At 39.8% G+C, this 72,089-nt stretch overlaps 1 protein-coding gene and 1 pseudogene across 1 annotated transcript; both read right to left on the bottom strand.

Annotated features, from left to right (window-relative positions):
• Positions 1–26,211: 26,211 nt before the first annotated feature.
• Positions 26,212–26,311, bottom strand: LOC127133048 (uncharacterized; annotated as a pseudogene).
• Positions 26,312–43,325: 17,014 nt separating this feature from the next.
• LOC127131381 (uncharacterized) lies at positions 43,326–43,772 on the bottom strand. Its single transcript, XM_051060309.1, has one exon. The coding sequence runs from the start codon at positions 43,770–43,772 to the stop codon at positions 43,326–43,328; it is 447 nt and encodes a 148-aa protein (XP_050916266.1).
• Between the last annotated feature and the right edge of the window lie 28,317 nt (positions 43,773–72,089).

Genomic DNA, 72,089 nt, shown 5'->3' with positions numbered 1-72,089 from the left:
GAATCTAAATTAAATATAATAAAGCGGATATCGGTATGTAGTTCGTCGTAATTAGGGAATCAATTCTTTGTCGGTTTCTTGGTTTTAAAATAAATCTTTTCAGTTGACTTTATTGATTAAAAGTTTTATCTCAAACTCTCGCTCTGTTGAATAAACCATGATTTTATGTTAATGTAGCTGTCACTTATAATTAAGTCAAAAAACCATTTTTTGAAAGCAATACAGTCCATAGAAACTCTTTTCAAGAAAACACTGACCGTTTAAACACCCTTATCTCAAACTCTCGCTCTGTTGACTTAGGTTATATAATTAAATTCGAATGCTTAACTCTCGTCCTCACATTCAATCTTTAAAAATACTTTTTGGAAAAGATCAGAATTTAATTAACTCTAAAACTTGCTCTCGCCCTGATCTAGAATTAATGTCTAATTTACACTGTCCAGTTAAAACCTCAAACTCTCGCTCTATTGATTTTAACTTCTTTATGTCTTTTACTTTCGTAAAAAAAAACCTTTGTTATTAACCCTGTAAATTGAGACCGTAAAAAGAGTGATTTTAATTTTAAATTTAATTAAACCGACTTAGTTTTTGATTCCTTATTCCGCTTACTTTACATACCGATATCTAAGCGAATTAGCCAGACATGCTAAACAAACTTAAATACTTATCATGCATAAACAGACTCATCCCAGGCAGATAATATAAATAAATAATAAAACAAAGCATTAAATAATAATTAAAGAACCTGAATAAGTTAAACAGTAGTCTTGAATAAGTTAAACAGTAGTCTTGAACACTCCACCACAAGCCGGTAGGATTTGTTCTTGGATTCTTCAATTAAACAACGAATTAAAACGAAGGAAATAAAAACTGGATTCTAACGTAAGGTTAGATCCGATAAAAAGGTACACAATAGTTTCCGGTGTAGAAGCTATTTTGCGAAAAGAATTAACTAAATGCTAAAAAGGAAATAGAAATTGCAAGGGAAATAGTGTAAAACTCGTAAAAGCAATGCTGTAAAAATAATGCTTAAGTTGCTGGAAGAGAAAAAGGCAAAAGCGAAAACGGCAAAAGGAAGAATATGGAAAAAGCGTGGAACCCTTTTAGGTTTGGAAAGTGGCTATTTATATTGGTGCCTTGAGTAACTGCTTCCGCTTCCAAAGGTCTTCAACGTGCAAAGTACTTAGGCGTGGATATCGGCTTCAACTCTCCCTCAACGTCTCTGAAGCGTTCCTTGCACCAAAAATGTAGGGGACTGGTGTGACGTTCGTCACGCCATGTGTGACGTTCGTCACAGGAGTGTGCAAGGCGTGACGCTCGTCACGCCTCTGTTACGTCCGTCACAGGCACAGCACCTGTGTTCTTGTACTTTGGGCTGGGCTTTGATATTTGGTTCATTTTTTCTCCTTTTTGCACCTCCTTTTCTTCCATTTTTACTTGTGCTTCAAAATAAGCCACCTGAGACAAATAGGAAGAAAATACCGCGTAATATCTAATAAAATGAAGTGAACTGAAATAAATAATGAATAAATTTAATTGAATTAAGTCCTAAAATATGATATAATTTCATGTTATCAGCAGCCTGCACCATATACGGATGTGACACCCTAAATAACCACCTGATGTACCCATCGATGTAGCTTCAGTCGCTCTTAACTATGGTACTTCGTGCCTCCTCTGTACCAGATGACTAAAATGATCATCAAACATGATATCCATCTCTCTATGTGTCAAAGCAGGAGGAGCAGTGACAAAATGGTGTATGGGAATGGTTTGAGTGTAGTCGAACTTCCGCATCACGCCCTCAGGAAGATGAGGAGCAGTGAGACGTGATTCGAAAGTCAACCATCCAGAGTATAATACTATGTCATCAAATAGGCGCGTCTCACAGTGATCGACATAGCTATTGAAGTGCATGTCCTTGACAACCAAGCGATCAAGATACACTCTGAACGACTTTATCGTGTGGTTCCCTCTAAGTAGAGAAAATGCAGAAGCATGCGACACATATTCAGTGTAAGTCGGTACACACGCCCAACCTGAGATATGCGGGAAGTGTTGGAGGATCCAAGCCTGAAAAGTGTTGGAACACATGAATCATAAGTAATGGCGTTGCAAAAATGAAATGAAAACGACAAAGAAACATTAAGAGACCAATAAATATTAGTGTGATGTTGCGTGTGACCTACTTCGTCTTCCACCTACAACCCTCTGATAACTTCGAGTACAAGTAGATCAAACAAGCGGCCCCCTAGTTGTACTCATGGATCCACTCTAAGCATCTTAGGTAGACGCCATTTGTATAAGTGGAACTCTTGTCCATAAAAATCATAGTGCCAACCAAATATAACAGGTATGCTCTCATAGCATACGTTATATGGAGCTCCACCTACTCGCCATCGCCTATAGCTTACTCTGCTCTAACGATCTTATTTATATATACCTTTTTCAGGAATTAAAACCTAGTATGAGCCCCTCTGGTTTTTTCAAACTCCCCCATGACATCCTCTGGTTCAACTCCCAGATATTCTACCATTATCTCGAGTGCCCCGTCTTTGCTAATCCTCATATGATTTAGAAGTTTACCCCTGATCAGAAGATGCAGCAAACATGACACATCATTGAGTGTGATATACATCTCACCAAGTGATAGATTAAATTACGAGGTCTCAGTGTTCCATCTCTCCACGAATGCATTAATCCTACCGTGGTTTACCGTAATATAACTGATCATGCACAAGTCCTTCATCCCAGTTAGAGACAAAGCAACCTGAAACGACTCCTTATTTGCTTGAGGCAAGCTAGTAATCTTCCTCCTATGGTTAATAAACTTTAGCGAATCTCAGTCCTACAGAAAAATAAATAAATGTCAGAGGATTGTAATATAATAATAAATGTAAATTAAAAATAATAAATCTAAGTAATGTTACCTATTCATCCCAGATATGTCTGACAGTATGGTCTGGGTATAAAGGTAGTAGTGACAACTCTATAGGGCCTCCTCCAAATGCTTGAGGTGGCTATGACTCATCATCCTCAGTAGCCTCACCATCCAGCGGTGGCATTGACTCATCAGTCAGAGGTGGGACTGACTCCTAAGCATTATCAGTCGGAGGTGGCACTAGTGCCTTAGGTACCACTAGTGACTCGAATACCTCTGGCGCTTGAATATGTGAAACCTGACGCTTGTGGGAGGATGAAAAAAGTGATGTGTCGGTAGGTGAAACCCATCTCCTATGGGAAGAAGAAGATGGAGAAGCATGAGCTCCAGAAGTAGATGCCTCTGTATGGATAGAGTGAACATGAGCCTCTAAAACCTGACTATTCTTCCACCTCACTGCATGTTGTGCAATCCTCACGTGCCTCAGTCTATCGTCTCTATCAGCCATAATGTCTGTAAGTAAACTAGACAATTAGTACAAGCAACACTACAATGGCGGTTACTGGGAAACTAAATGTTGAAAAATTCCGTAGACGCATCTCCAAAATTTTCTGCAACTCTTCATGTCTTTCAATGGCGGCAATGCAGATATACTGTTTACCGTGAAAATTGGTAAACAACGGCTGATCTTCCAAATCACTAGATTTGGTCACTCATAGGATTGATCAGATTTATCCTAGGATATGTGCTAACCATTTTTAAAGATAAATTCTAATGAACATAAACACCTCGACAATGTTCATACCAGCAATGGTTTGTTAAAAGATTTCAATGAAAATATAAAGTGAAAAAGGGCGAAAAGAATGTTGTAAATAGAAAATAAATGGCAGTAAAGATAAACTTCTGGGTAAAAGTGCAATTCTGGAAATAAAGAATTGATTAAATTACTTCAAGTAAAACAATGGTGTAACATCAAAAAAATACATTTCTCAATTTACTCTTTCTCTGCACACAAATACTTGGGTAAAATTGACAGATTTTGTATACACTTGAACACACACACTGATCCTAACACTAAGACCTCTTATTTATACTAGTCGAAGTAACCGTCTCCTAAAGGCCTGTCCACAAAATCGAGACAAATGGGATCCACAATGCTAGGAACTATGCCAAGTTCACTAATGAACTTTTTGTAGTGTTAACGCCTAAGTATGTGTTTGGATCGTTGGTGAGATCTAGGCTCCTTAGCTTGTGTGATAACACCATTAAGGAAAAATTGACTGAATATATCTGGCAAAGTTTGCAAGATCAAATCAGTCGCAAGTTCCTTTCCGAGGGGAAAACCCAACCTCTCAAGGTTCTCCATATGCCCAATCTTCTTGAGCACATGGGGATCTACAGGGGCTCCCTCAGCTAACTTGCCTTGAAAAAGGGCTTTTAAAACTTCAAACCTTTCATGCCTTGCTTGCTCTTGATAGAGCATCTTCAGGTGTTCGATCATATCGAGCGCTGCCATGTTCTCATCTTGCTTTTGCAGCTCTGAGTTCATAGTAGCTAGCATGAGGCAAGCAGTTTCATTGGCATCATCGATGTGCTTCTTATAAGCATCTATTTTTGCCTTAGGTGCAGAACTAGGAGGTTCCTCTTCAGGAACAGGTTTCTCCAAGACATACAGCTTTCTATCATGTTTGAGAATAATCCTCAGATTTCGGTGTCAATCCAGAAAATTTGTCCCAAACAATTTTTCCTTATCAAGGATTGATCGTAAAATGTTGTTAGAGGTGTTTGTTGTCATGGTAATCTACATGAAAATAATGAAAATATAAGTATCAATAACATATTTAATTAGGCCTTTAATTAAATATGCTCCCACTACTTTACTCAAAACAAATGACCCTCACCATTTGATTCGGAAAATCCCGTTGGAAGATTTTCTAGTGGGTCGAGATCCACATTTCACTTTGTTTTAAGTCCGCGTAGGCGGATTACACAAAACTAGGTTATTTAGGTAGGAACTCCTTCCAATTGTATCTAATACAACTCTCGAATATTTTAGTTGGGTGAATAACTCCTTATTCCAATCCACCACATGGATAATTCCAACTCTTGCTTCTAAACATATATAATCTTATTATAATTTGTTTAGTTAAGTTTGACCCATTTTTTTAGCAATTGGATATTACAATTATCCCACCGCACCTTACTAATATAGAATATGCACCTCGCGTAGGCGAAACCTACATTATTTGATACTAGTCTTGATGAGTGTTAAAACTTGGAAAGCATAAACTTAATATTTAATTTGAGGGAATTTGCAATTATTCTGATCTCACCGGCTTATTTATCATATAAATCGTCTCTCACATGCATCAACATATATTCATATGCATCAACATACATAATGAAACAGTTATGGCCCCTAGCGCAATTGTTCTCCCAAGCCAATGAGAGAACCTAATAACGATCTAAGCTTCTCCAAGCAAGATCTTCAAGGTTGTCCTCCTTTGATATTGTATTCTTCTCTTTCTTCATACTATTACATTACATAAAAGAAACTCGTTTTACATAGGAGGGAGTGAGATGAGAAAAGAAGTTACATTAAGAGATTAAAAGAGAGGCACGGCACGCAAGTCGTATTTTAAAATCCCAGAAAAAAATAAAGGAAAACTAAGGCCATAACCGATCACCATAAGATAATAATAATAAACACATTATTATTATTAATTTAAATTCTGTTAATTAATTAAAACCAAATTAAATTTCGGCGACCGATCACACTACGCAGAGTTAGCCGGGGGTTTCGCTGCCCGGTCAGCGGACGATGGTTCAAGGGGGCAGCGCCCTGACGTAAAATTTTAATGAACAATTCATTTGAAATCGACGTCGTTTTTCGCATCAACACTTGATACTTTAAAGCACAACTCTTGCGCAGTCACAACCCTAATCGCATAACTCTTTGACAGCACAACCCTTGTACCGTCATGAACCCTAATGCACCAATTTCAGACCGTCAAACGCACCTCGATTGTTAATTCAGTATGATTGATCGACACGTCATTGCTTTACCATACTAATGTCGGATCAAGAAGCAAATGACCATTGATCGCTCAAAGGAAAACAACCATTAAGTGTTTAAATGAACGAAACAGAAACAGTATATTATATATACCGTATTTTGCATCAGGATTACTTATATCATATATATGACTTGATCGATCTCAATTGTGTAACCTATGGACAATCGATGTATCGCTGCTTCACCATACTAACGTCGGATTCCGAAGCATAGTCAACATCAATCATCCAAATCGTACACACATGATGCCAAATTTAATTACTCATTTATTCTTTGATTCATTTTATCTTTTAATCGTATTAATACAGAAAATATAGAAAATAAACAGCTATCAGATGCATGGTTTCGTAAGTGGCTCTGATACCATTGAAGGAGAAGAGCAATCCAAAATGCAGCGGAATTTAAAAAGAATTCTCCTTTAGTGATCCTTATGAATGGGCATGATCAGTGATAGAATCGTTACCTCTTGTGGCGATTGAAACCTTTGATGCAGATCTATGGAGCAATCACGAACGTTGAATGGTGACAACGTCTCTACTCAGTCCACACGAACGGATTCCTTCAATCTCAGTGCTAGCTGCTATGAATGAAGGCTTTGAGTGTGTGTGTGTGTGTGTGTGTGTGTGTGTGTGAGAGAGAGAGAGAGAGAGAGAAATGAAGTTACAACTGCACAAATGCTTTTGCACAAGGGTTCTATTTATAGAACCACTTGTGTGAGCTGCAAGCTAAAAAGCCCACTTAAGTGTATATGGCCCATATCTTATAATATGCCAAAATCACTTAAGCACGTGGTACCTTACCATATTCCGTATTCTACTTAAGTACACCGTACCTTACAATGTTCTACAGTTCACTTAAGTGCATTGTACCTTACGGTGTTCCTTAGTTACTCTATCTCTCATCAATCCATCCTTTTGTGTGTGACCCTGTAGGTTTTCGCGGCATTGGCAATTATATTAAATCATGTATTTAACATAATAAATAGTGAGCGGTATCTAGCAACACATCATTTCTACCCAAGACACGAAAATGTCATGTGATCTGACAAATCCTTTTATGATAATACTTATGTGTACAATTACTCTTTTGCCCTTATGTCTATATTGAACACAAGGCATATACCGTGTCATCCTTGTCCAGTTCAATATTGGGTTCGTAGACATTTATCTTGTTACGCAGGATGGGCAAATTCCATCTAGGTCACTCATGTCCCTCAACATGCTTCGTGGAGTACCCATCAACTATCTTTATGGTCATCCAGTTACGGACAATATTTGATCAGTAATAAGGCACTCGACTCTACATCTAGGGTACATAGTGGTTTCAGGTCAAAGGGTGGTATACACCATTATCACCATGATAATAACTTATGACACTTAGCATAACATTCTATATAGTATTCTCATAGCGGGTCAATCCAGTATAAATATTACTCTCAATATTCATACTTATGTTTAAGACTTGATAACTCCTTATCCATGATCCATGAGATGTGATCATCAGTCTATATACATAATAGTCTTAATGCTTTAATGTTATCCCACTTCACAACAAAGCTCGACTACGGATACTTTAAGAAGAGTGTCCTTATGTTTAATGGGATCTCATGATTAAGTCACACTTGATACATTAAACGGACTAGCTATTATAAGGACTTTATTAAACAAACATAATAAAGAAAAAGCCTTTTATTATTAATAAATAATTCTATACAAGTACCAAAAATATTGCCCTCTAGGTCTTACACCAACATTGAACATACACACTGATCCTAACACTAAGACCTCTTATTTATACCAGTCGAAGTAACCGTCTCTTAACGGCCTGTCTATAAAATCGAGACAAATTGTGCTTTACATGTACGTAACCATCCATTATGCTCCACGTGTATTTTCAATAGTTTGAATTTGAATCTCTCGTCGAACCACAACTGGTGACGCCTCTGTCGAAAAAACACCTTGAACTACTTAAAAATATTTCTAAGTCCACGCAACATCCTTACCCTTGTACCACGACATCTTCGACTAAAACTTTGAACGCCCATTTTGTCGAAACTTCTTCATAGGTGTAAGACCCCAATTTTGACCCTAAGATCCCTCATGGCATCATAACATTGCGTTTGCATTGCCTCAAGGATCTTTAGCATCTTGGTTCCCTTTGCCTTTGGGTGGGACTCCTTGTGATTGGTTTGAGATCACCAAGCATGCTTGAATTATACATCATTGTTTCTCTTACTTTTGTTTACTAACCAAAAGCACAAAAATGTGTCACTAACATCTTTTGTTTGAAGCTTGAGTATCATCCAAGACACTTTGTGGGTTCTATTTAGATGATCAGTCAACACAAGGGAATGGCTTGAGATACTGCCAACAGGTTCAAATGGGGTCTATTCGTCAGTCAAAACGTTAATCTTGAAGGAGCAAAAGTTTGTTTAGGAGCTGGCATGCTCGCTAGGCGAGCAGAATGGGTCGCCTAGCGAGTCCCAAGAAAAGCCACCAGAATCACCTACGCTCAGAGGAATTTCTTGAACTGTCATGCTTGCTAGGCGAAGCCCACGTGTTTAAAAAAAAAAAAAAAAGAACGAAAAAAAAAACGAAAAAAAAAAAATAATAATAATAATAATAAAAATCAGGTTATGAATTCAAAGTTTCAATGAAACAAAAGGCAATTCTATTCCTATTACCCTGGCAGGAAAAAGATAGTGAGAGAAGAGCTAACAGAGTTCAGAGCAACCTCCAGAGACTGAAGGGAACTCATCGGCAAAGAACCAATTCTCTCTCATATAAACCCTCAGATTGCTTTGCAAACCCAACCGGGCAATTCAATTTCATTCGACCTCTCCAGTCAGGTTTGCCTTATTCCCATTACTTTATGCTTTTAATTTGAATGCTCTGAATGTATGAGGTATTATGGGTGAATTTGATACCCTTTTGATGCATGTGTTTGACAAGAGGTTTAGGCCTCCTACCCTTGGTTGCTTTTTGTGAGCTTTTTGTGAATTTTAATGGCATGATTCATGTGGTTACATTTTGATTTGGGGGCAACTCTTGATTACCCTACCTTGTTTGCTCTAACCTGTTTTGTGTTTGTTATGGCATTGTTTTCTCCTAATTCCGTCATATTACTCTAACCTGTTTGTTGAGTTTTGTTTTGTGAGGACTCATATGACTCTTGCAGAGATGGCTTGCCTGGTGTTCCACTTTATTTGTGGGATACCACCTGGAGGTTTATTCCGATTACCTGTACTGACTCGCTTTCTTTGATGGTGTTTAGCTTGGAAGAGTCTTTGGGTTTCTTGTTTATCTAATTGTTGTTACTTCGGATCTTTATCCGTACGGTAGATCTCTCGATCCCTTTACTTTTCCCGCATGTTACCGATTTCTTAGGTTTCGTATAGCCTCTCGTGGCATGTCATTTAAGGTAGCGCGGTTCCTTCTTCTAGGACTGCCTTTTTGCATGAGCATCCCTAAACACCCCAAACTCATTGATTTTTCTTCTCCTAAGAACACGTTATCTCCTTCTACTACAGGCGAGTAAGTCTCCAAAGGTCGAGCATCCGGTAGATTGTATAGTAACGTCGTTCACCCCAAAACACAACCATTACCCCATAGGTGGTCGAACTACGTTTTGCTCTGATTTTCATCCCAGATGAGATACGTAGGCATAAGACACGATGTCTTAGCGAGCACACTCCTCTTTAACCCATAGGTAGCCGAGCTACGAAGACTCTGATTCTCAGATCAGATGAGATACGTATGCAGTGGATGCGACGTCCGTGCGAGTCATTTTCTTTTGACCCTTCTTTTAGTAAGTAGTACATTAGATAAACATACACGCTTTTCTCATCCCTTCAATCATGTTTGCACAAATAAATTTTCAAAAAAAAAAAAACAACAACCTTTGCAACAAATGTGAAAAGGGCTCCCTAGGAGTACCTAGGATGCTTTGGGTGCCTAATACCTTCCCATTGCATAACCAACCCCCTTACCCAGATCTCTGACATTTTTACTAGTTTTTGATTCGATAAAACTTTTAGGTTTTTGTTCGCTTTCTAACCATTCCTTTGGATAAATAGAAGTGCGGTGGCGACTCGACTTGTATGATTTACCTTGGATTTAGTCAATATCTCTAATGGTAACGAATACCCCGCTACAGAAAAGTGGCGACTTTGCTGGGGACGTGTATTTGCCTAGTGGGTTTTGCCGACTTTTCATGCTTGTTGTATTGTATTTGTTTTGTGGCATATTTTTGTGCAATTTGGGATTACTGTATTGTATGTAATGATTGAATTGCTTGATATTAATTCCTTGTATGCTTGGTGATCTTTGTGAGATGAGTTCTATACCCGGACTCGAGTGCACTTAGGATAGGAGAATGGCGTAGTCTTGTTGACTTGTGTGGAGTTATTCCTTAGCAAGTTGACTTGCAAGTCCATTCACTTGGTGGAGGTTATGTTGGGATCAATAATGTCACACAAGTAAGTTGTGGTTAGACATTACTCTTTCCAATATAGACCTTAGAAGCCAAGGACCTTAGTTTACCAAACCCATCTTGGCCTATTCGTAGGATGTAGTGCGAAAGTCGTTCAAGTGTAAGATTTGATACGATTGTTACGCGATACTACACTCATAAGAGTCTCTCTTGAGAATATTTTTGGAATACGAGTAGTCGTTTCTCCAATAATATCCGAAAGATGGGATGATGACTATGGGAACCTCTTGTAGAACATGTTTGGCAGGTTTAAACCCTAGTACACTCCCTTTGGGTGGTTCTTAACCTAACTCCATGCTCGTGACTTACAACAAACCCTTGATTCATGGTTGATCCGTTCATGAATCCTTAATATCAATGGAACTTGGGTGTTGATAAGGTGTAAACCATAATCCACCAAAATGGATGATTGATATTAAGGATAACATGATCCATCCCATGACCTTTGTTTGGTGTGCTTTGCTTGATCCTTGAGTGTGATTGTTGCATTCATGCATTCATGCACCCATTTGCATTCATATCATCAAAATAATAAGAAAATTTTCAAGGAACTTAAGGGGTTTATTTGCAAAATTTTCAGACATGGAAAGACAAAGAAGGAATACAAAGAAGTACAGCTTCAGGCAACCAGATTTGAAAGAGTTAAGGAATCTGACATCCTATGTATTAGATCCTTTGGGTTTCAAGGCTCGTTTTGGGAAGCTTCTTCTTCTTATGACTACTCAGGTGGATGAAGGATTGATGAGTGTATTGGTGCAGTTTTACGATCCTTTGTACCGTTGCTTCACGTTTCCGGATTTCCAGCTTTTGCCTACCCTTGAGGAGTATGCTTACCTTGTGGGTATACCTATTCTAGACCAGTTGTCGTTCAGTGGCTTGGAGAGTATTCCTACTTCTCAAGAGATAGCTGACATGTTACACATAGATGAATCTCTGGTTGGTGCTCATATGACTACCAAAGATAGAATTCAAGGTCTCCCTTCTGAGTTCCTCATTGCTCAAGCTACTATATATGGGAAGGCCATGAGTGAGGATGCCTTTGAAGCCATATTTGTACTTCTCATCTATGGATTGGTATTGTTCCCCAACATCGACAAGTTTGTGGATGTGAACGCTATTAGGATTTTCTCTACTCTTAATCCCGTTCCGACTCTGTTGGGCGATACCTACTTCTCTTTGCATATGAGGAATGCAAAGGGTGGTGGCGCCATTGTGTGTTGTTTGCCTCTGTTGTATAAGTGGTTTATTTCTCACTTACCTCAGACGGTCGCTTTCAAGGAGAACAAGGAATGTCTACGGTGGTCCACGAGACTTATGTCTCTCACTAATGATGATATCTCTTGGTATAACCATGTGTATGATGGTGTGCAGATTATTGACTCTTGTGGCGAATTCTCCAATGTACCTCTTCTTGGTACATGTGGTGGGATTAACTACAATCCTGTTTTGGCACGTCGTCAGCTTGGGTTCCCCTTAAAGGATAAACCCAATAACATTCTGTTAGAGGGTGTATTCTTTCAGGATGGTAAAGATCCCCAAGGCTTGAAAGCTAGGATGGTCCGCGCTTGGCGCAAGATTCATAGGAAAGGAAGGAAAGAGTTGGGTCCTAAGAATTGCATCGCTTTGGAGCCTTACACTGTTTGGGTTAGGAAGAGGGCGTCTGAGTATCTCATGCCTTACGAGTATCCGAGACCTACACCTATGATTATGGCTGGGCCTTCAACCCTCCCTAATCAAGGAGTAGAGGAGTTGAGAGACGAAGACCGTTCACGTGCCTGGATCCGTGAACGTGAAGAGTTGCTTCAGCAGATTAAGGAGAAGGATGCGTTGATTGAGTTTCTTGAGCATCAGGTTATTGATGACCCTGATGATGTATGGACTTCTCTACTTCCTCAGTCTTCTAAGTTCTGGAAGAGGAGGTATGATCGACTCGCCAAAGAGAAGGCCGATATGGAGGCAGCCTACGAGAGGGAGGTGAAGAGGCTTCGCGCATCTTATCTTCCTGTGTCCCGAGCTTTAGATGATTGTTTCTAGGGATCCATAAGACGATTATTTTCCTTTTCTCTTGTATATGATTGACGATGTTGCACTTCTTTTCCCTGATATTATTTGATGAGATATTTCCATATGTGATAAAATGCTTAATATTTCCAGAATTTGCAAATAAAACTCTAAAGTTCCTTTGAAATAAAAAACAAATCATATGCACAAACATTGCATGCATCATATGCATAAGCAGGTTTTGTTTCCGGTCCCTTGCCCTGTGGTCTAACTCTGTGTCCTTCATTTATTTTGAAGACAAGCTGACTCACCGGTACTACACTAGAGCCAACATTTCAAGACTGATGGATCACTTAGAGCAAGAGAACCGCGAGCTGAAAGAGGAAGTGGCCAGATTGACTGCCCTAATGGAGTCACTCATGGCTGCCCAGAGCCAGTCTTCTCCGACACCTTCAACTCCTCCCCAGAGGACAGTTATCTCCGAGATTGTCTCCTCTACTGTGCCTGCTGCCAGTGCACACTTTGTTCCAACAGCCATGCCAACCGGGTTCCCGTGGGGGATGCCTCCCAATTTCATGCCTGAGGGTCCTGTTCCTACCTTTGCTTCTCTGCCGGCATCTAGCCCGGTCCTTGTCGTTCCTCCTCCTGTCGTGCATACTTTGCCCAGGGTAGACGACACCATCTATCATTCTGAGCCGTCTGAGGGTCCAGATGTTTATGAGAAGATGGATGCTATGAACGATCAATTTCTTGAGCTTCGCAAGGAATTGAAAACTCTCAGAGGGAAGGATCTTTTCGGCAAGTCTGCTGCCGAACTCTGCTTGGTTCCAAATGTGAAGATCCCTGTGAAATTCAAGGTCCCTGATTTTGAAAAGTACAAAGGAAATACTTGTCCTCTCAGCCACCTGGTCATGTATGCCAGGAAGATGTCGACTCAAACCGATAATGACCAACTACTCATCCACTACTTTCAGGACAGTCTGTCCGGTGCCGCTTTGCGTTGGTACATGGGTTTAGACAGCGCGAACATCCGATCCTTCAATGATCTCGGCGAAGCCTTCGTCAAGCAGTACAAGTACAACGTGGATATGGCTCCCGATAGAGATCAATTGAGAGCCATGTCCCAGAAGGATAAAGAAACATTTAAGGAGTACGCCCAGAGGTGGCGAGAGGTGGCAGCACAGATCGTGCCTCCGCTAGAAGAGAAAGAGATGACTAAGATCTTTTTGAAGACTTTAAGTTCTTTTTATTATGAGCGGATGATTGCTAGCGCTCCTTCTGACTTCACCGAGATGGTGAATATGGGGATGCGTCTAGAAGAAGGGGTCCGTGAAGGACGGTTAACCAGAGAAGAAGGCTCTTCTGCCAAACGTTATGGGGCGTTTGCAAAGAAGAAAGATGGAGAGGCACATGCTGTGATCTCCCATGAGAAACCAAGAAGACCCTCTGTGAGGAGGAAGACTGTGCGTCCCGCCAGTAACCAGCACCAGGTGGCTCATATAGCACCTGTTTTCAGAGACAATCAACAGTATCAGCAACATAGTAACAATCAGCAACCACATCCGCAATATCAGCAACAACAGCACCGACCGCAGCAGCAGGCCTACCAGCCTCGAAACAGTAATCAAACCAGCACGAGTTACGAGAGGAAAAGGGTCACCTTCGATCCTATTCCTATGACGTACGCAGAGTTATATCCCTCTTTGATAGAAAGGAAGTTGATTACTCCGAGAGACCCACCGGCTATACCTGCTAACCCCCAGTGGTGGTATAAGCCTGAGTTACATTGTGTTTACCATTCTGGTGCTCCCGGCCACGACGTGGAGAATTGTTACCCTTTGAAGACCAAGGTTCAAGACCTTGTGAGGTGTGGTATTTTATGTTTTGAGGACGTAGGCCCTAATGTGAAGAAGAACCCATTGCCCGAACATGGGAAATCTGTCAACATGGTCCAGGGTTGCCCTGGAAAATACAAGGTCAAATATGTCAGTCATATTCAACAGTCTCTGGTCCAGATGCATCGTTTGTTGTGTGACTACAGTCATTATGAGCATGACCATGATAGATGCCGAGTCTGCTCTGTTAACCGATTGGGTTGTTGCCAGGTGCGCAAGGATGTTCAGGAAATGCTGGACGAAGGAGTCATTGAGATCCTTCAAAACAGGAATGTTGATGAAAATGAGCCTGAGGTCAATGTGATCTCCCCAGTGTTCCGGATACCCGAGCCTGTTATCATCAAGTACAATGGTAGCAAGCAGAAGGCTTCTCCCGCTCTGATCATTAAGCCTGCTGGTCCTGTGCCTTACTCTTCTGAAAAGGCAGTTCCCTATCGCTACAACGCGTAGCAGTAGAGAATGGGAAAGAGGTGTCCTTGCCCTCTTCTTCTGTTGTGAATATTGCCGATGTTAGCGGTTTGACCCGTAGTGGCCGTGTATTTTCAGCACCGCCGAAGCCTCAAATTAATGCTGATTTTGTTGAACGCCCGATTGGGAACGTTGTGAATTCTCCGAATCCGGCACTTGCTGTTAAGCCCTCCTCCGTACTGAAAACTCCTACTTTTGTTGGCCCGAGTGGCAATGTGAAAGAAGACTGTGATGAGATGCTGAGACTCATCAAAAAAGCGAGTACAATGTTGTAGACCAACTTCTACAAACGCCATCCAAAATATCTGTGTTATCCTTACTCTTAAATTCAGAACCACACCGAGAGGCTCTGCAGAAGGTGTTGGATGTGGCATATGTAGATCACGATGTCACTTTGGAGCAATTCGATAGCATTGTTGCAAACATTACTGCTTGCAACAACCTGAGCTTTTGTGACTCTGATCTCCCTGAGGAGGGAAGAGACCACAACTTGGCTTTACACATATCTATGAATTGCAAAGACGACGCCATGTCCAATGTGCTGGTGGACACCGGGTCATCATTGAACGTATTGCCAAAGTCCACTCTCTCAAAGCTATCATATCAAGGGCCTCCCATGAGGCAGAGTGGAGTAGTTGTGAAGGCTTTCGATGGGTCTCGCAAAACTGTGATTGGGGAAGTTGATCTCCCAATCAAGATCGGACCAAGTGATTTCAGATTACCTTCCAGGTTATGGACATTCACCCATCGTATAGTTGTCTCTTAGGCAGACCATGGATTCACGAGGCAGGCGCCGTGACGTCCACCCTACACCAGAAATTGAAATTCGTGAAAAAAAAGAAGCTGGTGGTGGTAGGGGAGAAAGGGCTCTCCTGGTTAGCCATTTGTCTTCCTTCTCTTATATAGATGCTGAGGTTGAAATTGGAACTCCTTTCCAAGCTTTATATAGCTGAGCCTATTGAGAAGAGAACTCCTTCATTTGCTTCCTACAAAGATGCAAAGTTGGCCATTGAGCGTGGTGCAACCACTGGTTTAGGAAAAATGATTGAGTTAGAAGACAACGAGTCCCGGGCTGGCATAGGTTTTTCTTCTGGTACTTTCAACAAGCAAGGGTTATTCAAGAGTGGAGGTTTCATCCACACTGGTCTAGATGAGGAGGCTGCTGCCGTTTTAGAAGAAGATACAAAGGATTCTGGCAATTTCATCATCCCTGGAGGGGTCTGCAACAATTGGGTCGCTGTGGATATTCCAACAGTTGTCCATAAGTCAACGTAATGATCACTTTGTTTAAAAACCCTTCTCCCATGCCAAAAGGAGGAGTGATGACATTGTTGGCGCACAAATACAATGATATTTTCATTCAATAAATTCATGTTAAATGTTTGTTTTTCCATTTATTTTCCCTTTTCGCTTTTGCATGAAATTCGTGATCACATAAAACCTTTAAAAAATAGAATAAAATCAATCTTTTCATCTGCATAATGATTTGCCTTGTTTGAATTCTAAAGCTTTTCATATCCAAAATCATTATGCAGGTTGATTTCTAAACCCATTGAACATAATGACCCAACACCATCTCCCAATTTTGAATTCCCTGTATTTGAGGCAGAGGAAGATGATGTTGAAGAGATTCCTGATGAGATCACCCGGCTACTTGAGCATGAAGAGAAGATCATTCAGCCGCATCTTGAGAATCTGGAAACAGTCAACTTGGGGTCTGAAGATTGTGTGCGAGAGGTAAAGATTGGGGCACTTCTGGAAGAATCTGTTAAGAAGGGGTTGATTAAATTGCTACGAGAATATGTTGACGTCTTTGCCTGGTCATATGAAGACATGCCTGGTCTAGATACTGATATTGTGCAACATTTCCTACCTTTAAAGCCTGAGTGCGTGCCTGTGAAGCAGAAGCTCAGAAGAACTCATCCTGATATGGCAGTGAAGATCAAAGAGGAAGTTCAGAAGCAAATTGATGCGGGGTTTCTGGTGACTTCTATATCCTCAATGGGTGGCCAATATTGTGCCCGTGCCTAAGAAAGATGGAAAAGTCCGGATGTGTGTGGACTATAGAGACTTGAATAAAGCTAGTCCGAAAGATGATTTCCCTCTACCACATATTGATATGTTGGTAGACAATACAGCTAAATTCAAAGTCTTCTCGTTTATGGATGGATTTTCCGGATATAATCAGATTAAAATGGCACCCGAGGATATGGAGAAGACAACATTCATCACACCTTGGGGAACATTCTGTTATCGAGTGATGCCCTTCGGTTTGAAGAACGCCGGAGCCACGTATCAACGAGCTATGACCACCTTGTTTCATGATATGATGCACAAGGAGATTGAGGTATATGTTGACGATATGATTGCTAAGTCAAGAACGGAAGTTGAACATGTAGAGCATTTGTTGAAGCTTTTCCAGCGTTTGAGGAAATATAAGCTTCGTCTGAATCCCAACAAGTGTACATTTGGAGTCCGTTCTGGCAAGTTATTGGGCTTCATTGTTAGTGAAAGAGGTATTGAGGTTGATCCTGCAAAGGTCAAAGCAATACAAGAGATGCCTGCGCCCAAAACTGAGAAGCAAGTCCGAGGTTTTCTTGGCCGCTTGAATTATATCTCCAGATTCATATCCCACATGACTGCCACATGTGCGCCTATATTCAAGCTCCTCCGGAAAGATCAGTCCCATGATTGGACCGAGGATTGCCAGAAAGCTTTCGACAGTATTAAAGAATATCTGTCTGAGCCTCCGATTCTGTCTCCGCCTGTAGAGGGAAGACCTTTGATCATGTATCTGACTGTTCTTGAAGACTCGATGGGTTGTGTCCTTGGTCAGCAAGACGAATCAGGGAAGAAGGAGTATGCTATTTACTACCTGAGTAAGAAGTTCACTGATTGTGAGTCTCGATACTCAATGCTTGAAAAGACATGTTGTGCTTTGGCTTGGGCTGCTAAGCGCTTACGCCAGTATATGATAAATCATACGACTTGGTTGATATCCAGAATGGATCCAATCAAGTACATCTTCGAGAAGCCTGCTTTAACAGGGAGAATTGCCCGTTGGCAGATGTTGTTATCTGAGTATGATATTGAGTATCGAGCTCAGAAGGCTATTAAAGGTAGTATCTTGGCTGACCATTTGGCACATCAGCCTATTGAAGATTATCAGTCAGTTCAGTATGACTTCCCGGATGAGGAAATTCTGTATTTGAAAGTGAAAGATTGCGATGAGCCTACACTTGATGAAGGGCCAGAGCCTGGTTCCAGATGGAGTATGGTGTTTGATGGCGCTGTAAATCAGTATGGAAATGGTATTGGGGCCGTGATTATTACTCCTCAGGGCGCACATATTCCTTTTACAGCAAGGCTAACTTTCAAATGCACGAATAATATGGCTGAGTATGAGGCCTGTATTATGGGATTGGAGGAATGTATTGATCTAAGGATCAAGCATCTTGATGTATATGGTGATTCGGCCCTCGTTGTTAATCAGATTAAGGGTGAATGGGAAACGAATCAGCCTGGCCTCATTCCATACAGAGATTATGCGAGGAGGATTTCAACGTTCTTTACTGAGGTTGACTTCCATCATATTTCTCGAGATGAGAATCGGATGGCAGATGCTCTTGCTACGCTTGCTTCAATGATTGTGGTAAATTGTGGAATGAAGTTCCCAATATCACCGTGATGCGCTTGGACAGACCAGCTCATGTGTTTGCAGTTGAAGAAGTGAAAGATGATAAGCCATGGTATTATGATATCAAGTGTTTCCTTCAAAGCCAGATTTACCCACCTGGGGCATCTGTGAAAGATAGGAAGACTTTGAGGAGATTGTCAGGCAGTTTCTACCTCAATGGCGAAGTGCTTTACAAAAGAAATTTTGACATGGTTCTGCTCAGATGCGTGGATAGACACGAAGCAGACCTGTTGATGACTGAGGTCCATGAGGGTTCATTTGGTACTCATTCCAATGGACATGCCATGGCTAGAAAGATGTTGAGAGCAGGCTACTATTGGCTGACAATGGAGTCTGACTGCTGCAAATTTGTGAAGAAATGCCACAAGTGTCAGATTTATGCTGATAAGATTCATATTCCCCCGACACTTTTGAATGTGATCTCATCACCATGGCCTTTCTCCATGTGGGGAATTGACATGATTGGCATGATAGAGCCGAAAGCGTCCAATGGACACAGATTTATTCTCGTAGCAATTGATTACTTCACCAAGTGGGTTGAAGCGGCGTCGTATGCAAATGTGACCAGGCAGGTGGTCGTGAAGTTTATCAAGAATCAACTCATATGCCGATATGGTGTGCCAGATAAGATCATTACTGATAATGGATCTAACTTGAATAACAAGATGATGAAAGAGCTGTGTAGTGAATTCAAGATTGCACATCATAATTCTTCTCCGTACAGACCCAAGATGAATGGGGTTGTTGAAGCTGCTAACAAGAATATCAAGAAAATTATCCAGAAGATGGTTGTTACGTACAAAGATTAGATGCTACCATTCGCTTTGAATGGCTATCGTACATCTGTCCGCACTTCAACAGGGGCAACCCCTTTCTCTCTTGTTTATGGCATGGAGGCTGTACTCCGAGTAGAGGTGGAGATCCCATCAATGAAAGTCTTGATGGAGGCCAAGTTGACTGATGCTGAATGGGTTCAGAGTCGTTATAACCAGCTAAACTTGATTGAAGAGAAGAGATTGACTGCCATGTGCCATGGTCAATTATATCAACAAAGGATGAAGAAAGCTTTTGATAAGAAGCTCAAACCTCGTGTGTTTCGAGAAGGTGACCTTGTGCTCAAGAAAGTCTTGTCTTTCGCGCCCGATTCTAGGGGCAAGTGGACTCCAAACTATGAGGGCTCGTATGTTGTTAAGAGAGCCTTTTCAGGCGGTGCTTTGATACTTACAACTATGGATGGGGAGGATTTCACTCGTCCTGTGAATTCAGATGCAGTCAAGAAATACTTCGCCTAAAAAAATAAAAACTGAATAGCTCGCTAAGTTGAAAACCCGAAAGGGCGGCTTAGGCAAAAATGAGCGTCTCGGTGGATTGAAAACCCGAAAGGGCGATCCAGGCAAAAGTTAGAGACATGAAAAATGAATATAGGTATCCCGCTAGATTGAGTACCTCATCCTGGGGCAATCTAGGCAAAAATTAGGGATTTGGCAAGTAACTGCATCCTGACAAGACTTTGTTCTACAACTGTCGTCCGTCAGAGATCCTTGCTCATTATCAGCCAAAGCTTCAAATACATCGGATTCAGAATTGGTGGAGAAATGGTCATTATGTTCAATGTAGCCCTTTTCCAATATATATCACCAATTTCAAATTTGTAAAGATCTATGGAGTCTTGCCATTCGCAGACTACCATTCTATCAAATAAATTTGAGCCTTTTATCCAATTATTGGCACTCTTATCTGTTTCTATTCAACAAATGTTTTGCATGTTTTGATTAAGAAAATATCATTGTTTTAAACGATCAAATTTTTTATAATTTGTTTTTAAACAAAGTGAACATTCACAATGACGAAAGGATACTTAGGAGATCCTCAGTGCTCTCCCAAGGGTGGTACGATCCCCAACAGGGTAAGATTTTTGTCCATATTCCTGGCATGACTGTATCTCCTCCCTCCGGAACCCCTTGTGGTTTATCCTACCAAGTGGATTGCTTGTTGAGAGTCACCTCTCTTCCCTTCAGCAGAGTAGCAATCTTTCTTCCTCAGCAGCTTGGATCTTTTGGGCAAGAGCGGTATTTGGTGGTTGATCCCGATAAATCCTTTATCTCCTCGGATAGATTCCCCAGTAGAGTTGTTGGTGTGGTGGACCTTGTCTGTGATAACTCTCGTCCCCAGCTGGAATGATTGATGATTCATCCCCTTGCAGAGTTCTTTGCTTCCTGGTATCTCTGATCCCCAGCAGATTGGATACTCCCCGGTGAACTTGGCTTTCTCTCTTGAGATGTAGTACCGGATGGTTGATTCCTGGACCTGGTTGTGTTAGATATGTCTGTCTGTCAGCATACATCATACATAAACCACACATATTCATGCATAATTATAACATTCAGATATTCATGTTGCATTCTTTGCCATATATCGTTGTTTGTTGTCTCCTGCTATTTGGTGATATACTTCCCCAAGCAGACGTGTGTGTCTGATCTCTCCATATAGAGTCAGCTCCATAGGCAAAAAGCGTCTATCCTTTCTTCCATATTCCCCACCGGGTTATATCCTCGTGGATGTTGATTGTTTTTGTTCCTTCCCAACACATATACTGGGATGGTTTTCCCCATTGAGTTATATCCTCACTGGGACAAGTCTTGATTTGGTGTGCCTATCTAGTTTGATCCTAGATCGGTCTCTTGAGACTCTTTTCCTGTTTCCCCGTGGTAAATGAATAATTGCTCAATAATTAGTAATTATTATCCTCGGCGGAGTTTGTGTTTCTCTACCCTCATACCTGTAGTTGTAAACCTTATTTCTTCCCTTTTTGCAGAGTAACTATTTTTGCTCATCTTTAATTGGTGACAGTTATCTTCATCCAATATTCGGTGATGATATCCCCTCATCTGCTTGGATAATTGCCCTGATTACGCAATTTATCCCCAGCGGGTCATCTCTCGTCTACCTTGTTGTTGTTGGTAACGATTGTTTCTCCCCTGAATTGGTCATCATTATATACCTAGTTTCGGTATCCCGATGCCTTTTCTTTTCGGTCGATTTATCCTTTATTAACCCAGTAACCGGTTGTGGATAATCGTCCATGCGAGTATATTATCTACGTTCTGACGGTAATAGATAGTATATCTCATGCACTCTCGGGTCTGAAGCCTTTTGTTCTTCCCCAGTTGAGTAAGATTCGTATCCCCTTTGTGGAGTCGAATATCCATCCTGTAATCGAGTTTGCTTTTAGCCCTCTTTTGGATGATGAGTGTTTTGGGAATATTCCCCAATTCACGCCTTGGTTGGTCACCTATTATATGCCCAGTAACCGGTATCCCTGGTGTTCCTTCCTCTCTGCTCCCTATTATGACTTTTTGTCCCCTGTGGAGTCAGAATCCCTGAGTTGAAGTATACCTTTTAGGTTTTCCTCAGACGTTTTGAAGTTTTGATATCTCTCACCCTTATGCCGGTCTTGGATATTCATCTCTTCCTGAGCATGTTGTATCTCTCACCCTCATACCTGGCATTCAGATCACATGTCTCCTTGAGCTTATTACCCAGTAACCGGTAATACCTCGTCCCGCTGCTTCCCTAGGAGTGTCCTTGTGGACATCCCCAGCGAAGTCCCTTAGTGGATCGTTTTCATCCGGATTTTATCCGAAGTATCCGTTGTGGATAGTTTTTTGCTGTATTGGCATATTCCCCAATACATGCATCTTCGAGTCAGCTCGAGTCTTTCCATTGGATCTTTTCCCTTTGGAATTCTGTTCCCCACGCTTTGAGTCGTGACCTGCTCGCGCATTTTTATCCTTTTTCTATCCCCAGGAGAGTCCCCAGGGTCTTGGTCCCATGGAGTGAATTGCTCATATGGATTATCAGTGGCTTCTGATTTCTTTGCTTTTGTGGACACATATCTCCACAGAGTGCTACCATTTTTCATACCTACATTTGCATCATGAGGTCTCTTAGGGACCAAAATTCATCTCTTTGTTAGTATTTAAGCCCATTCTGCCCCGTCGAGACGAAGATTTTAACCTTCATTTCTCCGGCTAGAATGACCTTAAATAGGGGCATCTGTAAGACCCCAATTTTGACCCTAAGATCCCCTATGGCATCATAACATTGCGTTTGCATTGCCTCAAGGATCTTTAGCATCTTGGTTCCCTTTGCCTTTGGGTGGGACTCCTTGTGATTGGTTTGAGATCACCAAGCATGCTTGAATTATACATCATTGTTTCTCTTACTTTTGTTTACTAACCAAAAGCACAAAAATGTGTCACTAACATCTTTTGTTTGAAGCTTGAGTATCATCCAAGACACTTTGTGGGTTCTATTTAGATGATCAGTCAACACAAGGGAATGGCTTGAGATACTGCCAACAGGTTCAAATGGGGTCTATTCGTCAGTCAAAACGTTAATCTTGAAGGAGCAAAAGTTTGTTCAGGAGCTGTCATGCTCGCTAGGCGAGCAGAATGGGTCGCCTAGCGAGTCCCAAGAAAAGCCACCAGAATCACCTACGCTCAGAGGAATTTCTTGAACTGTCATGCTCGCTAGGCGAAGCCCACGTGTTTAAAAAAAAGAAAAAATAAAAAAAAGAACGAAAATAAAAAAATAAAAAAAATAAAAAAACGAAAAAAAATAAAATAATAATAATAAAAACGAAAAATAATAATAATAATAATAATAAAAACAAAAAATAAATAAATAAATAAATAAAATATAACAGAAAATTTTTGGACTTGTGCCTCTCTCATTTGAGCCCACAGGTCCACAAAAATCAGGTTATAAATTCAAAGTTTCAGTGAAACAAAAGGCAATTCTATTCCTATTACCCTGGCAGGAAAAAGATAGTGAGAGAAGAGCTAACAGAGTTCAGAGCAACCTCCAGAGACTGAAGGGAACTCATCGGCAAAGAACCAATTCCCTCTCATATAAACCCTCAGATTGCTTTGCAAACCCAACCGGGCAATTCAATCTCATTTGATCTCTCCAGTCAGGTTTGCCTTATTCCCATTACTTTATGCTTTTCATTTGAATGCTCTGAATGTATGAGGTATTATGGGTGAATTTGATACCCTTTTGATGCATGTGTTTGACAAGAGGTTTAGGCCTCCTACCCTTGGTTGCTTTTTGTGAGCTTTTTGTGAATTTTCATGGCATGATTCATGTGGTTACATTTTGATTTGGGGGCAACTCTTGATTACCCTACCCTGTTTGCTCTAACTTGTTTTGTGTTTGTTATGGCATTATTTTCTCCTAATTCCGTCATATTACTCTAACCTGTTTGTTGAGTTTTGTTTTGTGAGGGCTCATATGACTCTTGATAACATGAAATTATATCATATTTTAGGACTTAATTCAATTAAATTATATTATTATTTATTTCAATTTACTGCATTTTATTAGATATTACGCGGTATTTCCTTTTTATTTGCCTCAGGTGTCTTATTTGAAGCACAAGTAAAAAAAGGAAGAAAAGGAGGTGCAAAAAGGAATGAAAAGAAACAAATAGCAAAAGCCAAGCCCAGCCCAAAGAAGACACAGGCGTCGTGCCTGTGACGACCGCCACGGATGTTGTGACGAACGTCACGCTGCATACACTTATGTGACGAGCGTCACACATGGTGTGACGGACGTCACACCATCCCCCTACATTTCTGCCTTCAGAGACGTTGAGAGTCCACGTTTACACGCTGAATCCTATTTCCACGGCGATGCATCCGTTACGTGAAGACTCCTTGACGCGGACTGCTTTGAAAACCGTTACGGAAAGCATCAATATAAATAGCAACTTTGCAAACCCTGCAGAGGTTCCACGCTTCCACGTTTACACGCTTTTTCCAGATTTCGGCAGTTTCCAATTTTCTTTTCTTCAGCAGTTTAAGCATACCTTTTACATACCGCTTTTGCAATTTTTATTGTTTTATCTTGCAACTCTATTTTCCTCTCTAGCACTTAATTAATTTTCACATAATAGTTTCCACACCGGAAACTATTGTGTACCTTTTTACCGGATCTAACCTTACGTTAGAATCTAGTTTTTTATTCCTTCGTTTTAATTTGTTGTTCGATTGAAGAATTCAAGAGCAAATCCTACCGGCTTGTGGTGGAGTGTTCAAGACTACTGTTTAAATTATTCAGGTTCTTTAATTATTGTTTAATGCTTTGTTTTATTATTTATTTATATTATTTGCTTGAGATGAGTCTGTTTATGCATGATAATTATTTAAGTTCGTTTAGCATGTCTGGCTAATTCGCCTAGATATCGGTATGTAAAGTAAGCGGAATAAGGGATCAAAACTAAGTCGTTTTAATTAAATTTAAAATTAAAATCACTCTTTTTACGGTCTCAGTTTACAGGTTTAATAACAAAGTTTTTATACGAGAGTAAAGGACATAAAGAGGTTAAAATCAATAGAGCGAAAGTTTGAGGTTTTAACTGGACAGTGTAAATTGGACATTAATTCTAGATCAGGGCGAGAGCAATTTTTAGAGTTAATTAAATTCTAATCTTTTCCAAAAAGTATTTTAAAGATTGAATGTGAGGACGAGAGTTAAGCATTCGAATTTAATTATATAACCTAAATCAACAGAGCGAGAGTTTGAGATAAGGGTGTTTAAACGGTTAGTGTTTTCTTAAAAAGAGTTTCTACAGACTTTATTGCTTTCAAAAAATGGTTTTTGACTTAATTATAAGTGACAGCTACGTTAACATAAAATCATGGTTTATTCAACAGAGCGAGAGTTTGAGATAGAACTTTTAATCAATATAGTCAACTGAAATGATTTATTTTAAAACCGAGAAACCAACAAAGAATTGATTCCCTAATTACGACGAACTACATACCGATATCCGTTTATTTGATATTTAATTTAGATTCTATTTTTAGTTTTAGCTTTTCCCCAAACAATCAAACATTATCTGCCTTAGCTTTACGAAGTAACCTTAGATAACGGTATATCGATTCATAAGTCCCTGTGGGATCGATATCTTTTAAAACTACGCGATAGAACTGTGCACTTGCAGTTTGTACCCGAAATTCGACTCATAAAGTCGCGATCAAGTTTTTGGCGCCGTTGCCGGGGACTTTTGTTTAGTCGATATCGTAACTCTTCCGTTACGCTGTAGAGACTAAGGCTTTTCTTTTTCTTTTCTTTCTATCGTCGATTTGTATGCCACACACTCGCTCACAAGGCGAACCGCTCTATTTACGAATCAACGATATCGAACTATATCTCTGAGTCTTACGACGAATTCGGGAATATCGTGCTGCAAACAATCTCCCTCCTGTTGAACTTCCTGATTTCAAAAACATTTTCCCTTCGATACCCGAGATGGCAGAACCAGCTCGTGCTCTTAGAGATTACGCCGCTCCATCACAAGATGAGCCGCATTCAAGTATTGCTCCGCCCGCAATCGAAGCAAACAACTTCGAACTCAAACCTTCACTGTTGCAGGCAGTGCAACAGAACCAATTCTCTGGAAATCCTACCGAGGATCCAAACCTTCATTTATCCGTATTTGTCCAATACGCTGATACTGTTAAAGCTAATGGTGTCACTTCAGAGGCAATTCGACTTCGTCTCTTTCCTTTCTCATTAAGAGATAGCGCTAGAAGATGGCTTCAGTCTCTCCCTTCCAACTCTGTCACCACATGGAACGAGTTGAAGAAAGTTTTTCTTGCCCGATATTTTCCGCCAAGCAAAACAGCTATGTTAAGAACCCAGATAAATGGATTTAAACAGAAAGATAACGAGTCTCTTTTCGAAGCATGGGAAAGATACAAAGACATGATGAGACTTTGTCCACACCATGGTTTAGAAGACTGGTTAGTAATTCACACATTCTATAATGGTCTCTTATACAACACAAGGTTAACAATAGACGCCGCTGCAGGTGGTGCACTAATGAACAAACCTTATGCTGATGCTTACCAGCTTATCGAAAGCATGGCCCAAAACCACTATCAGTGGGGAACCGAACGAACAATGGTGGAAAAACCTCAAACGAAAACCGGCATGTACGAGATAAGTAACCTTGATCATGTTAATGCAAAAGTGGATGCTCTGGTCCAGAAAATTGAAAGTTTAAATGTATCACCTCCAACCGCCGTGGTTGCTATAACTCAGAATTGCGAAGTCTGCGGAATCCAAGGTCACACTCCTACAGATTGTCAACTCTTGACAGGAATCTAAGCAGAACAAGTAAACTATGCTCAAGGAAGCCCCTACTCGAATACCTATAACTCAAATTGGAAGAACCATCCAAACTTTTCATATAAGAGTAATAATGCTTTGTACGCACCTGGACAGTCTCCAAATCAAGCCCCAGCTATACCTCCGGGATATCAGAAGTCGAACCCATCTACACATAGCAATAACGCCCCTAGGAAATCCAACTTGGAAATCATGATGGAAAACTTTATAGCTTCTTAACAACAAACCAATAAAGATTTCTTAAACCAGAATGTACACACTAGCGAACAAATTAAACAACTAGCAAGTAAAGTGGATGCCCTGGCTACCCATAACAAAATGTTGGAAACACAAATATCACAAGTAGCTCAACAACAAGCGCCTACTGCTGCCCCAACTGGTACATTTCCTGGACAGCCCCAACCTAACCCGAGAAGCCACGCTCATGCAATCATACTAAGAAGTGGAACGGAAGTGGAGGGACCATCTGATCCAAGGATAGAAAACCAAAACCCTAAAAAGTCAACTGAGGAAGAAAATAGACCTAAGGAAAAGGAAGAGAGTGATAAGGAAACCATAGAAAAGAAGGAACCTTATGTACCTCCACCATCTTATAAACCACCTATCCCTTACCCTCAAAGGCTTGTTAAAACCAAAGATGCGGGCCAATTTAAAAAATTTGTTGACCTCCTTAAACAATTAAACGTTACAATCCCGTTTACAGAAGCTATTACGCAAATGCCCTCATACGCCAAGTTCTTAAAAGAAATTCTTTCTAATAAAAGGAAACTTGAAGATAGCGAAACCGTTACACTCCCTGCCGAATGTAGCGCTATAATCCAGAACATGCCTCCTAAACTCAAGGATCCGGGTAGTTTCTCTATACCCTGTCACATAGGAAAATTTGTCATCGACAAAGCCTTGCGATTTAGGAGCCGGAATTAGTGTTATGCCTTTATCCATATGCAAGAGACTGGAAATGGGAGAATTAAGACCAACCAAAATGTCTGTGCAACTAGCAGATCGTTCTGTTAGATACCCTGTAGGAATTCTTGAAAACGTTCCCGTACGCATAGGTCAATTCTACATCCCAACTGATTTTACAATTATGGACATTAGAGAAGATGATATTACACCCATTATACTGGGAAGACGGTTCTTAGCAACTGCCGGTGCAATCATAGACGTAAAACGAGGACGACTCACCTTCGAAGTAGGAGAAGAGAAAATTGAGTTCATTCTTTCCCAATTTTTGAAAGCACCTGCAATAGAAGATACATGTTACTTCATGGATATCATCGATGAATGCATAAAAGAAACAGAGTTAGAAAAGGACAAATCATCCGACTGTCCTGTAGAAGACAAACTTAACCAATGTTTAGCAATAACACCGGACCCTACACAGTGTCTTAAGAAACCAACCCTAGATCTGAAAACACTTCCCAAAAATCTGAGATATGAATTCCTAGACTTAGAACTTGAACGACCTGTGATAGTTAATGCTGACCTAGGAAGACTCGAAACAGAAAAACTCCTACATATCTTAAGAAAATATCCAACCGCACTAGGTTACAACATCACCGATCTTAAAGGAATAAGTCCTTCTATTTGTATGCACCGCATCATGCTAGAAGAAGACTGTAAAACTTCTAGAGAACACCAGAGGAGACTAAATCCGATCCTGAGTGAGGTAGTGAAGAAGGAAATAACCAAGTTATTAGAGGCAGGTATCATATATCCTATATCTGATAGCCAATGGGTTAGTCCTGTACACGTAGTACCAAAGAAAGGTGGTATAACAGTCATTGAAAATGAAAAAGGAGAAACTATAACCAAACGAATCGAATCGGGATGGAGAATGTGCATTGACTATAGGAAACTAAACAAAGCAACCCGAAAAGATCATTTCCCTTTACCATTCATTGACCAGATGCTAGAGCGATTGGCAAAACATTCACATTTCTGTTATCTAGACGGTTATTCAGGCTTCTTTCAAATACCAATTCACTCTGATGACCAAGAAAAGACAACATTCACGTGCCCTTTTGGTACCTTCGCTTATAGACGAATGCCGTTTGGCTTGTGTAATGCTCCTGCAACTTTTCAAAGATGCATGATGGCAATTTTCGCCGATTTTCTCGAAAACATCATGGAAGTATTTATGGATGACTTTTCCGTATGCGGACAAAGTTTTGAAGAATGCCTTGAAAACCTAGAAAGAGTTCTTGAGCGATGTGTAAAAGTAAACTTAGTACTTAACTGGGAGAAATGCCACTTTATGGTACAAGAAGGAATTGTTTTAGGACACATTATATCAAATAGAGGAATTGAAGTAGACAAAGCCAAAATAGAGGTAATCGAAAACCTTCAACCCCCTAAAACCGTGAGAGAAGTACGAAGCTTCTTAGGACACGCCGGTTTTTACCGACGATTCATCAAAGACTTCTCTAAAATAACTAAACCTTTAACCGGACTATTGATGAAAGATGCCGAATTCATATTCGACAATAACTGTTTAGAAGCATTTCAAACGCTTAAGCAAGCATTGATCTCCGCGCCCATAATGCAGACACCCGACTGGAATGAACCATTCGAAATAATGTGCGATGCCAGCGATTACGCTGTAGGTGCTGTTTTAGGACAACGAAAGGATAAGAAGCTTCATGTTATATATTACGCAAGTAGAACTCTAGATGAAGCACAGATGAATTACGCCACAACCGAGAAAGAACTCCTAGCAGTTGTGTTTGCGCTAGATAAATTTCGTTCTTACTTAGTCGGAGCCAAAATAATAGTTTACACTGACCACGCTGGTATCAAATACCTCCTAACAAAAAAGGATGCTAAACCTAGACTCCTAAGATGGATCTTGTTGCTACAAGAGTTCGATTTGGAAATCAAAGACAAGAAAGGAACTGAAAACGTAGTAGCAGACCACCTCTCTAGACTTGAGAACCTTGAACCGGAAAGAACATCAATTAACGATGATTTCTCGTACGATAAGCTTATAGCTACTTTGGAAGAGAATAACTCTGACAAGCAAGTAGAAACCACCTTAACTATATCTGTTACGCCATGGTACGCTGATCTCGTCAACTATTTAGCTGCCGGAATAGTTCCACCTACTTTATCATACCAGCAGAAGAAACGATTCTTCTATGACATAAAACACTATTACTGGGATGATCCCTTACTTTTCAAAAGAGGCCCCGATGGTATTTTCCGTCGATGCATACCTGAAGAAGAGGTAGAAAATATAATCCAACACTGCCACTCCGCTCCTTATGGTGGACACGCAAGTACATCCAAGACCTGCTCTAAAATCCTACAATCCGGTTTTTATTGGCCAAGTATATGGAAGGACGTACATGCGGCTATTAAGGAATGTGACAGATGTCAACGCACAGGAAACATATCTAGACGTGACGAGATGCCACAAAAAAGTATTTTGGAAGTAGAGATTTTCGACGTGTGGGGAATAGACTTCATGGGACCTTTTCCATCCTCTTTCGGTAACAAATACATACTCGTGGCGGTAGACTACGTTTCAAAATGGATCGAAGCTATAGCTTCTCCAACAAATGACACCCGAGTAGTAACTAGACTCTTTAAGAATATAATATTTCCGAGATTTGGCATCCCAAGAATAGTAGTCAGTGATGGTGGATCACATTTCATATCCAAGGTACTCGAAAAACTACTGTTTAAGTATGGCGTAAGGCATAGAGTAGCGACACCTTACCACCCTCAGACCAGTGGGCAAGTGGAAGTGTCCAACAGAGAGATTAAACAAATATTAGAAAAAACAGTCGCCACTTCAACGAAAGATTGGTCATTAAAACTACCAGAAGCTTTATGGGCGTATCGAACTGCTTATAAAACCCCCATAGGGACGACCCCATTTAAGCTCATTTATGGAAAATCCTGCCACCTCCCGGTAGAATTAGAACATAAAGCTTATTGGGCTATTAGAAATCTGAACCTAAACTATAAGGCCGCCGGTGAAAAGAGAATCCTTGACATAAACGAATTAGAGGAACTCAGAAGAGACGCCTATGAAAATGCCAGAATCTACAAAGAAAGAACAAAACAATGGCATGACAAGCGTATATCAAGGAAAATCTTCCAGCAAGGCGATGCAGTCCTTTTATTTAACTCTAGGCTAAAGTTATTTCCGGGAAAACTACGATCCAGATGGTCAGGTCCTTTTCATATCACTAACATCTTTCCCAGTGGAGCAGTAGAAATTAAAGGCAAATCTATGGAACCATTTACCGTAAACGGGCAATGTCTAAAACATTATCACTATGCAGAAAACAATGAAGATTCGCAAGTCATGCACTTAGACGAAATGCCTCCAGAAATTATAGATTATAATTGATTGTTTTTATGTCGAGCTTGCAACATTAAACAAAGCGCTTAGTGGGAGACAACCCACAAATATTTTATTATTTCCTTATTCTATTATTATTTTTCTATTTCTTCCTTAATCATTCTTTTAATTTCTGTTTAGTATTCATTCTTAATTTATATTAATTTATTAAAAACTTTTCTCTTCTTTCGGCATTTGGCCAAATCCTGACTAAAACTCATGTTTTGTTTTCTCTAGCTAACACCAACCAGATGGGACAAATTGACCGTATGGGTATCAAATTCAGAGGAATGGCTCACAAACTAAAATTTGAAGAACTAGCCACGAGAGAGATGCTACCTAGTTTATATGCTGATGACTGGGCTATGACCGCCCTTGGACTAAGAGAAAGTGTCCTGTTTTTGCTGAATCAGATAGGGTGGGAAACATCTCCTATCCTACGACATTTCGTCACGTACCGGAGACTAACACTAGAATTCCTTAGCTCCCTAATCTATTTACCCAGCCATGGGAAAGGAATTAACAGAGGTTTTATCCAGTTCAGAATGTTCAACATGGAGTACCAATTTAATATTAGAGACTTTACCAACCTTTTGGGTTTCCCTACCTCCCTTGATACATTCACAGTGAGCCAGGAAGAACTTTTTGAATATAGAGAACTCGAACACTTTTGGGGTAGCTTGACTGGAAATGACGATCCCGAGGAACATGAGTTTCTCTCTGGAAACATACATAACCCGGCCTTCCGCTACTTCCATAGGATCCTGACCCACACCTTATTTGGACAGAAGCCATACAGCACTTCAGTTTCACGTGATGAACTCTTCATCATATTCTGTGCTTCCCAGAACCGTCCAGTAAACGGTGCCACCTTTATGCTAGCAAATTTAGACCACCTTATCCAAGATGAGCGAGCACCTATTAGAGTAGGCGGTTTGATATCCATGATTGGTAATGCACTCGGATTACGTCAGCCTATGCTTAACTTAAGCCCCTTTTGTGGCATTACTACTATGAGTATACCCTTCCTCTTCAATGCCATGTTTATAGCAAACCAAGGGTCTGACGAGTTCGAGCTTATAATTAATAACCAAGTTCTTTGCCTATTCACCTTACCCAATCCCAGGACTAATGTTCATAACCGCAGTAACTGGCTCTACAATCTGAACGCGACACCCTCTCCAGCTAGATCCACTGAATCCATCCAGGACTATGAGATTTGTGATGACCAGATCCCTTATGCTGAATCTGACCCTCAGACACCATCTGGCTATTATGATATTGACCCTCCTCCTCAGCCTGTTCAGACCGAAGAATCAGCAATATCCAACCTCCGACATCATATGCCCGGAACTGATTATAACACCGCCATTGAAGCTTTGATGTCAGAACAAGACGCCCTCAGAGAAGAGTTTACTGAAATGAGACACGAAGTTCTAGGATACATGAGCAGTATGACAAATCAGTTTCACGAGTTGCTATACCGTGTTAACTCTTTTGCTCCTCCGGCCAGAGATCGTGCAGATGGATAGAAATTATTTTTCTTAGTTATTTAGTTTTAAGTTAGATTATTCATTAATGTTATTTGAATTCATGTTCGCATTTGTTTCCCTTTCGCATTTTTTGTTTTTCTTTCCAATATTACATTATAATCATTTTATTGAAGCTATTTATTTAATTTTATTATGCAATAGCTATTATGTTCTCTACTGTTGCTACCTATGGCTTATTGAGTTATATATGCACTATTATACAAAGTAGAATAAGCATGCAGGAGAAATTAAATTGCAGAATAAATCAATCAGTAGCATAACAAACAAAAATTAATAATATATAATAACTTACCAGCCACTCTGAAGGACGCTAGTTGAAACCATGCCAAACCGACAGTGTGACGAGCGTCACACATCCTGTCACGGACGTCACGCTAAGTACCTGTGACGCCCGTCATGCACCTGTAACGAGCGTAACGCCCTTCAGACTAGGTGAACGTTAAGGAGCCGTTGGAGACGAACGTTACACCCCTTCAACTTTTTACCTTCCCCATTTATTCACATTTACCCACAATTATTCACTTTTCAACCACCTATTTTTCCAACTTCCAAAATTTTTCCTATAAATACCCACCAAACCTTCCTTCATTCACCACAAACCACTTTCTTCTATCAAACACTTTTCTCTTCTTTCCAATTTACCTCTTTCAGTTCATCCATCAGTATGGCGGGTAACCAGAATTTCGGAAATATCATCTTCCGAACCGAAGATGAAAATTATCAAAGGGAGCAATACGAGCGTTTCCAACAGCGAGGCGTCGCCTCCACCAGGTATCCTGATTTTACTTGTTTACAACAATTAGGATTACTCCAAGGTATCGAATGGATGCTCCGTCAAGCCGACTAACCTTTCTATGCACGCATAATCAACCCACTTACCCCTCCCTAACCTTAGAATTTTTAAGTTCATACGCATACACCACTCCCGCCGGTGAAGACGAATTCTTAACCGGTACCGCAACCTTCCGTATGTTCAACACCGAGTACTCCTTAACCCAAAACCAGTTGAGTACCATGCTACAATTCTCCACAGAAGGCCAAGTCTACCCCAGAATCCCTCCCGACCTAAACTGGAACACAGTTGCCGTTTTCACCCTCTTTAAGAAAATATCCGGTCTAGATGCCTACAACTGGGAAGAACTCCTTCTTTCCCACATACATAATCCAACCATCCGATATTTTATCCGCATCTTACAGAACACAGTTTTTGGTAGACCAAATAATAGCAAGGTCAACGCAAAGGAACTCTTCTTCCTCGAATGCGTCTTCGAACCGCAAGCTAAGGTAAACGCCGCCTCCTTCCTATTTCATCATATCCGCACCTTATGTGCTAGAGGCCGTCAACCCTTTGTAATTGGCGGATTAATCACCACCATAGCACTAGGCTTAAACTTAGGGGACCGACTCCAAACCTTAGAATCTCTACCTCCCCTATTTATGGACATCAGCTACTGTCGATCCAGCCGCCTGATTAAGAACAGAGTAGGCGGAGGATATTATCTTATGGTGAACAACCAGGCTATTCCAAGTGTTGTTCTACCCAACATGGCCCTAACAGATGTCACAAACCCCAACCGCCACCTCTATGATCTAAATGCTCCCGAAGCCACCGAGCCTTCACAAGCAAACCCGCCCGCAGACGAGTTTGAAGACATGGAACAAGGTGATCCTACTCCTACACAACAATCTGTCCCGCTCAACCACTCCGTTGTTGCAGCTGGCCCATCCTCACGTCGTCGACGACGAAGGCCTGCAACCAACGACGACATCATGGATGCAATTGATGGTATGCAAGCACAGAATCTCGAAATGATGCAACTAATGCGCCAAATGCAAGAACAACAGGAAGCGAGGAATACCATTACTGATCAGCGGTTCACTGAGTTGCTTAGCCGGTTTGACAACTTAGAGGTACATCAACGATCACCAGGTCCAAGAACACGAGGCGGAAGGCAGCATTGACTTTTTCTTTCATTTTTCTATTCATTTTCTTTTGTTTTCTTTGAAACATTGGGGACAATGTTTCATTTAAGTGTGGGGGGGAAAACCTTGTTCTTTCAACCTTCCCTTTTCAAGTATGTTATTTTCCCTTTCATTGTTATTTCCCTTTCTTATTATGAAAAAAAAAAATTTATTATAATATATATTTATTTTAAGTCAAGTCCCTAGTGTGAAAAATTCTTATTATCTATTCCCCTCAATTTTCTTGAGCCATAACAAAAATTCAACACACTCAGTAAGTATAAAGGTCGCTTATTTTATAAAACTTGAGTGAAATCAAGACAAAAATTATTACCATAACAACGCTCTAAGAACCTCAACATGTTAGATCAGAATAAGTACCTATTATACCAATCCCGTGAACTTTTAGTTTTATAGTAACCCCGAGTAGTTTATACAAGAAGTCAGCATCATCTCAATAGCAAACTACGTGGAGGGCCGATGAATATAAGTGAAGGATTCCCAAAGTAACATAAAAAAATATATATATCAGGAAATGCACTAATTAAGTTAGGTGATCTTTACCAGATCATTTAATCTAAAGGTTGCAGATCATACAAAAGCATAAGATGAAAGATCCATTATGAGTTGGTTCAGCAGGTATCTGGTACTGAACTTGGTAGGGCGGACTACGGTCCGATCCCCCGCAATTTGCAATGGACTGAATAACGAAGTTATCCGACTTATGTACCAGAACTTCTAGCTAAAAGGGGATCAGAATCACTAACCGGTTACTCCACTATGTGCGCGAAAAGATAAAGGGCTTAATGTGATTTCGCTAGAATGAAAACGGGTGAAATAAGAGTAAAGGAACTAGGATAGCTATAATGGCATTACTCAAACTGGTTTGCATAAGGTGAGGTTATCTGAGGTTGTGACGGTGGTTGTTGATGTCAAGATTAAACTCAAGTTACTTCTAAACAAGGTTTACATGCAACCTAGTACGAATTGATGTGTGTTTCGAAATTTCATCTGGCTAAAACTTTTAAAACAAGTTCTATACTGAATTTTGCTTGAGGACAAGCAAAGATCTAAGTATGGGGGAGTTTGATAACATGAAATTATATCATATTTTAGGACTTAATTCAATTAAATTATATTATTATTTATTTCAATTTACTGCATTTTATTAGATATTACGCGGTATTTCCTTTCTATTTGCCTCAGGTGTCTTATTTGAAGCACAAGTAAAAAAAGGAAGAAAAGGAGGTGCAAAAAGGAATGAAAAGAAACAAATAGCAAAAGCCAAGCCCAGCCCAAAGAAGACACAGGCGTCGTGCCTGTGACGACCGCCACGGATGTTGTGACGAACGTCACGCTGCATACACTTATGTGACGAGCGTCACACATGGTATGACGGACGTCACACCATCCCCCTACATTTCTGCCTTCAGAGACGTTGAGAGTCCACGTTTACACGCTGAATCCTATTTTCACGGCGATGCATTCGTTACGTGAAGACTCCTTGATGCGGACTGCTTTGAAAACCGTTACGGAAAGCATCAATATAAATAGCAACTTTGCAAACCCTGCAGAGGTTCCACGCTTCCACGTTTACACGCTTTTTCCAGATTTCGGCAGTTTCCAATTTTCTTTTCTTCTGCAGTTTAAGCATACCTTTTACATACCGCTTTTGCAATTTTTATTGTTTTATCTTGCAACTCTATTTTCCTCTCTAGCACTTAATTAATTTTCACATAATAGTTTCCACACCGGAAACTATTGTGTACCTTTTTACCAGATCTAACCTTACGTTAGAATATAGTTTTTTATTCCTTCGTTTTAATTTTTTGTTCGATTGAAGAATTCAAGAGCAAATCCTACCGGCTTGTGGTGGAGTGTTCAAGACTACTGTTTAAATTATTCAGGTTCTTTAATTATTGTTTAATGCTTTGTTTTATTATTTATTTATATTATTTGCTTGAGATGAGTCTGTTTATGCATGATAATTATTTAAGTTCGTTTAGCATGTCTGGCTAATTCGCCTAGATATCGGTATGTAAAGTAAGCGGAATAAGGGATCAAAACTAAGTCGGTTTAATTAAATTTAAAATTAAAATCACTCTTTTTACGGTCTCAGTTTACAGGTTTAATAACAAAGTTTTTATACGAGAGTAAAGGACATAAAGAGGTTAAAATCAATAGAGCGAAAGTTTGAGGTTTTAACTGGACAGTGTAAATTGGACATTAATTCTAGATCAGGGCGAGAGCAATTTTTAGAGTTAATTAAATTCTAATCTTTTCCAAAAAGTATTTTTAAAGATTGAATGTGAGGACGAGAGTTAAGCATTCGAATTTAATTATATAACCTAAATCAACAGAGCGAGAGTTTGAGATAAGGGTGTTTAAACGGTTAGTGTTTTCTTAAAAAGAGTTTCTACGGACTTTATTGCTTTCAAAAAATGGTTTTTGACTTAATTATAAGTGACAGCTACGTTAACATAAAATCATGGTTTATTCAACAGAGCGAGAGTTTGAGATAGAACTTTTAATCAATATAGTCAACTGAAATGATTTATTTTAAAACCGAGAAACCAACAAAGAATTGATTCCCTAATTACGACGAACTACATACCGATATCCATTTATTTGATATTTAATTTAGATTCTATTTTTAGTTTTAGCTTTTCCCCAAACAATCAAACATTATCTGCCTTAGCTTTACGAAGTAACATTAGATAACGGTATATCGATTCATAAGTCCCTGTGGGATCGATATCTTTTAAAACTACGCGATAGAACTGTGCACTTGCAGTTTGTACCCGAAATTCGACTCATAAAGTCGCGATCAACTCTTGCAGAGATGGCTTGCCTGGTGTTCCGCTTTATTTGTGGGATACCACCTGGAGGTTTATTCCGATTACCTGTACTGACTCGCTTTCTTTGATGGTGTTTAGCTTGGAAGAGTCTTTGGGTTTCTTATTTATCTAATTGCTATTACTTCATATCTTTATCCGTACGGTAGATCTCTCGATCCCTTTACTTTTCCCGCATGTTACCGATTTCTTAGGTTTCGTATAGCCTCTCGTGGCATGTCATTTAAGGTAGCGCGGTTCCTTTATCTAGGACTGCCTTTTTGCATGAGCGTCCCTAAACACCCCAAACTCATTGATTTTTCTTCTCCTAAGAACACATTATCTCCTTCTACTACAGGCGAGTAAGTCTCCAAAGGTCGAGCATCCGGTAGATTGCGTAGTAACGTCGTTCACCCCAAAACACAACCCTTACCCCATAGGTGGTCGAACTACGTTTTGCTCTGATTTTCATCCCAGATGAGATACGTAGGCATAAGACGCGATGTCTTAGTGATCACACTCCTCTTTAACCCATAGGTAGCCGAGCTACGAAGACTCTAATTCTCAGATTCATATGAGATACGTATGCAGTGGATGCGACGTCCGTGCGAGTCATTTTCTTTTGACCCTTCTTTTAGTAAGTAGTACATTAGATAAACATACACGCTTTTCTCATCCCTTCAATCATGTTTGCACAAATAAATTTTCAAAAAAAAAAAAAACAGCCTTTGCAACAAATGTGAAAAGGACTCCCTAGGAGTACCTAGGATGCTTTGGGTGCCTAATACCTTCCCATTGCATAACCAACCCCCTTACCCAGATCTCTGACATTTTTACTAGTTTTTTATTCGATAAAACTTTTAGGTTTTTGTTCGCTTTCTAACCATTCCTTTGGATAAATAGAAGTGCGGTGGCGACTCGACTTGTATGATTTACCTTGGATTTAGTCAATATCTCTAATGGTAACGAATACCCCGCTACAATAGGAAACTTTACTCTCTTAATTTATATCGGCGTCAAAATTGAGAGCTATCAAATTGCCCCCTAAAAATTTAATTTCGAACTTACGAAGAAAAAGTCATTTTTTGAGAGTATGGTTCAACGCCTTGAGCAATTGTTGCATGTTACCAACACCCAACATTACAAAACCTTTCAGTTTCCTCCAGCTGGCTCATGACATCAGCACCATCATTATCCTTCTCCTAACATGTATTTTCCGTCCATACCCAAATCTTTTTTAATCGTCACATTTCCTAGACTCTAGGAGGTCGTGGGATTAGGCATTAATTATTACCGTTTCACTATGTAATCCTGGAGAGACACGTGCCCCACTCACTTGTCAACCATTAGTGCTGATTTGAATCGTTTCTCTTCCAGAAGAACTTATAAAAGGCGCACTTCTTCCTAATTTCCCTTTTTTACGCTTTACAAAAACCTTAAGCATTTCATCTTTTCATCTTCCTCCAAAAACAAACTCATAACAAAACTCAGACTTTCTTCAAACTCTCAACAACAATGGCTACTTCAAGCAAAGCCTCCAAAGAAACCACCAAAGCTGCTAAGGCTTCTGTCAAATCTACGAATGCTCCAAAATATATCTCAGATCTTCCTCCCTTCGCCATGCTCACTGGTCCAATAATAAGAGGCAACCAACAATACATTCCTGAACTCAAGACTAAAGAACAACGAAAAATCTATGAATCCCAGGTACTTATTCCTATTATTGTTTCTGGAAAAACTAATGCTTTGCTTGGACCTTTTCCTGATTTAAATACTGACCCTAACAAACTTAGGGATTTCTTCCCCTCTTACCACAAATGTCAACCCATAGGACAGTCCAAAAAACCTAGGGCTAACACCACTAAGGAACCTCAATCATCAACAAATGAACCTATAAACCTTAGGTTCATGAATAATGGTTTTAGGATTTTTCGTGCAACTCCTTCATTTAAAGATCCAACTGATTATATAAACTGGCTAAACAAAATAGAGAAAGCCAAAGCTCAAACCTGGAAAGACATGGGGATTTATGATTTAATCATGCTGTCGAAGGTAGGATTAGAGTATAGTTCATCCTTATTAGTCTCTTCCTTATTCTTCTGGGATATCACCCACTACACTTTCCATCTTCCTTGTGGAATGTTTACCCCCACCCTCTTTGACGTAGCCGCTATCACAGGGCTAAAACCAACTGGACATACTTACGACCCAGAGATAGACTCTGAGGATTCCATTTCCTTCTCCACTTCTAGAGCTGCTTATTCAACCCACATAGCCCATTATCATGACAAGGACATCGAAACCGTCTCTGACGTGGAACATATTTCCTTCATGGCTTTATGGTTATCCCATTTCATTTTCTGCTCGAAGTCACTACAGATCGCCAAGAAGTATCTTACTCTGGTGAACCAACTACACGATGGTCACGATGTTTGCTTGAGCGAAATGATCTTAGCCAGCCTTTATGAATCCTTAAGCAATGGCATTACTTAACTCAAGAATCTGGGAGAGAAAGGAAATTTCCTCCTTTCTGGGGCTTTCTGGCTATTACAACTCTAGTTAAATGCCACCTTCATGGCAAGCCTTCCTAACAAAGGCCTTGTCGATGAAGATTCTGAAGAAGTGAAGAATAGAAGGGTTGAAGGAGTTCGATTGGCTCAGCTGACGCCAAATGATGAAGGACAAGCCCTTCGAACTACATTCATGAGCTACATTTTGATGTTTGGAAGACGCTATGAGTTCACGTCGAACATGGCCCCCGTTGCAGCTAGAGAATATGGTCCAGTATAGTTCAGAAGACCCTTTCCTTCTCTTGCCAAAAAACAAGAGACATAATCTCTTCTGCTTTGGGAAGCCTTTTTAACCCCCAAAACTTATAACCCTTAGGTTATACCCGTCGAAGACAAAGGTTACCTTAATTACTTATCAACCTAACCTTGTGGCTCGACAGTTTGGATTAGTTCAGGCTCTCCCAAAGTGTCTTTATGACAAGAAAATCAACCTCCTTCTTTACAATGCAATCCACAACGAAACCACTGTTGTCAAACATATAGCTCGATATACTGGTAGAACACACCTTGCTCCAGTTGAATTTGAGCCATGCTTCCTCTGTACTTCAGAATTTGAGAATGGTGGTCGAAATACTATGCTGAAGAATTCTATGATGTTTCCACCTTTACTTAGCATATTACTAAAGCTTTCCTCTTTGTGCAAGAAAAAACCAAAGGTACTTACACACACATCAAAGAAATTCAGGCATTCTAAAATTACTTTGAAACTGCCTATAGGCCTGGTGATCTTAGTCGAACCATTCGTGAGGCAGTTGTCACTCTAAAGGAAAAAAACTCGAAGAAAATGAAGAGTTTAAAAATCCCTTCATATGTTCTCCTGAGAAATGTTACGAAATGGATTTCAAAATGCATCCTCTTAAGTTTCCTCGAGTGCCAAACACTAATTTTAGAGTGGCCCTTGCCCCTCCATTCCCATACTGGTTCATATGTGGGGATTCTATAAAAATCCTTTGACAACAGTCACAGAAAAACACCCAGCGAGTGGTTGCGACTAAGCATACTTTAGACAGTTTCAAAGGACATCTTCATATAGGAATCGAAGATGTTCGCATCGAATCAGATATATATGAAGGTGTGGGATGGAATACCTTTTCGAATCACATATCTTATTAGGATATTTACTCTCGACTTGTAGTAACTGCTTCATTTTATTTCTTTTAGCTATCAGAGTTCCACCTAGGAAACCAACAACCAAGAAGTTGGTCGAAGAAAAAACTGAGGGTGGCAACAAGATCATTAAGGTACACCTTTACTCTACCCATTACTTTTTGTTATGTATAATGGTATCTCTAACACTTCGATCTTGTACTCAGGGTGCTCGAAAACCTCCCCAGACTCCTACAAAAATCATAACAAAAGCAGCGGCGTCTCTTGTGATAATAGAATTAGACAAAGAGGATCTATCTCCCATCCTAGATCTTACTCTTAGAAAGAGGAAGAAACAACCCAAGGTTGTCGAAACCTTCAGTCAGCCTCAGGAAAAAAATTTCATAGTTATAAAGCAACATGTTGCCCTCTCTATCCTGGAGCCTACTCCTGAAGATATGTCGAGGATAGCAGTGACACAAGTCGAAAGTGACAACTCCAGCCTCGGAGTTGAAGGGACCAAGGTAGAAGCACACGTGACTTAGCTTCTTTCGATTTATTATCCTTTAATACTTTGACTAACTTATTATTTTTTCTTAACCTTTGGATTTCAGGATGGCGTAGCCACTGCCATTCGAACAACATGCAAATCTTCTTCTACACCAGATATTCTCAATAGTGTTGGCGAACCCACCTATCGACCCTCATCAGAGAAAGGCTCAATGAGCGAGATCAACCAACCCGTTGCTGAAAGGCTTGAGACTTCGCCACAAAAAACCACTACTCAACACTCTCACACAAGTGGCTCTGATCACGAAGATGATTTGTGTCCAGAAACCCAAGTTGAGGCGAACAGGGATGCCATGGTGGTGGACGAAGAAGTCCAACTTGGCAACGTTTCTGAAGGTGATTCACCTAACGTCGAAGGTGCAGATACCACTGCTTTGGGAGGTGTTGATGCCCAAGATAAGAAGCTGAGAGAAGACGAAGAATTCAAAGAGCCACCAATATTCGACGATGTTGATAATGCTGCTAATGATGAGGAGCTTGAGGACCAAGAAGAACAACCTCAGGACCAAACTCCCACAACCCCCACACCTGAAATTATCCCTGAGGGTTTTAGAGATTCGATAAGAGCGACTAGGGTTCTTTCTTCAGAGGAATTGGAAGCTCTGAAACAAAGCCAACCTCTTGAGTATCTGAAGGCTATGCTGATTCGAAGAGAAAGCTCATCTGAAAAAAGTCTCAGTACTTCTGCAGCCTCTGAGGATCAATCTTCGAGCAGAACCGTGAATGAGGCACTCTAAAAAATTAAAGAGAAAATCTTTAAGGGTGACTTATTTCTACTCTTGTTGGTTGATCCTTCTGCCCCCTATCTTTGAAGGCTCTCCTCATCCAAGTTAATCTATTGGATTTTTCTCTTGAAATTGCCAATGTCGTCTTGGAATTGGGTACCATGATAGAATAGGTTGTCGAAGACAATAAATTGCTTCCCGAAATTACCAAATAAATCAAGCCAAAATCAGGTGCTGAAGCTGCTGCTTGGGACACAGCTAGTGATCGACCAACAGGGCGCTGGAACTGAAGGAGACGAAGAAGAAAAACCAGGCCAAGATCAAAACCCATGATCGCGATATTGCCTCTTGGGAAGCGCAAATAAGGGAACTTTAGGCCAAGATAACTGAAGCAAAGAAACACAAAGATGAGCTTTTAAAGTTCGATGATGCTTCCATGGCTAAAGAGTTAGATTTTGGCTTGAAGTTTGTCGAAAAAGTGTGCAAACTAGAGACATAGCTCACGACTCTTCGATCAAAACGATCTATGTGTGAAAAATGTTTGGAGCTTCCCAAGACCAAATATCTCCATATGAAGAATCACCTCCCATTTTAGCTTTGGTCTCCTCGTCATCATTTACCTCTTAATGACTTTTTGATTTTACTTGTATTGACCATTAGCCCTTTGGGCCTTTGTAACGAATTCCAGCCATATTGGCAATATTTTTACATTACCATGTTGGAAGATACTTATTTTAATGCAATTGCTCGTTTATTATTCTTATTTCTTGGAGCGCTAGCTTATATTTTTTTCAAATATTTTCCATTCACTCTTAATATTCTGTTGTCTCGACTAAGTTCTTCAATCTCATAAGCACCATTAGAGAAAACTTGTAAAATTTGAAAGGGGCCCTCCCATTTGGGAGACCATTTCCCTAGGGCCCTATCCTTTCGATCCATTGGAAGGATAACTTTCCAAACCAAATCTTAAGGCAAAAATTCCTTAATTTTAACCTTCTTATTATAAGAGTTCTCTACTCTGTTCTTCTGCCTTTTCAATAATTCCAAGGCCTTTAGTCTCTCTTCATCTAGATCGACTAACTCATCTAGCATCATGTTCCAATATGATTCTGATGGAATTTCATGATGCCTCTGAATCCTTGTTGATTGCAGGTAAACTTCTACTAGTAAGACTGCATCATGACCAAAGGTCAGTCGAAATGGGGTCGAATTAGTGGCTTCTTTGGGCGAAGTCCGACATACCCATAAAATCTGATCTAAAGTTTTGTGCCAGTTTCTAAGTTTCTTCCCTACATGTTTCTTGATCAAACCAATTACCACTTTATTTGCTACTTTGACCTGACCATTGGCCTGAGCGTAATATGGCGTAGATGTTAACAATTTGAAACCCATTTCCTTAGAAAATTCTTGCATCTTTTGACCAATAAACACTGATCCTTGATCCGTTGTAACGGTCTTTGGGATCCCAAATTTGTAAATGATATGCTTCTAGATGAATTTAATCACATCTACTTGGCCTACATTTGGCAAAGGTATATCTTCGATCCATTTTGTAAAATAAATAATTCCAACCAAGATATACCTTTGATTCTTAGATGATGGTGGTCGAATTTCCCCAATCAAATCTAAAGCCCAACCTCTAAAGGGCCAAGGTTTGACTATAGAGTGTAGTTCGCTCGCAGGGACATGTTGTATGCCTGCATGTACCTGACACTCTTGGCATCCTTTGGAAAATTCGACAGAGTATTTTAACATGGTGGGCCAATACATACCCTGGCGAAATAATAACCATTTCATCTTATGGCCAACTTGGTGTGCCCCGCATGCCCCACTATGGACAGTCGAAAGGGCTAAATATGCCTATGATTCACTAAGACATAAGATGAAATGGTTATTATTTCGATCAGTATTTTTGAACTCCCTCAGGAGTCTTTTTGAACAATTCCATCCCCAAAAGAACATAACTTAAAGCTCGATACCTGGTTTTTTGATCAGTATACGTCGTTGGATTCTATAAATACTCCACTATTGGTTTCCTCTAATCTCCATCTGTTAGGCTGTCTATTGCTAATATTTCGAAGCTTTCTTTATCAGTGTATCCCAACTTTGTCTTCTCCAAGTCTGATGGGGCTAACCTGGTTGACACAACTCTTCCTCTGACTTCAATTACTTTTTGCAATTTCTCTTTCGAAATTTTATACCCAAATGCAATTTGAGTGAAGTCATTGGCCACCTGATTTTCCAATCGAGGTATGTGTCGAATATTAGCCACCTCGAATCTTTTCAACAATCGACTGACTATTATGAAGTACATGATGAGATTCTCTTTAACACATTTGTACTCCTTTGTAATCTGTTTTACCACTAACTCCGAGTCACCCATTATTTCAACTCGAGTTGCCCCCAATTCCAGCAATATCTCAAGTCCGACTATGAGAGCTTCATATTCAGCCTCATTGTTCGAGTAGAGGCCCTCCACTTTATACTTGAATTTTGTTGGAATTTTATTAGGAGAAACAATTAGAATTCCTATTCATGTTCCATCTTTATGACTAGACCTATCGAAGTATAACTTCCAGGGTTCTAATTTAATGTAGTCCAGTGCACTCTCAGTTATGGAATGGTCGACTATAAAGTATGCCACCACTTATCCCTTAGCAAATTTTAATGGAATATAGGTTAAGGAATATTCAGTTAAAGTTAGTGCCCATTTCTCAATTCGACTGTGCAAAATTGGCTTATACAACATGTGTTTAATAACATCGAAGTGAGACGATACATAAACATCAACAGGTTTTATATAATGCTTCAACTTCGTACAAGAAAAATACAAGCATAAACACAAATTTTCAACTATGCTATACCTAATTTTTGTATCACTTAAGACCCTATTGAGGTAGTAAATGGCTCTTTCGACGCCATTATCATCCTCCTGAGCCAACATGCTCCCCAAAGTCTTGTCAGATGCAGATATGTACAATCTCATACTCTTATTCCTACAAGGTGGTGTCAAGATTGGTGGATGACTAAGGTATTCGTTGATTTTGTCGAAAGATTTTTCTGAGCCTTCCCCCATTCAAATTCTTCCTTGCTAAGTTGAAGCAATGGCGAGAAGGCTTGCATTTTTCCACTAAGGTTCAAGATGAATCTCCTTAGGAAATTGATCTTTCCCAGTAGTGACTGCAATTCATTCTTTGTTGATTAAGCTTTCTCCTCCATTATGGCCTTGGTCTCATTCTGGTTTATTTCGATTCCTTTTTTGTGGACCACAAAGCCTAAGAAATCCCATGCCTGCACAAAAAGCGTATTTGAGAGGATTCATTTTTAGACAATGTTCTTTCATCCTTTCAAAACACAATCGAAGATGGTCCAGATGGCTCTTTCCTGAAACAAACTTAACAACAATATCATCAATATATATTTGCATAAAAGTCTCTACAAAATCATGGAAGATCGAATTCATTGCTCTTTGGTATGTTGCCCCAACATTCTTTAAGCCAAAAGGCATCACTACCCATTCATGGGTGCCTAAAGCACCAGGGCATCGAAATTCTATTTTTGGGACATCCTCTTCAGTAATGAATATCTGATTATATCCAGAATGCCCATCGAGCATGCTGAGATACTCATGGCCTGTGGCAGAATCGACCAGCATCTCCGCCACGGGCATTGAATATTCATCTTTTGGGGTTGCAGTGTTTAAATCTCTAAAATCTATGCACACCCTTAAAGTACCATTTTTCTTAATGACGGGTACAATATTGGCTAACCATTCGACATATCTGGATGTACGGATGAAATTGCAACAAAGAAGCCTTTCGACCTCCTCTTTGATCTTTGAAAGAATCCTAGGTGCAAATCGCCTTGGGTTCTGCTTGATGGGCTTTTTCCCAGGCTTGATTGGCAACTTCAATTCGACCAGATCTCTACTTAAGCCAGGCATATCATCGTAATCCCAAGTGACACAATCCTTGAAATCCTTCAGCAACTAGATCACTTCGACTTTGAGTTAAGTGCTGATATTGGCGCTAATGTAGGTTGGCCTTTTTGTTAACCCCTCTCCCAAGTCTATTTCCTCAAGTGGATCTTGCGCTAACATCTTGATATTTGTTGCCAGCAGATCCTTCTCGAATCTCAAAGGCTCTTCATCATAGATAGCGTCAAGCTTCTGGTCTTGATCTTCACCCTGAACCTTACAGGTGGTTCTGGATCAAAGTCCTTTCCAGGACCTTTTTGGTGAAATGCCTTATTGGCTTCGACAACCATGTTTTTAACTTTAGCCTCCAAGGCCGATTGTTATTTGTGTTAGGCTATATAAGCCGAAATCCTTTTTAACGCTTCAAACTCAGTCATCATCACTGAATTCGCTTCCCTAACCTGTTGGGTCGATTCCTGACGTTCCTATGTACCCAAAATCATCTTCGCCCACTACTTCACGGTCCCATTGAAAACCATTTATGGGGTGTAGATACAAAAAACAATAGGCATTATCGTCTGGAGTGAATGCAAAGTTGGCCGGATCGCATGTAGCAATATTGGCAAAATGTTTGTCGAATTGGCGCATGTCGACATGATCGATAGGAGTCTTGAAGTAGCCCTGGTCTGCTTCTATGTTCTCCACAATATCGTCGGGGCGCCATATGATGATTCTTTGGTGCATGGAGGATGGTACATCTCCAACTCCATGTATCCAATCTGTAGCACCTCAAATTTGTACCTCTCATTTTGTACATACATTTTCATTTTAGGTCATTAACATTGCATTGTCCATGGCATAGCTCATTGCATTATCATTTGCATAATCAACAGTCATCAGGCAAGATCAATCAAGATTGGCCAGGAGATTCAGTGGTGCAGGCAAGCAAGTGCATTTGCCATAGAATCAAAGCCCTAGGGTTGGTACAATGAGTTCATGTGACCCAAGGATCATTTTGAAGTGGGTTGGCCAAAGATGGAAGGCTCAAAGCTCATCAGTCAATGATCAATTCATCTGAAACACTAGAAAGTCAACAGAAGTCAGTTGTCAAGTCAACCATGGATTTGAAGGTGGGAGATGGTTAGAGATGCCTCATTCATGTCCATACAAGTCTCATTCATCATGTCAAACATCTACCTTGAAGATTTTGAAGCCAGATCAAGAGTTTCCCAAATGGAAAGTGACATGTAATTTGAAAGTTTCCAAAAAAATGGCAAGTTTTAGACCAACTTCAACTCAACTTTCCAACATCAAAAAAGCTTCAAATGAAATTTTGTTGAACATGAAAGTTAAAGATCTTTCTCTACCATTTCCAAAAAGTCCAAGATCATGAGAATCTGATGAACGGTTGAGGAGATATGACCAAATCATTGTCAAGTGTGCATGGCCAAAATGTGTTATGCATTGATGCATACGAATTTCGCATCGATGCATGCAAGGCAAAATGTGTTACGCATTGATGCATACGAATTTCGCATCGATGCATGCAAGGCAAAGTATGCTACGCATTGATGCATACGAATTTCGCATCGACGCATGCAAGGCAAAATGTGTTACGCATTGATGCATACGAATTTCGCATCGATGCATGCAAGGCAAAATGTGCTATGCATTGATGCATACGAACTTGGTATCAATACATAACTCTGTTTTGATCATGCATTGGCTACTGTTCACGTCCATATTACTTCATGCACCACTAATTTTCAAGTTTTGTCAAAACACCTCCAAACTTAACCTAATTTTCATTAGCAATTGGTTTAGCATAATTAAGCATGTTTAGCATAGCATATAAAAGAAAAAACCCTAACAGAATTTGCAATGAACACATCATTCAAACCAGATCTAGATCAAATTGCAAAGTTTCACAACTTTTTTCTCTGAACTTTTCATCCAAATTCTGCACGATCCTTTGCCTATTCTTCATTGGTTCATCATTCACAAGTGTTTTTGAATCTTCTGCAAGCAAGAGTTCATCATTTTTGACCAGAATTTGGAACTGTTGGAACAAGCTTCATCCATGGCAGCTGTTGATTTGAGCAAGATCAAGCAAGACTGAGCATTGGATCTTCATACATTCATCTACCTAAACATTGTAGAGCACCTGTTTCACCTTGCCAAGGCCTGAAATCCACGAATCCACTTCTGCACTTCAATTCAGGTTGGATTTCGAATCTTGCAATTCATGAAATGTTGATGTGTTTTTGATAGATCTTTCCATGTAGAGTATGCTGAGCTTTGAATCGTGTATTTTCATCAAAAATTGTGAAAGTTATGTTGATTTTAAGTTTGAGATGTAAAACTTATTTGACTCGATCCAAGCATGTTAGCACGAATTAGGTTTAATGGATCTTGGATTGTTAATGTGCATGCTAAGACGAAGCTAATGGTGTATTGTTTGTTAATTTCTGTGACAAAATGTTCTTGAGTGTATGAACTTGATGAAGATGCTGATGAACCCTAGCTTTCTTTTCCCAGGAACGTGTTTGATCTGTCTTAAGCCTTGCTTGCATGTTTTTCGTGTTTTTTGCCCATGCACCAATCGCGCAGTGCCACCTGTATTAGTGAAACGCAGCGCTTCATGTAGCGCGCGCTAGTTTGAATTCAAGCGGAGTTCGATCCTCCGCTCCAGCATTTGCATTTTTTGGCTTTTGCATTTTTCTCTTGTATGCTTATCATGTTCACATGCCTTCATTCATCATTTTTTTATTTTTTCTCCACATTAAAAAATTCATAACTCCAAAAATATTTGTCCAATTAACATGAGATTTTTTCCATAGTGTTCATCATGATCTCTAGAATTTAATGATATTTTTTCCAGAAATTGTGCACGTGTGGTTTCTAATGTAGCCTAAGGTTTGTTCATACATGTGTTTTGTTGCACCTTGCTTGCCATTTTGAGTGTGAAATGATGATGCTTAATCCAATGGAGCTGAAAATTTGCATTCTTAATTTAGACACCTTTAGGGATTTTTGGTATAGAGTTTGTGATTTTATCATTTCTGGTTGTGGAGATATGCTATGATGAATGTAGGTATGACAATTTGTGTCACACCTTTGTTTGCTGGACTTGCTGATTTTATTTGCCATGCCAATTCTATGCCAATTAATCTGAATTTTTGCATGATGATACTTCAGGATGTTAAGTTTGAGTGTGAATTTTTGAGTGCATTTCCAATTTGTTTGAGAATTTCTCTTCTGTTTGACCATTTGTGGACTTTTTGAGAGTCATGAACTTCTATGATTTGTGAAATTCTTGATGTTTATTGGATGAACCTGAAATTTGACACATGTATTCTAGACACCTTGAAGTTTGCCATGGCTTTGGTTGGATGTCCATATCATGTTTGGATTCTGTTTTGTGCTTGTGTGAAGTTGATGCATGAGTTTGTGCCCTATTTGAGTTGCTTTATGCATACCTTGCCTTATGGATTTTATTTGACATGCTCCCACTTGTCCAAATGCATTGAATTTTGGTATGCTAATCATGTTATGAGTTCTGTTTAGCCATGATTTTTCTTGGGATTTATTGAATTGTTTTTTGAGTTGATGTGGATTGAATCATTCTGTTTGGTTCTATGAGCTTCAAATTGCATGCTTTGCCTTCTTTGCTTTGTGAAATGAAATTGGTTGATGATATGAATGTGAGACCACTTGGATTTTGTTCTTATTTGATTGAGCTTGATTCTTGCCAACTTTCATGTTCTGTTGTGAATTATTTCTCTCATTTTTACCCTAGGCCTTGTCCTAGAGGTTTGCTTCTCACATTTGAGTTTTGTTTCAGGTTAAAAAGCACAATTGCCATGCTTGATGATATTCACTCATTTGGAGTTGGTCCATTGCTTATTGATGACTAATCTTGAGTTTGTGTTGTAGGTTTTGAAGCTTAAGCCTAGGCCTTGTGGCTTGCACCTTTGTGCATTGATGCTTGTTTGTCTGTTTATGTACAGTTGTCTGTTGACTTGTAACTGTCTGTTTGACTTTTGTTTGAGTTGTGTACTGATTATGCTGGATTGTTTTCAGGTACCTTAGTTGCTATAGTTCCTTTGTGAACTTGCTTTTGCTTTGCTTTCTAGCTTGAGCACTGAGGTATAACCTTCTAACTGCATGTAGTCTGGAAGACCTGGCCTGTTACTTGGCCAGGCACCTGTCTGAAGTCCTCCTTAAGAGGCAATGCTTGTGCTTGTTTATCTTTGTCCCCTGTACATATCAAAGACCTCCTAAGTGAAGAGGCATTGGCAGACACAAGAGATGTGTAGTCCATCTCCTGCTATTCAGTGTGTCATCCCTTGGCTCACATCACATGTTGATGCCTTGTGGATCCTAACCCAAGATCTATGTCGAGTCAGTCATAAGTGTAGAAGGGTTCCAGCTTTCCGAACCCACACTTTCATCTATCTAAAAGCTCTCCCAGGCCAGGGATAAGAGCTGTGAGGCACACCCCTCACTTCCTATTTCATCTGCTTCACTCTAACTCTCAATGTTAGGGTTAAGAGCTAACATCACCCTGATACAGTGGCTTATTTGTCGAGGTTGACATGACCCCTTGACTAAAGCCTAACCCCTGTGTGAGCCCACTTTGTTTGTATATAGTGTGTGCTATTTGTGTTTGTTTGCTTTGTTTACTTGTGCTGCTTAGGTTTAGCTTGCTCCCTGTGCAAGTTAGATAGCAACCTCAACTTAGGGATGATATGCATGACAACATCTAGGCTCGAGTCGTAGTCTCCCTAGTTGTGTCTCCCTCTGTTTCTGGTTAGGCTAGTCCTTTGTCCCTGCATAGGGGAACTACGTCGCCCTGATCCTCATACCAGATGAGGTACGTAGGCAGGAGATGAGCTGATCTCTCCGGGCGCCCTTTTTGTTTTGCAACCCCTTTGTGTGTGTTTGGAGACTGACATAAGTCCAGCGATTGGTAGTTGGTTTCCTGTGTCTGGTTTGTTTTGTTTGGAGTCCAACATAAGTCCAGCAATTGGCAGTCGGTTTCCTTTGTGTGTGTTTGTTGGTTCGGAGTATGATGTAAGTCCAGCGATTGGCATTCGACCTCCATGTTTGCCTGTTTGTGTGGAGTCTGACGTAAGTCCAGCGATTGGTAGTCGGTTTCCTGTGTGGTTTTGTTTGGCGTGCGTTAGCTGAGCTACGAGTGCTCTGATTCTTCTTTAGTCAGAGAAGATACGTATGCATAGGATGCGACATCCTAGCGAGCACGTTTCCCCCTGTCCGAACTACGTCGACTCTGATGTCTGTGCCTGACAGACTACGTAGGCCCAGGATGCGATATCCTGCCGAGTTAGTTTCTTTTGTTTTCTGTGTCTCTTTTCAGCCAGTGTTTGATGTTTGAGTAGCGTTTAGCAACCTTTATCCTTCCTTTTGTGCGTGGATCCCGTCGAGTACGACGGATGCGTAGGGGTGCTAATACCTTCCCTTCGCATAACCGACTCCCGATCCCATCTCTCTCTGGTCGCGAGACCATGTTTTTTCCAGGTTTACTTCGAGCATTTCCTTTCCCTCTTTTGGGATAAATAACGCACGGTGGCGGCTCTGTTGTTTTCGTTTCCCGCCGGTTTTTCGCGTAATGCGACACAATCACGTTCAAGTAGCAAGTTATAGTTGGCCTTTGTCTCCATAATCATAAACATTGTTGATCTGGTGACAATTCCCAATGTTAACTCGACTTGGATTACTCCAAGGGTAGTACCCACCATTCCTTCGTAGTTGGAAAGCACCATTTTGTTGGGCTTGGCATCTGTGTCATATTTTCCTATTTTCCTCAATATGTGATGCGGCATCAGATTCACCGTTGCGTCGTAATCTACCAAGATCTTGTTAATTGAGACATCTTCGACCTTCCCAGTAATAAACAGAGGCTTAAGATGAATCTTTATTGCCTCATCTAGTCTTTCGAAGAAAGTATTTTGCTTCTCTACGCAACCATTGTTCATTACATAATAGCACACTGGTTTGTGAGCGGCCATTTCCCTCTCTATGATGTTGTCAGTGTCTTCGACCTCTGTTATCTGGTCGAATTCTCTAGGCAACACTAATACCACACCAACTAAGATATCCAGTGAAGGATTTGGCCTAGAGTCGAAGTCATCAGTTAACATTTCGTCTTTGGCCACCATTCAATCATATTTCTCTTTGGCCGCTTCTACCGGAGGGTTAAACTTCCCTTTGACAAGACTTGCTTCCCTTTTTCCTTCTTTCTGGCAGGCAAATTGGTGCTGAATTTAGCTTTTTCCTTTTCATCAGCCTCCCAAGAAACCTCCATGGAAGTTCCCCCTGTGCTTTTCTCCTTATCTGTTCCCTTCTCCATTGGGACCTTGTCATGAGATTTTTCCCTTTATAGTTTTCAGAGATGTGGGATGTTTTTCTGGTAGCCTGGAATTCCTTAAGGTACACCAATGACGAACCTCTATCTACTTTGAAATTCTGCTATTTTCTCCGGCCACGTTTTCTGACATCAACTGACCTTACCCATTTTCCATTTGAGGCCTCAACATTTGGCTTGAAGGAGATAGGTTTGGCAATAGGAACTCTTCATTTTGTTTCATCTAGCCTCACCAAAGTTCTGTCTGGATCGAAATACCTCTTTGGGTCGAAGGCCCTTCTGGGCTCAAAGCCTGTTGATCCTTAGGGGCCCTCTAGCACCCTTGGTCTTTTGCCTTCCTTACTCCTTCGAGATTGTGAGATGCTTGTTTGTCGAACACAGCGCTGCAACGAGGGCACATCATAACTTCCGATTCTTTTTCTTTAGCATCTATGAAGGAAATGAAGGAGAATAGCGATCCAAAATGCAATAGAAATTAAAATTTTCTCCTTTAATGATCCTTACGAATGGGAATGATTAGTGATAGAAATCGTTACCTCTTGTGGCAATGGAAACCTTTGATGGAGATCTAAGGAGTGATCATGAACGTTGAATGGTGACAACGCCTCTACTCAGTCCATACGAATGGATTCATTCAATCTCAATGCTAGCTGCTACGAATGAATGCTTTGAGAGAGAGAGAGAGAGAGAGAAACGAAATTTCATCTGAATAAATGCTTCTGCACAAGGGTTCTATTTATAGAACCACTTGTGTGGGATGTAAGCTAAAAAGCTAACTTAAGTGTATGTGACACATATCTTATGATATACCAAAATCACTTAAGCGCGTGATACCCTACCATATTTCTTATTCTACTTAAGTGCACTATACCTTACGATGTTCTACAATTCACTCAAGTGCATCGTACCTTATGGTGTTCCTTATTTACTCTATCTCTCATCAGTCCATCCTTTTGTGTGTGACCCTATAGGTTTTCGGGACATTGGCAATTATATTAAATCACATATTTAACATAATAAACAAGGGGCAATATCTAGAAACACATCACTGCTACCCAAGACACGAAAATGTCATGTGATATGATAAATCCTTTTGTGATAATAGTTGTGTGTACAATTACCCTTTTTCCCTTATGTCTATATTGAAGGCATAGACCGTGCCATCCTTGTCCAGTTCAATATTGGGCCCTTAGACATTTATCCTGTTACGCAGGATGGGCAAATTCCATCTAGGTCACTCATGTCCCTCAATATGCTTCATGAAGTACCCATCAACTGCCTTTATGGTCATCCAGTTACGGACAATGTTTGATCAACAATAAAACACTCGACTCTACATCTAGGGTCCATAGTGGTTTCAGGTCGAAGGGTGATATACACCACTATCACCTTGAGAATAACTTATGACACTTTACATAAAATTCTATATAGTATTCTCATAGCGGGTCAATCCAGTATAAATATTACTCATAATATTCATATCTATGTTTAAGACTTGATAACTCCTTATCCATGATCCATGAGATGTGATCATTAGTCTATATACATAATAATCTTAATGCTTTAATATTATTCCACTTCATAACAAAGCTCGACTACGAATACTTTAAGAATAATGTCCTTATGTTTAATGGGATCTCATGATTAAGTCACACTTGATACATTAAACGGACTAGCTATTCCAGGGACTTTAATAAACAAACATAATAAAGAAAAAAAGCCTTTTATTATTAATAAATAATTCGATACAAGTACCAAAAGTATTGTCCTCTAGGGCTTACACCAACAATCTTCCACTAGCACTAAAGCCAATCAGGCATACCCCTAATGCCCATAGATCTAGTATGACCATCATGCTCCTACTGTCAAAAGGTTTTGTCAGTGGGTCAGCGATACTGTCAAGTGTATGTACTCTTCATATTTTCACATCTCCTTTATCTATTATCTCTTGAATAAGGTGATAACGCCTAAGTATGTGTTTGGATCGTTGGTGAGATTTAGGCTTCTTAGCTTGTGCGATAGCACCATTGTTATCATAATAGAGATCAATGGGATCCAAAATGCTAGGAACTATGCCAAGTTTACTAATGAACTTTTTGATCCAAACAACTTCCTTTGCTGCACTTGAGGCAACTATATACTCGGTCTCGGTTGTAGAATCAGCAATTGTATCTTGCTTTGAACTTTTTCAACTCACAGCGCCACCGTTTAAGCAAAACACATAACCAGATTGCGGTCTAAAGTCATCCTTATCTGTCTGGAAGCTAGCATCGGTGTATCCAATTACAACAACCTCTTCCTGACCTCCATATATCAAGAATGAGTCCTTAGTCCTTCCCAAATACTTAAGGATATTCTTGACAGCTACCCAATGAGCATCACCGAGATTAGATTGGTACCTACTCGTTGCACTTAAAGCATACGAGACATCTGATCGAGTACATAACATGACATACATGATAGATCCTATTGCAGGTGCATATGGAATCTTATTCATACGATCCCTTTCTTCCTTAGTTGAAGGGGATTGTGTTTTTAATAGACACAGGCCATGTTGCATAGGCATGAATCCTTTCTTGGAATCATGCATATTAAAGTGTCTCAACACTTTGTCTATGTATGTACTCTGACTTAGGCCAAGTAGTTTTTGTGACCTATCTCTATAGATCCTGATTCCTAATATATAGGCTACTTCACCTAGGTCCTTCATAGAAAATCATTTCCCCAACCAAGACTTTACTTATTGTAGGGTAGGGACATCATTTCCAATGAGTAATATGTTATCTACATATAATACCAGGAAGATGATCATGCTCCCACTAACCTTCTTATAGACACAAGGCTCATCTTCATTCTTGATGAATCCATATTGTTTTATTGTTTCATCAAAACGAAGATTCCAGCTTCTGGAAGCTTGCTTCAATCCATAGATTGATCTTTGTAACTTACATATCTTTTGGGATTCTTATGGTATGTCAAATCCTTCAGGATGTGTCATGTACACATCCTCAAGAAGATTCCCATTAAGGAAAGCAATTTTGACATCCATCTGCCATATTTCATAATCATGATATGCAGCGATATCAAGTAAAATTCGAACAGATTTAAGCATTGCAACTGGTGAAAAGGTTTCGTCATAGTCAACCCCATGAATTTGTTTATATCCTTTTGCAACCAGTCTTCCCTTATAGGTGTGTACCTTACCATCCATATCAGTCTTATTTTTGAAGACCCACTTGCATCCTATAGGGTTAACTCCTACAGGAGGCTCTACCAAGGTCCAAACCTGGTTTGTGTACATGGAATCCATTTCAGATTTCATGGCTTCTAGCCACTTCTCAGACTCGAGACCAGTTATGGCCTCTTGGTAGGTCACAGGCTCATGTTGATCCATGAGTAATACACCACCTTGATTAGTTATGAGATATCCATTTCTCTCAAGTAGGTGACATATCCTGCTTGACCTACGTTGGTCTTGTTCTACTTGAGCAGGTTGCTCTTCCATAACTGCTTGTGTTTCCTGCTCTAATTCCTCCATATGTTTATCAATGCTTTGTGATTCATGAATTTCTTCAAGCTCTACTTTCCTCCCACTGATTCCTTTGGAAATAAAATCCTTTTCTAGGAAAACTCCAGTTCGAGCGACAAACACTTTGCCCTCAGAAGGATTGTAGAAGTAATACACTCTTATTTCTTTAGGATATCCCACAAATAGGTCAACTTCACCTTTTGCCAAATCTCTACTCCTTTTTAGCCCATGCACATTGGTACAAATGTGAGAACCGCATCCAGTATCTAATACCCATGATGCAGAAGTAGATAAATTAATTTCAATAACAAAAATACCTGAAGTTGAAGTCTCTACTACATTCTTCTCATCTTTCAGGTACTTTGGGCAGTTTCTCTTCCAGTGTTCGGTCTTACCGCAATGGAAGCAGGTGCCTTCCTTTGATATGCCTCCACTAGGATTCAAAGAAGGAGCAGTGGGTTTGGGTTTGGCAACTTCCTTGCCTTTCCCTTTACCACCTTGCTTGGTGGGTCTTTTGTTCTGTCTCTTTCCATTTCCGATCATCGGAATTAACTTCCCTTTTGACTTCAGATTCTACTCAATAGTTCTTAACATGCCTAACAGTTCAGGAAGAGATTTATCCATATCATTCATATTGAAATTAAGGACAAATTTACTGAAGCTATCTGGAAATGATTGCAAGATCAAATCAGTCGCAAGTTCCTTTTCGAGGGGAAAATCCAACCTCTCAAGGTTCTCCACATACTCAATCATCTTGAGCACATGGGGACCTACAGGGGCTCCCAAATCTAACTTGCCTTGAAAAAGGGATTTTGAAACTTCAAACCTTTCATGTCTTGCATGCTCTTGATAGAGCATCTTCAGGTGTTCGATCATATCGAATGCTGCCATATTCTCATGTTGTTTTTGCAACTCTGAGTTCATGGTAGCTAGCATGAGGAAAGTAGTTTCATTGGAATCACCGACATGCTTCTTATAAGCATCTCTTTCTACCTTAGGTGCAGAACTAGGAGGTTCCTCTTCAGGAACAGGTTTCTCCAAGACATACAACTTTCTATCATGTTTGAGGACAATCCTCAGATTTCGGTACCGATCCAGAAAATTTGTCCCATAAATTTTTTCCTTATCAAGGAATGATCGTAAAATGTTGTTAGAGGTGTTTGTTGTCATGGTAATCTACATGAAAAATATGAAAATATAAGTATTACTAAATTAACATATTTAATTAGGCCTTTAATTAAATATGCTCCCACTATTTTACTCAAAACAAATGACCCTCATCATTTGATTCGAAAAATCCCGTTGGAAGATTTTCTAGTGGGTCGAGATCCATATTTCACTTTGTTTTAAGTCCGCGTAGACGAATTACACAAAACTGGGTTATTTAGGTAGGAACTCATTTCAAATGTATCTAATATAACTCTCAAATATTTTAGTTGGGTGAATAACTCCTTATTCCAATCCATCACATGGATCATTTCCAACTCTTGCTTCTAAACGTATATAATCTTATTATAATTTGTTTAGTTAAGTTTGACCCATTGTTTTAGCAATTGGATATTATAATTATCCAATCGCACCTTACTAATATAGAACATGCACCTCGCGTAGGTGAAACCTACATTATTTCATACTAGTTTTGATGAGTGCTAAAACTTGGAAAGCATAAACTTAATATTTAATTTGAGGGAATTTTTAATTATTCTGATCTCACCGGATTAGTTATCATATAAATCTTCTCTCACATACATCAACATACATTCACATGCATCAACATACATACAAAAATGAAACTGCTATGGCCCCTAACGCAATTGTTCTCCCAAGCCAATGAGAGAACCTAAGCTAACCTAATAACGATCTAAGCTTCTCTAAGTAAGATCTTCAAGGTTGTCCTCCTTTGATATTGTATCATTCTCTTTCTTCATAATATTACATTATATAAAAGACCTTCGTTTTACATACGAGGGAGTGAGATGAGAAAAGAAGTTACATTAAGAGATTAAAAGAGAGGCACAACACGCAAGTCGTATTTTAAAATCCCAAAAACAAAATAAAGGAAAACTGAGGCCATAACCGATCACCACAAGACAATAATAATAAACACATTATTATTAATTTAAATTCTGTTAATTAAATAAACCAAATTAAATTTCGGAGACTGATCACACTACGCAGAGTTAGCCGGGGGTTCTACTGGTCAACAGACGGTGGTTCTGCTGATCGTTCAGCGGATGAGCCCCCTGCAGGGTTGTTAGGAGCAACACCCCGACACAAAATTTTAATGAACAATTCATTTGAAACAGACGTCGATTTTCGCATCAACACTTGATACTTTAAAGCATAACTCTTGTGCAGTCACAACCCTAATCTCATAACTCTTTGACAGCACAACCCTTGTACCGTCATGAACCCTAATGCAGCAATTTCATACCGTCAAAAACACCTCGATTATTAATTCAGTATGATTGATCAACACGTTATTGCTTCACCATACTAATGTCGGATCAAGAAGTAAGTGACCATTGATCACTCAAAGGAAAACAACCATTAAGTGTTTGAATGAATGAAACAGAAACAATATATCATATATATTGTATTTTGCATCATAAATTATATCCTATATATAACTTGATCGATCTCAATTGTGTAACCTATGGACAATCGATGTATCACTGCTTCACCATACTAATATCGGATTCCAAAGCATAGTCAACATCGATCATTCAAATCATACACACATGATGCCAAATTTAATCACTTGTTTATTATTTAATTCATTCTGTCTTTTAATCGTATTAATACAGAAAATACAGAAAATAAACAGCTATCAGATGCATGGGTTCGTAAGTGGCTCTGATACCACTGAAGGAGAATAGTGATCCAAAACGCAATGGAAATTAAAATTTTCTCCTTTAGTGATCCTTATGAATGGGCATGATCAGTGATAGAAATCGTTACCTCTTCTGGTGATGGAAACCTTTGATGCAGATCTAAGAAGTGAGCACGAACGTTGACTGGTGACAATGCCTCTACTCAGTCCACACAAGCGATTCCTTCAATCTCAATGCTAGCTGCTACAAATGAAGGCTTTGAGTGTGTGTGTGTGTGTATGTGTGTGTGTGTGTGTGTGAGAGAGAGAGAGAGAGAAATGAAATTTCATCTGAACAAATGTTTCTTCACAAGGGTTCTATTTATAGAACCACTTGTGTGGGATATAAGCTAAAAATCTAACTTAAGTGTCCGTGGCCCATATTTTATGATATACCAAAATCACTTAAGTGTGTGGTACCTTACCATATTTCGTATTCTACTTAAGTGCACCGTACCTTACAATGTCCTACAATTCACTTAAGTGCACCGTACCTTACGGTGTTTCTTATTTACTTTATCTCTCATCAACCCGTCCTTTTGTGTGTGACCCTGTAGGTTTTCGCGACATTGGCAATTATATTAAATCTCTGCTACCTAAGACACGAAAATGTCATGTGATCTGACAAATCCTTTTGTGATAATACTTATGTATACAATTACCCTTTTGCCCTTATGTCTATATTGAACACAAGGCAAGACCGTGTCATCCTTGTCTAGTTTAATATTAGGCCCTTAGACATTTATCCTATTACGCAGGATGGGCAAATTCCATCTAGGTCACTCATGTCCCTCAACATGCTTCGTGGAGTACCCATTAATTGTCTTTATGGTCATCCAGTTACGGACAATGTTTGATCAACAATAAAGCACTCGACTCTACATCTAAGGTCCATAGTGGTTTCAGGTCGAAGGTGTTGGTGTAAGCCCTAGAGGCCAATACTTTTGGTACTTGTATCGAATTATTTATTAATAATAAAAGGCTTTTTCTTTATTACGTTTGTTTAATAAAGTCCTTAGAATAGCTAGTCCGTTTAATGTATCAAGTGTGACTTGATCATGAGATCACATTAAACATAAGGACACTATTCTTAAAGTATCTGTAGTCGAGCTTTATTGTGAAGTGGGATAACACTAAAGCATTAAGACTATTATGTATATAGACTGATGATCACATCTCATGGATCATGGATAAGGAGTTATCAAGTCTTAAACATAGTGTAGCGGTGTATTCGTCACTATATGATTTATTGATTAAATCATAAGCAAAGCATACAAAGAATCGAGTCGCCACCGCACTTTTATTTATCCAAAGGATTGGCTAAAAAGCGAACAAAAGCCTAAGAAGTTTTACACATAGAAAACTAATGAAAAGATCAGAGAATCTGGGTAAGGGGTAAATTACGCAATGGGAAGGTGTTAGGCACCCATCACGTCCTAGGTACTCCTAGGGAGCCCTTTTCACACTTGTTGTATAAGAAAAAGTTTATTTGTTTATGACATATTGTGCAAACATGAATGGGATGATGAGAAAAGAATATACAATTTTATTATTTTTGTGTTTGAACGGATGAACCCGTTGCCTACGTACCTTCCATGAAAGGTAAGGATCAAAACGCCGTAGTTCGGCTAAAAGATTTCCAAAATATGAGTGAGTTCAATTTTAAAACAAGAGCACTAAGGCTTTTCATTCTCAACGGGAGAAAACTCAACCAATACCAACAATCCACCATGCGAGGACGGCTTCAACATACTAGTGAGGGGTTAACCCTATAATAAGTATGGAAGACTTACAATCAACTCACTAAGGATGTGGTGAGATTTACATCAACCACTATGAGAATTGAAACCTATGGCTAATGTATGAAAACATATCAACAATGGGCAAAGCCACAAAACAATTGAATGGGTGAAGTTAATTGATTATGAGTATTCACAAAATATGGTCAAAGTATGATTAAAGTTCAATTCAGGAAAAAGTGTTATGGAAAGTGAAGTTTGAAAAGTCAAGGACTTAAGGTCCAGGTTTCTAATTTGAAAAAAGACATGAAAATGTTTGCACACTATGTCAAAGTTTTTGAATTAACAATGTGAAAAGGGAGTTTTGAAACAAAAGGGTATGGATGAAGGAGTGTAAAACTTCCTAGAAGTTCACCTCTTGAAATCATATAGAAGATGATTCAAGTGTGTCCTTTGGAAAAGGCAACAATGCACAATAACGAATAAGCAAAACAAATGATACCGGATGCCAATTGCTGGACTTACACCAATCTCACAAACAAAGGTGGATACCGGATACCAATAAATGGATTTACACCAGTCTCCTAAAACAAAGAGGCAAAGCATGGATATCAGATGCCAATCAACTGGTCTTACTCTAATCTCCAACAGATGATCATAGGAGTACAAATGCCAACAACATGGACTTATAATTGCATCCTCACATACAACAATCAAACAAAAAGATGGATGTCAGAGGCCAATCTATCTGGGCTTATACCAACCTCCAAAGGATGATCATAGGAGTACAAATGCCAACAACATGGACTTATAATTGTATCCTCACATACAACAAACAAACAAAAAGATGGATGTCAGATGCCAATCTATCTGGACTTACTCTAATCTCCAACAGATGATCATGGGAGTACAAATGCCAACAACATGGTCTTACAATTGCATCCTCACATACAACAATCAAACAGAAGCACTAAGCAAAGAGGACATAAGTGGCCAAAGAAATGGTCTCACACTCAATCCCTTCCAAATCATAGGAACAGAAGCCAAAGAATGGACTTATAGCTGATTCCTCAATGGGCAAACTCAAACAAATCACAAAGATATGAAATGATGATCATGCAATAATGAACCGTTAATGATGATAAATGCACAAAGGCAAACAAGCAAACATGTACAGATGAAGCAATCAATCAATCAAACAAAGTCATTTAGCACACTCTACATACAAGCAATTAGGCTCAAGCAAGGGTTAGACTTTAAAGTCAACTGGAATGGGGTAAGTGGTGCTCTTAACCTTAACATTGAGAGTTAAGGTGAAGCAGATGAAAGGATATGAGGGGTGTGCCTCATTGCTCTTATCCCTGGTCAGGGAGAGCATTGAATATCAGAAGGTGTGGGAGTTCAGAAAGTTGGAACTCTCTCCACAAGTTAATGACTCTATAGATCTTGGGCTTTTACTCACTATGCATCAACACATGTGGTGTGAGCAAGGTGAGTGACACACAGAATAGTAGGAGATGGACTACACATCTCTTTTGTCTACCAATTGCCTTATCAAAAGGACTTTTCCTGTTTGGGGACAAAGATAAACAATCACAAACATTGCCTCTTAAGGAGGACTTCAGACAGGTGCCTGGCCAAGTAACAAGCCAGGTCTTCCAGACTACATGAAGAAGAGATGTATACCTTAATGCTTAAGCTATCAAGCAAAGCAAAAGCAAGTTCACAAAGGAACTATAGCAACTAATGTACCTGAAATCAATCCAGCTCAATCAGTATTCAATTCAATTCAAAAAAAGAAAGTCAACAGACAATAGATAGTCAACTATACACAAACAATGCATTAAGCAAAGCATAAGCCCAACTCAAAGGAGCTCAAAGCATCCTACAAAACAAACCATGGTTAGTCCATAACAATCAAACAAACCAAATCAAGCCATATGAGTTAATCTCCTTAAAGCCACATGCTTTTTAACCTGAAAACAAATTCAAACATGAGAAGTGAACCCTTAGGCCAAAGCCTAGGGTCAAAGGAGGAGAAATAGACCAAAACAGAACATGAAAATTGGTAAGAATCAAGATTTATCAATTAAAAACATCATCCAATTGGTCTCATATCAAAAGCATTCATCAAATTCATTTCATACACAAATCATGTCAAAGCATGCAAGTTGAGAGCTCAATGAAGTAAACAGAATGAACCAAGGCAAATCAAATAAAAAATGGCTCAATAAATTCCAAGAAAAATCATGCCTAAACAGAACATATCAAATGAGCAACATACCAAAAATCATGGCATTTGGATAAAGGGAAGCAAGTCAATTAAAATCAACAAGTCAAGGTATGCAAAAACAAACTCAAACAAGGCACCAAATCATGCATCAACTTAAGGCAACCATAAAAACAGAAACCAAACATGATAAATGAATGAAACCAAAGCCATGGCAACCTACAAGATGTCTATAATGCACATGCAAAATTTCAAGTCCATCCAATAAGCAACAAGAATTTCACAAATCATATAAGATCATGACTCACAAAAAGTCCACAATTGGTCAAACAGAGAAGAAATTCTCAAACAAATTGGAAATGCACTCAAAAATTCTACAAATATTCACAAGCAATCCTAACATACAGAAGGAGCATCATGCAAAGATTCAGAACAATTGGCATATGAATGGCATGGTAAATAAAATCAGCAAGATAGACAAGAAATGGTGTGACACACATTGTCACACCTCCAATAATCACATCATATCTCAACATCCAGACATGCAAAAATCACAAACTCTATACCAAGAGATTCATCAAAGTGTCTAGATTATGCATGTAAAATTTCAGCTCCATTAGATCAAGCATCATGATTTCATAAATGAAATGGCAAGCTATATGCAAGAAATGACATGTGAACATAAACCCTAGGCAATTTAGAAATTCAACCGTGCACAAATCTTGAAAAAATATCCATAAAAAAGTAGACATGATGATGAACATTCCACAAAAAATTTCATGTGATTTGGATAGGTATTTTATGAGTTATGATTTTTTTCATGTGGAAGAAAATTAAAAAAATGTGAAAGGAATAAGTATGTGAACATGTGAAGCCTAAGGTAAAAATGCAAAAGCCATATGAAGAAATGCTGTGGAGCGGAATCGAACCGCGTCAACTTTTAAAATTGGCGCTCACTTAATGAAACGCACCGTTTCATTAAGTGAGGTGGCGCACAGCGATTGGTGCATGGCTACACAAACACGAAACACATGCAAATTCATAGCCAAGCGGATCAAACTGTTTCTGGAAAATGAAAACCTAGAATCTTCAAGCATGTTCATCACGTTCATCAATCACCAAGAACAAAACATTCCAGAAACTCATGAAACTTATATCAATCAAATCAGCCTTCATCATACATCAATAATATGGCATTGATTTGTCCTAATTCTACGCATGGCAAAAGAATCGATCCAAAGAAGTCTCAACATCCAATATTCAAATCCACATAACTTGCTCAAAACTTAATGAAATTTCACGATCTAAATTGCAGAACGCTCTATGTTCCAAGATCTATAAGAACCAAATCAAGATTTCAAGAATTAGCACAATCGAATTTTACCTCAATGAAGATGCAGAAGTTGTGATCGTGCTTCTCAAGTCCTCTAAGGTGAAAACAGATGTTCTATAATGCTTGGATGAATGTATGGAAGCAAGACTTCAGCTCAACAATGCTCGATTCTCCTTAAAACTCCAACTGCCATGTGAATGTGCAAAGTTCAACAGCTGCAATTCTTCAAGAATTCTCCAATATTTGGCTTCAATTCACTTCAATAATACCTGCAGATGATGATTAGAACAAGGAGCAAGCAAAAGAAATCAAGAAATTCGATGGAAGAAGTTGAAAAAATTTGAGAGAATTTGAGAGAATTTGAGATGAAAAGTGTTTTGGATCTGAAATTGTGATGTGTTGTTGCAGAATTCTGTTAGGATTAGGACTTTATACCACCTGTTAATCAATCTTGTTAATCCTAATTAGGCTAATGCAAAATGGATTAGATGAAATGAAGCTTTTATGCAATTTGGCCAAAATGCCCTTCATGCATGCATGGCAATGAACAGTACCGAGTTTCCACTTGAAATGCACTTCAAAATCAGTTTGGATGCAAATGTGATTAATTGGAAGTGAATGAAATGCATAATTTTCAAATTCACCTTTTCCCTCCAAAAATTCAAATTGATTCAATTGGAAAATGCCATTTTTTTGTGGTGAGAATTTGTGAAAGATGATGCATGATTATGAAAGTAGGGATCAAGAGAAAATTGCTCCAAAAAGAACCATATGAATTGGCCTTTTGATGCAAAAGTTATGCCTTGTTGAAGTTCAAAATTCCTTGACAATGATTTGATCATAACTTGCCAACCACAAATGAGAAATGGATGTTCTTGGACGTTTTGGAAAGGTAATAGAAAGATCTTCAACTTTCATGTTGGACAAAATTTGATTTGAAGCTTGCTTGATGATGTAAATTTGAGGAGAAGACCTTTCCATTTTTGGCAGTTTGAAATTACAGGTCACCTACTATTTTTGGAAACTTTTTGTCTGACCTCAAATCCTCCAATGTTGATCTTCGAAATGTTATATGAGGCTTGTATGGACATGAATGAGACCTCTATAACCATTTCCCACCTTCAAATCCCTGATTTTATGCACAGTTGACCACAGTTGACTTTGCTAGGGTTTTGGTTGACTGAACAATGCTTTGATGAATTTCAAGCCTCTACCACTTGAGATCTTGATTCAAAATGATATCACAACTCATATGAACTCTTGTGAATGATCAATGGTGCCCAAATTCTCAAGAATGGCCACCATCTATGGCTCAATGAATGCCTTTGACTGGTTTGACCTAATGGTTGCTTCATCTGCAAGTAACAAGGTTAGATGACAATATTTTTGTACTTTTGGTTAGTAAACAAATGAAAAGCAATGATATACAAATTCAAAACATGCTTGGTGATCAAGAACCACTCTCAAAAGACAACCCACCCTCAGGAAAGAAGGCAAGGTGCACAATGATCCTTGAGGAAATGATATGATATGATATGATGCCATGAGGGATCTTAGGGACAAAATTGGGGTCTTACAGATGCCCCTATTTAAGGTCATTCTAGCCGGAGAAGTGAAGTTTAGAAATCTTCATCTTGACGTGGTAGAATGGGCTTAAATAACAGTAATGAGACAAATTTTGGTCCCTAAGAGACCTCATGATGCAAATGTATGCATGTAAAAGACACAAACTCTGTGGGGATATGGTTCGCACAGAAGAAAAGACGATCCGCCGGAGTAATACACTCACCAGGAACAGAGACTCTAACAGGACTCTTATTGGGGATAATAAAAGGAAAAGAAATGCGTGAGCAGGACACGACTTTGATTTGGGGAAACAGAAAACAAACTGGAGACTTTACTGGGGAAGTAAAGGACTCACACTGGGGATCAGACGAATTCCAAAGGAAGACACAAGCTGACTCAAACTATCCACGAAGGATACTTCGGATAAAAATCCGGACTCGGACCAAGGAAAAGATTCACAAAGAACCTCCCTGCCGGGGAAAAATGCATATATTGGGGAAAGCGCCAATACAGCAAGGGTAAAAATCACAACAAGAATTCCACTGGAGAAAGTATCTAACAAAGAGACTCTCCTGGGGAAAAGCAACAAGGAAATGAGGTGTTACTGGTATAAGGGTAACAAACTCAGGAAGAATGAATATCTAAGACCGGTATAAGGGTGAGAGATATCAATCAACCAAACATCTGAGAAAGACCTGGAAAAGGTACATCAACTCAGGAAAATCTGACTCCACAGGGGACCAAGGTCATAATAGGGAGCAGAAAGGAAGGAACACCAGGGATACCGAGGTATATAATAGGTGACCGACCAAAGCGTGAATTGGTTTTTACTGCCAAAACACTCATCATCCGAAAGGAGGGCTTGAAAAAGCAAATCGACTTACAGGATGGACATTCGAATCCACAACGGGAAGACGAATCTTACTCAACTGGGGACACAAACCCAAAGAGTGCATGAGATATAATATCCATTACCGTCAGAATGTGGATAGAATACTCGCATGAGATATATTATCTATTACCGTCAGAACGTAGATAATATGCTCGCATGGTAAGAAACACCAAGGATACCGGTTACTGGGTATATAATAGGTGATCTACCGAAAACGTGGATTGGTTTTTACTGCCAAAACACTCATCATCCAAAACATAAACTGGTTAAAGGATGGGTACTCGATTCTACAAAGAATACGAAACTTACTCTATTGGGGAAGATCAACAAAGGACTCCAACCAAAGAGTGAAAGAGATATATTATTCATTACCGTCAGAACGTGAATAATATACTCGCAAAGGAAGAGACACCAGAGATACCGGTTAGGGCATATAATAGGTGACTAACCAAAAAGAGAAGACAATCGATACCAAGCATCCGGGTAAACGAAAGACAACTCAAAGGGATAAATTGCAAGCATCCGGCAATTATCTGAAACAACAAAGAAATATTCGATTCCGCAAAGGAAGAGCGAATCTTACTCGACTGGAGAAACACAAAAGGCTTCGACTGAAGAGTGCATGAGATATATTATCCATTACCGTCAGAACGTGGATAACATACTCGCATGGAAGATTATCCACAACCGGTTACTGGGTTAATAAAGGATAAATCAACCGAAAAGAAAGGCATCGGGATACCAAACTAGGTATATAATGATGACCAATCAAAGGGAGCAACAATCATTACCAAGCAAACGGGTAAATGAAAGAAGACTCGCTAGGGATAAATTGCAAGCATACGGCAATTACCCACAAGAACTAGCTGGGGATGCATTGATAAACAATCAATGACCCGGGGAACAAATCACTAGAAAACGGTGAAAGGACCCACTAGCGACTTCAAAGGGGAACGACATTGCAAGCATACGGCAATGACCCAGAAGACAACTTGCTGGGGATACAATTTCTAGCATACGGCAATTGTCCACAAGCAGAGGGAGGAATATCAACATCAAATATTGAATGAAGATAACCACAAGGAGTAACCATCATCGGTTAGGATGAACAACAAGGTTAACTCTGCAAAGGGGAGAAATTAGGGTTTACAACTACCGAATACGGTGTAGAATACCAAAACTCTGACTGGGGATAAAATTGCTAGCATCCGGCAATCATCCACCTGTACCACAAGGCACAAACTCCGCTGGGTGAAAAAACCACAACGACACCAAATTCCGCCAATAACCAGAACGAACCATAAAGGTTACCTCTGCTAGGGGAAAAGAGATAGGACTTACGACTACCGAATACTGGGTAGTGGCCAACCACTCTGATGAGGATAAAAGATTTAGGGTTTACATCCGCCGAATACTGGGTGGAAAACCAACGACTCCACGTGGGAAATGAAAGAATCACAAATCCGCACGGGAACAAAATAGGGTTTATAACAAACCACAAACTCTGCTGGAGAGTACGAAAATCAGGATTTACGACTACCGAAAATTAGGTAGAAAACCGAATCAACTCTTGCTGAGGAATAAAAGGTATATAACCACAAATTCCATCAAGAAGAAGGAACATAGGACTTACAACTACCGGTTACTGGGTAGAGGCCCAAAAAGGTTCCGCTGGGGATAAAAGAAATAATGCCTGTTACTGGGCAAATTATTCACTCGTTCCACAGGGAAGCACAAGAAACGGTTGACAAATGCCAATTTGGAATCAAACCGAAAAGACAGACGAAATCAAGACTCATCCTATGAGGATATAACTCAATAGGAAAATCCATCCCAATATATGTGTTGGGAGGAAACGGAAGAAACCATCATCCACGAGGATAATCTCAGTGGGGAACTGCAGAAGGAAAATATAGACATTTTCTGCTTATGGGGCTGACTCTATATGGAGAGATTTTAACACCCGACATCTGCTCGGAGAAGATCTACTGGAGATCTATATCACTCATAGCAGGAGACAGCAAACAAAGATATATGGCAAAAAATGCAACATGAATATCTGAATGTTTATGATTATGCATGAATATGCGTGATTTATGTTTGATGAATGCTGACAAAACAGACATATCTAACACAAACAGGCCCAGGAATCAAACGCCCGGTACTATACTTCCAGAGGAAAAACCAACTGGAAAGCCAATCTGCTGGAGATCTACATGCTAAAAAGCAAAGATCTGCGGGAAGGCAAAAGATCAGAGATATCAACGAAACACCAGATCTCTGAGTAATAGATCAACAACCACCCAACTGGAGTACAGAAAGTCACAACAGGCAACGACGGCCACAAAGACAAATCTGTTGGGGAAACAGGAGAAATCCCGAGATATCTGCAGGGAAATCCTCAGTATCAAAAATTCACTGCACGAGCGAGAATTGCCATGAAAGCAACTCCACACAACTCCACTGGGGAACAACCCACTGAGGGAGAACAGGTCATCCACGTAGAATCTAACTGCATAAGCAACTCTACATGGGGAAAACAAACATCCACTCCATCGGGGAATAGCCCACTGGAGGAACAACAGATCACACAAGTAGATTCCGCAATAAGCCACTCTACCGAGGATCAAAGCAATCAGGAAATCAACCCAATCTCAGGATGATAGACCACCAAACCAACCCCACTGGGGAACAGAGGTTTCACCAAGCATAAACTACCACAAAATCAACTCTGTCAGGGATATCAGCTCTGACGGAGACTCTGAGGGAATTATCACAGACGCAATCCTGATTCTGACGGGGATTCTGGTTTTGTTGGAGATACCAACTCTAATGGAGATTTTGCACAAATACAATCCACCAAACCACGAACCTACTAACGGCTCCATCTGGGGTTTCATTGAGGAATCCACTGAGGATACGGAAGAGAGCTAGGGATCAACCACAAAATACTAACTCTTCTAAGGAGAACACCCACAACTGCTGAGGAGGAACACAATCACTGCCCTGCTGAAGAGATAAGCGCCCTAATGGGGAGATAGCAACTCCACTGGCGACTTGGCCGGGAAAAAGGGTATTGCTGGAGAAAACGAAGTCTTCCACAAGCGCTCTGCTCTAGGGATATGTCACAAATTCCGCTAGCGACTGTGCTGAGGAAAGATAGCAACAACCCTGTTTGCGACAATGCTGGGGAAGGCAGTAAAGTACCAGGATATCAATCCACCAACCACTGAATCTTCAAAAAGAAAGCAACCACGCTGAGGAGAGAAACAACAACTCCGCTAGCGACTGCACTGGGGAGACTACTGCTGGAGAAGAAAACGAAGTCTTCAACCACATCTCTGCTTGGGGGAACAACCCACCACAAAAAACTCTGCTTGGGGAACAACCCCAACAATCAAGCAGGAGAAAGAGGATACAACCAAATGCCAGGAATATGAACCAATGTCTTACCTGTTGGAAATCATGCCACCCTTGGGAGAGCACTGAGAAATTCTTGAGTATCCTTTCATCGTCGTGAATGTTCACTTTGTTTAAAACAACCATTTGAAAAAATTATTTGTTTAAAACAATGACATTTTATCAATTAAAATATGCACAACATTTGTTGAATTGAAACAAACAAGAGTGCAAATAATTGGATAAAAGCTCAAATTGATTTGATGGAATGGTAGTCTGCAAATGGCAAGACTCCATAGATCTGTACAAATTTGAAATCAGTGATATATATTGGAAGAGGGCTACATTGAACATAATGATCCTTTCTCTACCAATTTGAATCTCGATGTATTCGAAGCTTCAGTCGACGACGAATCGAGAACCTCTGACGAAAAGACGGCTGCGGAACAGAAAGTCTTGTCAGGATGCAGTTACTTGCCAAAATCCCTAATTTTTGCCTAGATTGCCCCAGGGTGAGGTACTAAATCTAGCGGGATGCAAATAATCTTCTTTTTTTCAAGTCTCTAATTTTGGCATGGATTACCCTTTCGGGTTCTCCACCGAGACGCTCATTTTTGCCTAAGCCGCCCTTTCGGGTTTTCAACTTAGCGAGCTATTCTGTTTTTCATTTGCATATACTTTTTTTTTAGGCAAAGTATTTCTTGACTGCATCTGAATTCACAGGACGAGTGAAATCCTCCCCATCCATTGTTGTAAGCATCAAAGCACCGCCTGAAAAGGCTCTCTTAACAACATATGGACCCTCGTAGTTTGGAGTCCACTTGCCCCTGGAATCGGGCACGAAAGACAAGACTTTCTTGAGCACGAGGTCACCTTCTCGGAACATACGAGGCTTGACCTTCTTATCGAATGCTTTCTTCATTCTCTGCTGATATAACTGACCATGGCACATGGCAGTTAATCGCTTCTCTTCAATCAAATTCAATTGGTCATAACGACTCTGAATCCATTCAGCATCAGTCAACTTGGCTTCCATCAAGACTCTCATTGATGGGATCTCCACCTCTACTGGGAGAACAGCCTCCATGCCGTAAACAAGAGAGAAAGGGGTTGCCCCTGTTGAAGTGCGGACAGATGTACGATATCCATGCAAAGCAAATGGCAGCATCTCATGCCAATCTTTGTACATAATCGTCATCTTCTGGATAATCTTCTTGATATTCTTATTAGCAGCTTCAACAGCCCCATTCATCTTGGGTCTGTAGGGAGAGGAGTTATGGTGTGCAATCTTGAATTCAGCGCACAACTCATCCATCATCTTATTATTCAGATTAGATCCATTATCAGTAATGATCTTATCTGGCACACCATAACGGTAAATCAGCTGGTTCTTGATAAACTTCACAACCACCTGTCTAGTCACATTCGCATACGATGCGGCTTCGACCCATTTGGTGAAGTAATCAATTGCTACGAGAATAAACCTGTGTCCATTGGACGCTTTCGGTTCAATCATGCCGATCATGTCGATTCCCCACATAGAGAAAGGCCATGGTGATGAAATCACATTCAGAAGTGTCGGAGGAATATGAATCTTATCCGCATAAATCTGACACTTGTGGCATTTCTTCACATATTTGCAGCAGTCAGACTCCATTGTCAGCCAATAGTAGCCTGCTCTCAACATCTTTCTAGCCATGGCATGTCCATTGGAATAAGTACCAAATGAACCCTCATGGACCTCAGTCATTAACAGGTTTGCTTCGTGTCTATCCACGCATCTGAGCAAAACCATGTCAAAATTCCTCTTATAAAGTACTTCACCGCTGAGGTAGAAACTGTCTGACAACCTTCTCAAAGTTTTCC

Source organism: Lathyrus oleraceus, chromosome 3, assembly GCF_024323335.1.
Source record: "Lathyrus oleraceus cultivar Zhongwan6 chromosome 3, CAAS_Psat_ZW6_1.0, whole genome shotgun sequence".
In the NCBI taxonomy this organism is placed as follows: Eukaryota; Viridiplantae; Streptophyta; class Magnoliopsida; order Fabales; family Fabaceae; genus Lathyrus; species Lathyrus oleraceus.
This window is presented reverse-complemented; position numbering and strand designations above follow the sequence as displayed.

Coding starts and splice junctions, on each gene's coding strand:
- LOC127131381 (XM_051060309.1), bottom strand. CDS start 43,772: ATGCAAGAATTTTCTAAGGAAATGGGTTTCAAATTGTTAACATCTACG.